Source organism: Coregonus lavaretus (genome assembly GCF_964263955.1).
Source record: "Coregonus lavaretus genome assembly, chromosome: 7".
In the NCBI taxonomy this organism is placed as follows: domain Eukaryota; kingdom Metazoa; phylum Chordata; class Actinopteri; order Salmoniformes; family Salmonidae; genus Coregonus; species Coregonus lavaretus.
The window spans coordinates 7,320,660-7,385,634 of record NC_139994.1 but is presented as its reverse complement, the minus strand read 5'-3'; the positions used below and the strand labels follow the sequence as shown (position 1 = coordinate 7,385,634).

Genomic DNA, 64,975 nt, shown 5'->3' with positions numbered 1-64,975 from the left:
CAGAGGAGCCTCTTAAAGAAGAAGTTACAGGTCTGTGAGAGCCAGAAATCTTGCTTGTTTGTAGGTGACCAAATACTTATTTTCCACCATAATTTGCAAATAAATTCATAAAAAATCCTACAATGTGATTTTCTGGATTTTCTTTTCTCAATTTGTCTGTCATAGTTGACGTGTACCTATGATGAAAATTACAGGCCTCTCTCATCTTTTTAAGTGGGAGAACTTGCACAATTGGTGGCTGACTAAATACTTTTTTTCCCCACTGTACTTATTTCCCTCATTTTGACATGCGTTTTTCTGGATTTTTTGGTTGTTATTCTGTCTCTCACTGTTCAAATAAACATACCATTAAAATTATAGACTGATAATTTCTTTGTCAGTGGGAAAACGTACAAAATCAGAAGGGGATCAAATACTTTTTTCCCTCACTGTAGGTGTTCCTCTTGTCCAGGTGGGAAAGGGCAGTGTGGAGTGCAATAGAAATTGCATCATCTGTGGATCTGTTGGGGCGGTATGCTAATTGGAGTGGGTCTAGGGTTTCTGGGATAATGGTGTTGATGTGAGCCATGACCAGCCTTTCAAAGCACTTCATGGCTACAGATGTGAGTGCTATGGGTCGGTAGTCATTTAGGAATGCTTACCTTAGTGTTCTTGGGCACAGGGACTATGGTGGTCTGCTTGAAACATGTTGGTATTACAGACTCAGTCAGCGACATGTTGAAAATGTCAGTGAATACACTTGCCAGTTGGTCAGCGCATGCTCGGAGTATGCGTCCTGGTAATCCGTCTGGCCCTGCGGCCTTGTGAATGTTGACCTGCTTAAAAGTCTTACTCACATCGGCTACGGAGAGCGTGATCACATAGTCATCTGGAACAGCTGATGCGCTCATGCATGCTTCAGTGTTGCTTCCCTCAACGCGAGCATAGAAGTGATTTAGCTCGTCTGGTAGGCTCGTGTCACTTGGCAGCTCGCGGTTGTGCTTCCATTTATAGTCTGTAATAGTTTGCAAGCCCTGCCACATCCAATGAGCGTCGGAGCCGGTGTAGTACGATTCAATCTTAGTCCTGGATTGACGCTTTGCCTGTTTGATGGTTCATCAGAGGGTATAGCAGGATTTCTTATAAGCGTCCGGGTTAGAGTCCCGCTCCTTGAAAGCGGCAGCTCTACCCTTTAGCTCAATGCGGATGTTGTAATCCTTGGCTTCTGGTTGGGGTATGTACTTACGGTCACTGTGGGGACGACGTCATCGATGCACTTATTGATGAAGCCAGTGACTTGTGTGGTGTACTCTAAATGCCATCGGAAGAATCCCGGAACATATTCCAGTCTGTGCTAGCAAAACAGTTCTGTAGCTTAGCATCTGCGTCATCTGACCACTTTCTTATTCCCCGAGTCACTGGTGCTTCCTGCTTTAGTTTTTGCTTGTAAGCAGGAATCAGGAGGATATAATTATGGTCAGATTTGTCAAATGGAGGGCGAGGGAGAGCTTTGTACGCGTGTCTGTGTGTTGAGTAAAGGAGTCTAGAGTTTGCACATTTGGTTGCACATTTAACATGCTGGTAGAAATTAGGTAGAACAGATTTAAGTTTACCTGTACTAAAGTCCCCGGCCACTTGGAGCACTGCCTCTGGATGAGAATTTTCCTGTTTGCTTATGGCCTTATACAGGTCATTGAGAGCAGTCTTAGTGCCAGCATCGGTTTGTGGTGGTAAATAGACAGCTACGAAAAACAGATGAAAACCCTCTTGGTAAATAGTGTGGTCTACAGCTTATCATGAGAAACTCTACCTCAGGCGAGCAAAACCTCGAAACTTCCTTAATATTAGATTTTGTGCACCAGCTGTTGTTTACAAATATACACAGACCGCCACCCCTTGTCTTACCGGAGTCAGCCGTTCTATCCTGCCGATGTAGCGTATATCCCGCCAGCCACGACTCAGTGAAACATAAGATATTACAGTTTTTAATGTCCCGTTGGTAGGATAACCTTGATCGTAGGTCGTCCATTTTGTTTTCCAATGATTGTATGTTGGCTAATAGGACTGATGGCAGAGGCAGATTACTCGCTCGTCATCGGATCCTTACAAGGCACCCCGACCTACGTCCACGATATCTCCGTCTCTTTCTCCTGCGAATTATGGGGATTATGAGTAATTGCTGTCCTGATATCCAGAAGCTATGTTTGGTCATAAGAGACAGTGGCAGAAACATTATGTACAGAGTAAATTACAAATAATGCGAAAAAAACACACATAATAGCACAGTTGGTTAGGGGGCCGTAAAAACTGAGCGCTCTGGAGCAGGTTTTCATCAAGGATCTCTCTGTACTTTGCTCCATTCATCTTTCCCTCAATCCTGACTAGTCTCCCAATCCCTGGCGCTGAAAAACATCCCCACAGCATGGTGCTGCCACCACCATGCTTCACCGTAGGGATGGGTAGGTTTCCTCCAGACATGACACTTGGCATTCAGGGCAAAGAGTTTAATCTTGGTTTCATCAGACCAGAGAATCTTGTTTCTCATGGTCTGAGAGTCCTTTAGGTGCCTTTTGGCGAACTCCAAACGGGCTGTCATGTGCCTTTTACTGAGGAGTGGCTTCCATCTGGCCACTCTACTATGAAGGCCTGATTGGTGGAGTGCAGCAGAGATTGTTGTCCTTCTGGAATGTTCTCCCATCTCCACAGAGGAACTCTGGAGCTCTGTCAGAGTGAACATCAGGTTCTTGGTCACCTCCCTGACCAAGGCCCTTCTCCCCTGATTTCTCAGTTTGGCCGGGCAGCCAGCTCTAGGAAGAGTCTTGGTGGTTCAAAACTTCTTCCTTTTAAGAATGTTGGAGGCCACTATGTACTTGGAGATCTTCAATGCTGCAGACACTCTTTGGTACCCTTCCCCAGATCTGTGCCTCAACACAATCCTGTCTCCGAGCTCTACGGACAATTCCTTTGACCTCATGGCTTGGTTTTTGCTCTGACATGCACTGTCAACTGTGGGACCTTATATAGACAGGTGTGTGCCTTTCCAAATCATGTCCAATCAATTTAATTTACCACAGGTGAACTCCAAAGCAGGGAAACTTAAATCTGTTTCACCACATTTCTACCAGCATGTTAAATGTGCAACAAGAGGGAAGAAAACTCTAGACCATCCTTTACTCCACACACAGAGACGCGTACAAAGCTCTCCCTCGCTCTCCATTTGGCAAATCTGACCATAATTCTATCCTCCTGATTCCTGCTTAAAAGCAAAAACAAAAGCAGGAAGCACCAGTGACTCGGTCAATAACAAAGTGGTCAGATGAAGCAGATGCTAAGCTACAGGACTGTTTTGCTAGCACAGACTGGAACATGTTCCGGGATTCTTCCAATGGAATTTAGGAGTACATCACATCAGTCACTGTCTTCATCAATAAGTGCATCGATGAAGTCGTCCCCACAGTGACTGTACGTACATACCCCAACCAGAAGCCATGTATTACAGGCAACATCCTCACTGAGCTAAAGGGTAGAGCTGCCGCTTTCAAGGAGCGGGACTCTAACCTAGACGCTTATAAGAAATCCCACTATGCCCTCCAACGAACCATCAAACAGGCAAAGCGTCAATACAGGACTAAGATCGAATCGTACTACACCGACTCCGACCCTCGTCGGATGTGGCAGGGCTTGCAAACTATTACAGACTACAAAGGGAAGCACAGCCGCGAGCTGCCATTGACACGAGCCTACCAGATGAGCTAAATCACTTCTATGCTCGCTTCGAGGCAAGTAACACTGAAACATGCATGTGAGCATCAGCTGTTCCGGACGACTGTGTGATCACGCTCTCCGTAGCTGATGTGAGTAAGACCTTTAAACAGGTCAACATTCACAAGGCCGCAGGGCCAGACAGATTACCAGGACGTGTACTCCGAGCATGCGCTGACCAACTGGCAAGTGTCTTCACTGACATTGTCAACCTCTCCCTGTCTGAGTCTGTAATACCAACATGTTTCAAGCAGACCACCATAGTCCCTGTGCCCAAGAACACTAAGGTAACCTTTCCTAAATGACTACCGACACGTAGCACTCACATCTGTAGCCAAGTGCTTTGAAAGGCTGGTCATGGCTCACATCAACACCATTATCCCAGAAACCCTAGACCCACTCCAATTTGCATACCGCCCCAAGAAATGATGCAATCTCTATTGCGCTCCACACTGTCCTTTCACACCTGGACAAAAGGAACACCTATGTGAGAATCCTATTCCTTGACTACAGCTCAGCGTTCAACACCATAGTGCCCTCAAAGCTCATCACTAAGCTAAGGAACCTGGGACTAAACACCTCCCTCTGCAACTGGATCCTGGAGTTCCTGACGGCCTGCCCCCAGGTGGTAAGGGTAGGTAACAACTCATCCGCCACGCTGATCCTCAACACGGGGGCCGCTCAGGGGTGCGTGCTCAGTCCCCTACTCTACTCCCTGTTCACTCATGACTGCATGGCCAGGCACGACTCCAACACCATCATTAAGTTTTGCCGATGACACAACAGTGGTAGGCCTGATCACCGACAACAACGAGAGAGCCTTTAGGGAGGAGGTCAGAGACCTGGCCGTGTGGTGGCAGGACAACAACCTCTCCCTCAACGTGATCAAGACAAAGGAGATGATTGTGGACTACTGGAAAAAGAAGAGGACCGTGCACGACCCCATTCTCATCGACAGGGCTGTAGTGGAGCAGGTTGAGAGCTTCAAGTTCCTTGGTGTCCACATCACCAACAAACTAACATGGTCCAAGCACATCAAGACAGTCGTGAAGAGGGCATCCCCCTAAGGAGACTGAAAATATTTGGCATGGGTCCTCAGATCCTCAAAAGGTTCTACAGCTGCATCATCGAGAGCATCCTGACTGGTATGGCAACTGCTCGGCCTCTGACTGCAAGGCACTACAGAGGGTGGTGCGTACGGCCCAGTACATCACTGGGGCCAAGCTTCCTGCCATCCAGGACCTCTATACCAGGCAGTGTCAGAGGAAGGCCCTAAAAATTGTCAAAGACTCCAGCCACCCTAGTCATAGACTGTTCTCTCTGCTACCGCACAGCAAGCGGTACCTGAGTGCCAAGTCTAGGTCCATGAAGCTTTTCAACAGCTTCTACCCCCAAGCCAAAAGACTCCTGAACATCTAATCAAATGGCTACCCAGACTATTTGCATTGCCCCCCCCCCCTTCTACTCTCTGTTTATTATCTATGCATAGTCACTTTAATAACTTTACCTACATGTACATATTACCTCAATTACCTCGACTAACCGATGCCCCCACACATTGACTCGGTACCGGTACCCCCTGTATATAGCCTCGCTATTGTTATTTTTACTGCTGCTCTTTAATTATTTGTTACTTTTATTTCGTAGTATTTTATATTGTATTTGTTAGTGATTTTTTTTGGTATTCTTTCTTAAAACTGCAATGTTGGTTAAGGGCTTGTAAATAAACATTTCACTGTAAGGTCTACACCCGTTGCTGACAGGTGTATAAAATCAAGCACACAGCCATGCAATTGCCATAGACAAACATTGGCAGTAGAATGGCCTTACTGAAGAGCCCAGTGACTTTCAATGTGGCACCGTCATTGGATGCCACCTTTCCAACAAGTCAGTTCGTCAAATTTCTGCCCTGCTAGAGTAGGCCACACAAGCTCACAGAATGGGACCAACGTGCTGAAGCGCGTAGCACGTAAAAACCGTCTGTCCTCAGTTGCAACACTCACTGCAGAGTTCCAAACTGCCTCTGGAAGCAACGTCAGCACACAAACTGTTTGTTGGGAGCTTCATGAAATGGGTTTCCATGGCCGAGCAGCCGCACACAAGCCTAAGATCACCAAGCGCAATGCCAAGCGTCGGCTGGAGTGGTGTAAAGCTTGCCGCCATTGGACTCTGGAGCAGTGGAAACGCGTTCTCTGGAGTGATGAATCACGCTTCACCATCTGGCAGTCTGACGGACAAATCTGGGTTTGGCGGATGCCAGGAGTACGCTACCTGCTCCAATGCAAGTGCAAACTATAAAGTTTGGTGGAGGAGGAATAATGGTCTGGGGCTGTTTTTTATGGTTTGGGCTAGGCCCCTTAGTTCCAGTGAAGGGAAATCTTAACGCTACACTATACAATTACATTCTAAACAATTCTGCTTCCAACTTGGTGGCAACAGTTTGGGGAAGGCCCTTTCCTGGTTCAGCATGACAATGCTCCCGTGCACAACGCGAGGTCCGTACATAAATGGTTTGTCGAGATCTGTGTGGAAGAACTTGACTGGCCTGCACAGAGCCCTAACCTCAACCCTGTCGAACACCTTGGGGATGAATTGGAACGGCAACTGCGAGCCAGGCCTAATCGCCCAAAATCAGTGCCCGACCTCACGAATGCTCGTGGCTGAATGGAATCAAGTCCCCGCAGCAATGTTCCAACATCTAGTGGAAAGCCTTCCCAGAAGAGTGGAGGCTGTTATAGCAGCAAAAGGGGGACTAACTCCATATAATAATAATAATAATAATAATAATAATAAGCCATTTAGCAGACGCTTTTATCCAAAGCGACTTACAGTCATGTGTGCATACATTTTTACATATGTCAATGCCCATGATTTTGGAATGACCAAAAGCAACTTTCAAAATACAGCAATCATCCCCATATGATGCATTTTGCATCATATGATGCAAAATGTATCATACAGGGAGGATTTCTGTATTTTGAAAGTTTCATATCTTTTAAACGTGATTGCTGATAAGCATAACATTTTGGGACTGTCAACATTGGAGTAATTAAATACCAAAATATAGTTTTTGGAAATAATGTAACTTTAAGGTTAAGTTTATCAATAGAACCATGAAACCGGGCCCTGCTCCAGTACAGTAGCCTGTGTGGATATTGAGAGGTGGGAAAAACATGCCGTAGATAGGATTCCACATAGAAGTGTTCAGACCAAACACCTAACACAGACAACTTAGTTTTGTTAACCATTTTATTTTTTTTCTTAGGAAAGAACCATGTCACCAAGAACATCATTAGTGCTCTTAGAAAAATGAGATTTAAGTCGCATAACTCAGTTTTCAATACCCTTCCCCGTACAGCTTTAACACAATCAATCCCAGTTGAGCAACAGAGCCATGTTTATATATAAAACAATCAAAGGGAAAACAAAACACCATTTTTTTTATTTTATGGATTTGTAAAAATTCATTTCAGCCTCATTTATTCCAACACACATGGCAATCAGAAACACACACACAGACAAAACTAAAAGTGCCTAATAAAAATAAAATAACTGTTCAGCCTGGGAATTGGATTGGTTTTGTCCAAGGCAAAACTAACTTCTGAGACGTAAAGAAAATCTTTACTTGCTTGATGTAGGTACTATATAACCTACCTCTGACTGTTTCTTGTATAACTCTGCACAGTATACTTTTTTCTGTTTTATCTTTCAGTACACATTTTCTTCAATCTCGGTGAGCATTTCTCAAATAATACATACATACATACATACATACAAACACACTTTACCTCTGAACACAAAAGTGGGTGAATGCATTGTTTCACGAAGTTGAGGGGGGTTAGGTCAGTTGTTTCACCAACCTTGACCTACAGTGAAGCATTTGCAGTGACTTGAGTGCACTTGTGTTCCCCAACCCCATGGAATAAAAAAATGGTCTCTCCCAAAATATGCCCAAATCATCCATATAAATCCGTTGTAGTTGTGAGGTAGAATGAAAACCATCAGACTCAAAGCCCTGTTTCAAAATATCAAAGGGAGGAAGCATACAGTGCTTAAAAAAAGATTATTTTGAATAAAATCATACATAAAGCAATAGCTACATCCGTGTATAAAATTTGTTTTGGAAATGTAACATCTCAAATGTCTTATATTTCAAATGACATGTCTAACATGTCGCCAGTTAAATTCAGTTTTTAAAGAATTTCAATTTACAACTCCAGAACTAGGATCTATTGGGGAACGTCAGTCTTCTACATCTGCATTGCTTGCAGTTTGGGGTTTTAGGCTGGGTTTCTGTATAGCACTTTGTGACATCTGCTGATGTAAAAAGGGCTTTATAAATACATTTGATTGATTGATTGACAACTTTTCAGAATGTTAAGAAATCTTTATCAATAGATGCCAAAAAACTGCTATCAATTTCCAGTTGAGGTTAAAGGCCCAGTGCAGTCAAAATTCAGTTCTTCCTGTGTCTTGTATCATATTGTACAACAGCTGATGAAACACTGTAAAAGTGTGAAAAAATGTGATCAGTGTTATTTTCTCAGAGATGCTGGTGTAAAATCTACACAGGACCTTCTAATCAGCAGGTTTTGCATGGGTGGAGTTTCAACTTGCCTGGTGTTATTTGATATTGATATAAAAATACGTCTGCATTGGGCCTTTAAGCTATAGAATTGGAGTTCCATTCTTTTTAACTAGCCTCTAATTTATTTTAGTAGGAAATACTACAATTCTCCTTGTAAGAAATAATTTAATGATAATAAAACCCTTTCATTTATATAGCGAGAAACCATTAGAGTCCAGTGTTTGAGCTACGTTTGTTTTTCCAGAAAAAAAATCTCAATCATTCACACATATTCTGTATTATTTGTATTTACATGCACGTTTTTGGGTGTAATTTTTTTCTGCGTTTCTGTCCTTTTAGGCTCCCAAGGTCGGAAAGTCCAGACAAGAAGGAAGAGAAAGATCCGGAAACACAGTCACATGACCAGAATCTGGCCCATAAGTTCAGAAAAAACAATAACACATCCTTAAAACTTCAAGTCCCAGCAGCCCTTGCTGCATCAAGGCTTTTTCTCCTTCTTCCTCTTGTCCGTTTTACCTCCAGCTGTCGTCGTGGCAACACCAGACCGCCTGATCTGCTGCACCAAGACCCTCCCATTGGCCCCGCACTGCAGGGTGTATCGCTCTGGGGTCAGGGGTCGTCCTGAGTCGTCCCTCAGCCTGGAAAGGACGTCCCTGGAGAGGTGCTCCATGCGTTGGCCCACGGCGCCCAGAGCCTTGGCCGTGTGCTGCCTCTCCCTGAGCAGCCTGTTCCTCTGGGCCTGAAGCCTCTCCACCTCCTCCTGGAGCCCTGTGATGGCGTCCAGCTTGCGCTTGCGGCAGTTCTGTGCTGCAAGCTTGTTCTTCCCTCGCCTCCGGATGTCCCTCAGGAGGGTGACCTGGGCTGCAGATAGGCCACGCCCCTCCAGCAGCTCCAGGAACTCTTCCACGGGCATGCTGACGATCTCTGTCGCGGAGAACGGGACGTGCAACGCCCGGGCACGAAGTTCGTCGCGGCTAAGCTCTCGATCTTCGTAATCCTCCCTGTCGTCATCTTCGTCGCTGAGAGGCTCCTGTTTGATGGCTTTGTGGGGGAACATGGTGGCTGATGGGTGGGAGAAGGCTGGGGAGGAGTAGCTGTGGTCGTGCCACACGCTCTCACTGAGGTCCACAGGCGACCATGTTGTGTCGTACTCTGCGATGCCCTTGGAGGGGAGGGAGTCCGCCTCGCTGCTGTAGCCCATAGCTCCGCCCTCGTCCTCACAGAATGAACTAGAAGACGCTGACGACACCTCAGACGCACCTGGGGAGTCAAATGTACATAGGAATATGTAAGCTACTTTAGAATGGAGATGTAGTATGCTCAACTAGCTATTCAGAAGGGTGCAATGTTTAGAATGTTGCAGATGTGTGTGATCTATAGGCTAGGGTTGAAGAGATCCCTTCTCTTGCAAAGCAGAGGATCATTATGTCCCCTATCTGAACATTGCACCTTTCTAAAGCAGCCCCAGAAGTCTTCCAACTCACCCGGGGAGGTCGGGCCTCGAGAGCTGCTCTCCAGAGAGAGGCCGGAGTCTGAGTCGAGGTCCTCCAGGATACAAGGGTCGATGCCCTGTAGATTCCCCAGCAGCTGGGCGTCCATGGTGTCCAAGCAGCCCTCCAGCCCCAGTAGGTTGATCTGGTCAAACACTGCCTCGTCCAGACAGCCTCCTAGTGCACCATGGGACAATGTTCCGTTATGCGTTCCGTTGACCACTGCGGTAAACGGTAGTGCGGCCAGCCCTGTGGTCGTCCCTGGTGACGAGTCAGAGTTGGAGGAGTTTGTGGACTCTAGTCGGAAAAGGGGCCCTCTTGGTTGCCTGGCTACCAGGGTCCTGACTCCTCCCCTCGGTGGGATCATATCGTAGGTGGAACCTGTTACCATTGCATCGCGAAGACTGACGTCCTGGCTGATGGCGCTGGAGATGCTGGCGTCGAGGTCAGACAGCTGCTGAGGAACCAGCGGGTCTAAATCCTGGATAAGACAAAACACACATATTATAAAAAGACACCCTGACCGGCCTGAAATACAAAGAGCAGAACACAGTATTACAGGTAAATCACAGTAGCTCACAGAAAACAGTATCTCCCTGGTAAATCACAGAACACAGTATCTCCCAGGTAAGTCACAGTAGCTCACAGGACACTATCTCCCAGGTACATCCCTGCAGCTCCCAGGTACATCCCAGCAGCTCCCAGGTACATCCCTGCAGCTCCCAGGTACATCCCAGCAGCTCCCTGGTATATCCCAGTAGCTCCCAGGTACATCCCAGCAATTCCCAGGTACATCACAGCAGCTCCCAGGTACATCCCTGCAGCTCCCAGGTACATCCCTGCAGCTCCCAGGTACATCCCTGCAGCTCCCAGGTACATCCCAGCAGCTCCCTGGTATATCCCAGCAGCTCCCAGGTACATCCCTGCAGCTCCCAGGTACATCCCAGCAATTCCCAGGTACATCCCAGCAGCTCCCAGGTACATCCCTGCAGCTCCCAGGTACATCCCAGCAATTCCCAGGTACATCCCAGCAGCTCCCAGGTACATCCCAGCAGCTCCCAGGTACATCACAGCATCTCACAGGTAAATCCTAACACCCTAACGTAGCGTTATGACTATAACTACAGTTCCCTGAAGGAGGGAAATGAGGTACAACATACTATGGGTGAGTCGCACTCTTGCGACTTCGGTTGAAGGATCTACAATCCCGCCTGACAAGGCCAATGAAATCCGCACCTTGCTGGAAGCCCTGCCTTCCACAGGTGATAAGCGTGAGGCTCTGAATAATTCCATCAATTTAATACCGCTCTTTACCGAGCCCAGGAACAGGCGGTACGGAGACAAACAGGTGTTGTACCTCGTTTCCCTCCTTTAGGGAATAGTAGTTATAGTCTTAACTCTACGCTCTCTTTCAGTCAGTCAACTTCAGTACAACATACTATGGGGAAATATAATCACGCCCCAAGCCGACCCCAACGGAAAGTCTGGGTATTACACACACAGCGCACTGCCTAGTGACTTTCCCCTGTCCCGGCCGTAAGCACACTGTGTGCTATACTGGGAGCAGTTACATCCAAGCAATAAAACCTCACAAAAGTGTGTGGTGATGCCCATCTCGCCGCAGCACAAATATCTCTTATAGTCAATCCTTTAAAACAACTCCAAGACGCTGCCAGACCCCTGCCCCTTGTTGCTATATGCCAGGGAGATAGCCTCCACAATCCGGTGGGAGAGACGCTGCTTAGATACTGCCCTGCCGTGAGCTGGATTAGCGAAACCAGTTGGTGAATAACCAGATATCCTGTGTTTGTTCAATGTACGTGCGTAAAGCTGGCACAGGACACAGGGCATGTAACCTCTGTTGCTCCTCAGAAGCAAAAAGATGAGGTGAAAAGGGAAATAGCTCAAAAGCTGAGGACCTGTAGGACATAGCCATGACTTTTGGGCCGAAGGCCGCAACGTCACCTTAGAGTCGCCAGTGGCGAACTCGGTACAGGAACGGTGTACGGATAACACGTGGAGGTCCCCAACACGTTTAGCCGAGGCCAAAGCAGGGAGTTTTTTTAGGAGAGGATCTTCACATCCACTGACTCCAGATGCTCAAAGGGGGCCGCACTCAGTGCCTCCAAAACCAGTGCCAAGGTTTAGAGACCGGTCTAAAACGACGTACACCTTTCAGGAAATGCACCACCAGGGGATGAGCCCCGGGTGGGGTTCCGTCAATTCCCACATTACATGCTGAGACCGCTTTTCAAGAGGAGAATGCTTAAAAAGCTCCTGTAGGAACATAAGGATGTCCCTCACAGAGCACTGAAAAGTCCATTATCTTGGCACCAGAGCTCAAACGCTTGCCACGTATACACATACAGCCCTCTACAACCCTTGCAGACAATGGTAGCAATAACTTTTGGAGGTAAACCTCTAGCCATCAGATCAGCCCTCTCAGGAGCCAGGCCCATGGGAACCAAATCTCCAGCCTCGATTGCCAAACCTGCCCGTGCGCCTGGGACAACGGGAATTTCCACGTGTCCCTGCCTGAAAGGCAAATGATCTCCGCAAACCAAGGTTGCCTGGGCCAATGGGGAGCCACAAGACTCAATGGTAAGCCCTACCGGCGTACCCACTCCAATGTGGGCTGAATCAGAACCACTGGCGGAAACGTGTAAAGGAGGGTCCGAGGGGCCCTCAACGAGCAATGTCGTCTAGAGCCCGACTCATATTTCTGGAATCCGATACCTTTTCAGATTTTAGAGTGGAATATTCACAGATACCTTCTATATCTGCCAATATTTTTATTCTTATAGCTGGAGTGAAAATAATAAATGTTTTCTGTATGGATTGTGCTTAATTCCTTAGAGTCTAAGACGTTGGGGGTGATAAGTTGACATTTGGAATTGTTTTAAGATGGTCATACCATTACTATTAAAGCCCATAGAAACGCATAAATGTTTAAATGGCATAAAAGACAGTCAAAAAACAAATCCTATGAGAAAAGATTTTGAAGTGTGTCCTAAATCTAGGATATACAGTGGGGAAAAAAAGTATTTAGTCAGCCACCAATTGTGCAAGTTCTCCCACTTAAAAAGATGAGAGAGGCCTGTAATTTTCATCATAGGTACACATCAACTATGACAGACAAATTGAGAAAAAAATTCCAGAAAATCACATTGTAGGATTTTGAATGAATTTATTTGCAAATTATGGTGGAAAATAAGTATTTGGTCACCTACAAACAAGCAAGATTTCTGGCACTCACAGACCTGTAACTTCTTCTTTAAGAGGCTCCTCTGTCCTCCACTCGTTACCTGTATTAATGGCACCTGTTTGAACTTGTTATCAGTATAAAAATGACACCTGTCCACAACCTCAAACAGTCACACTCCAAACTCCACTATGGCCAAGACCAAAGAGCTGTCAAAGGACACCAGAAACAAAATTGTAGACCTGCACCAGGCTGGGAAGACTGAATCTGCAATAGGTAAGCAGCTTGGTTTGAAGAAATCAACTGTGGGAGCAATTATTAGGAAATGGAAGACATACAAGACCACTGATAATCTCCCTCGATCTGGGGCTCCACGCAAGATCTCACCCCGTGGGGTCAAAATGATCACAAGAACGGTGAGCAAAAATCCCAGAACCACACGGGGGGACCTAGTGAATGACCTGCAGAGAGCTGGGACCAAAGTAACAAAGCCTACCATCAGTAACACACTACGCCGCCAGGGACTCAAATCCTGCAGTGCCAGATGTGTCCCCCTGCTTAAGCCAGTACATGTCCAGGCCCGTCTGAAGTTTGCTAGAGTGCATTTGGATGATCCAGAAGATGATTGGGAGAATGTCATATGGTCAGATGAAACCAAAATAGAACTTTTGGGTAAAAACTCAACTCGTCGTGTTTGGAGGACAAAGAATGCTGAGTTGCATCCAAAGAACACCATACCTTCTATATACGCAAAAAAAATGTTTTATGCGCACATGACTGTAAGTCGCTTTGGATAAAAGCGTCTGCTAAATGGCATATTATTATTATTATTATTATTATTATTATTATTATACCTACTGTGAAGCATGGGGGTGGAAACATAATACTTTGGGGCTGTTTTTCTGCAAAGGGACCAGGACGTCTGATCCGTGTAAAGGAAAGAATGAATGGGGCCATGTATCGTGAGATTTTGAGTGAAAACCTCCTTCCATCAGCAAGGGCATTGAAGATGAAACATGGCTGGGTCTTTCAGCATGACAATGATCCCAAACACACCGCCCAGGCAACGAAGGAGTGGCTTCGTAAGAAGCATTTCAAGGTCCTGGAGTGGCCTAGCCTGTCTCCAGATCTCAACCCCATAGAAAATCTTTGGAGGGAGTTGAAAGTCCGTGTTGCCCAGCGACAGCCCCAAAACATCACTGCTCTAGAGGAGATCTGCATGGAGGAATGGGCCAAAATACCAGCAACAGTGTGTGAAAACCTTGTGAAGACTTACAGAAAACGTTTGACCTGTGTCATTGCCAACAAAGGGTATATAACAAAGTATTGAGAAACTTTTGTTATTGACCAAATACTTATTTTCCACCATAATTTGCCAATAAATTCATAAAAAATCCTACAATGTGATTTTCTGGATTTTTTTTCTCATTTTGTCTGTCATAGTTGACGTGTACCTATGATGAAAATTACAGGCCTCTCTTATCTTTTTAAGTGGGAGAACTTGCACAATTGGTGGCTGACTAAATACTTTTTTCCCCCACTGTATAAACACCATGGGACCACGCAGCCGTCATACCGCTCAGGAAGGAGACGTGTTCTGTCTCCTAGAGATTAACGTACTTTGGTGCGAAAAGTGCAAATCAATCCCAGAACAACAGCAAAGGACCTTGTGAAGATGCTGGAGGAAACAGGTACAAAAGTATCTATATCCACAGTAAAACAAGTCCTATATCGACATAACCTGAAAGGCCACTCAGCAAGGAAGAAGCCACAGCTCCAAAACCGCCATAAAAAAGACAGACTACGGTATGCAACTGCACATGGGGACAAAGATCGTACTTTTTGGAGAAATGTCCTCTGGTTTGATGAAACAAAAATAGAACTGTGAATTTGGACGAGTTCCTGACAAGTGACAACCCAAACATCAAAATGTATCTACGAAGCGCTACTTTGTAACCTACTATGTTTTTTTAGTGTCTCTGAAAACATTTGAATGACAAAGCTTGAGGAATACCCTTCGCAAAAAGCTAATATAACATCAGATATTGTGGGATTCACTGCTGTAACGTTAACACATAGTTTGAACGTTCTTAGCACACGACTTGCTTTACATTTGGGCATAGCATCCATTGTTTGTCACGACACTCCACGCAACAGTATATGGCCAGTGCGCATTTTTGGCTCTTTATTGAGCAGGCAAGCTTCTATCTACTCAGCACTCACCTTAGAAGCAGTAACAGTTCACAGTAGTTCACTCCCCTCTCCGACTGGTATAGTTGCGTTGGGTTATAGTGTCTACGTCGGCCCTGCCAAAAATGTCCCATACCTGGGAGAGCCTCCACTCCTGAGAGAGAGTCCTAACCTGTATAAAAGTTCTGCAACAGAGTTGAGGCAACCGGGGTCATGCGTCGCCCAAAGCGAAAGTATGTGCGCAATGCTCCCCAGCAATAGGGAGCGAGCCAAGGTTAGGAGGGAGAGAGACAGTCTCTCCCATCTGTTGATGCACGCCACCACTGACATAGTCGGTTCTGACCAGCACAAGCCGGCCCGACAAAAAACGGGGAAAGCGCCTGAGCGTCAGATACTCCAGGTAATTTTTATTTGTCTATACCCCCCCCCCGAATCGAGTTACCTTCGTACAGTGCACCCCACCCTCGGGTGGATGAGTCTTTTGTGATCACCTTGCGGGATACAACTCAGCCCATGGGAGTCCCCTGACAACAGCAGAGGGTCCCACTACTGGGCCTTGGCCCGTTGGCCTGACAGGGACCCCAGAAGCGACCGGTTTAGGCTGCGAGATGCGTCCAGGTGAGTGGCTGGAAGGGCCGTATCAACAAAAGCCCCACGGGAACGACTTCCATCACAGAAGCAATCATCCCTAGTAGGCATAGGAACTGATGAAGACGCACTGTAACCCCGCTGAAATTTGCCTAAGCAGAGACGGAACCCGGGCACCCTCCGTGGGGATTGAAAAGCATGATACGTGAGTGAGTCTAGTTCGATACCCAGAAACGGAATGTGCTGAGATGGAGTCCGACAGCTATTTTTCTGGTTTCTTATGAAGCCTAGACTGAATATGGGACAGTAGCATGGATGTGTGTAAAACTGCTTTCCCTATGGACTCTGCCACCACCAGCCAATCGCTGTAATAGCCAGCGACTTTTGATCATTCTGAGTTTGTAGACTGAGGTGCTTGCTGAGGGCCCGTAGGTTTAGAATGGGACGCAAAGTCCCGTCCCTTTTCGTAACCAGGAAATATCGGCTGTACCAGCCGTTCCGGATCTTCTTCATAGGACCCACTCGGATAGCCAGTTTCTGGAGACAAGAGTATATTTCCTCCCTTAAAACTGTCGCTGAGGCCTGGGGAACAGTCGAAGTGATGACTACGCAGAAGGGTGGGGTACGCACAACAAATTATAGCCTGTACCCGGATGTCACTGGTCATATGATCTAGGGCGACACTGCGCATGCGAGCCATTGGTCAGAGCCAGAGTATGTGAGCGGAGTTGAGCGTCGGAAATCCCGCTCATCGCTCACGGAGCCGTGCTTGCAAGCAGCTCCACGTCCTTTCCAACCATTCCTCTAAAAACCTATCCTCGCTCACAAAAATAAATAAAACTGCCGTTCCAAATTCGCTCCATTCATAAAAAAAATTCACAATTTAACCAACACCCATCTATTTGTGTGACCACCTGGACCTACCATTTGGTGCCTTTGAATACATTTTTAGAAACAGGAGTTTGGCCAGAGTCTGGCTTCAGGCTCATGCGATGGTGCCTGGAGACAAGGTCAGCAGCAGAGAATACCCCTTCAGCGCTTGTAAAGCCACTGGGGATGCTAAACAGCCTTCAGGCCACTCTTTAGGCTGGGCAGGGATTCAGAAATTAAATTTAAAAAATAACCCTATCAAAACAGAAAGCTCCTTAAATTAGGTAATATGTTAGCCCTATTGGACCAAAATCAATGATAGCCTATTATATAGATATAACTTTTAATAGATCTGATGTTTAGTTTATAAATACTTTGCTACAATGACACACTTAGCTATCTACCCACCTAATTCCTTTCTGTTAGCATGTGCACGTACTAGTAAGTACACCATTATGCTTTTGGGATACGTGTCTTTTCAGATTCCAAAGTGATTCTTTAGTATAATAATAATAATAATAATAATAATAATAATAATAAGCCATATAGCAGACGCTTTTATCCAAAGCGATTTACAGTCATGCGTGCATAACATTTTTTTTGTGTATGGGTGGTCCCGGGGATCGAACCCACTACCTTGGCGTTACAAGCGCCGTGCTCTACCAGCTGAGCTACAGAGGACTACCGTAGTGGACACTACATCACCACACTAATATCGACCAGTCATAGGTACTGGCGACAGAGCGCCGTGCTCTACCAGCTGAGCTACAGAGGACTACCGTAGTGGACACTACATCACCACACTAATAACGACCAGTCATAGGTACTGGCGACAGAGCGCCTTGTAACCTAGCTGGGAATGGGACAGACAGCTCTGAAAAACGGACCCCTTCTGTTGTAACAGATGGGCGATTCATAATTGTATCTAATTCCCAGGAGTGTGGGATACAGCGTGGTCGTGTCCAACCCTGCTCGTTCCTTTGACTCCGCTAGAAACAACTCATCGCCTATAGAGCCCATAACCTGTATCCCTAGACACCTCATAGGTACTAGTGAGCTACAGGTAGGAATCAGCAATGAATCCCAATAATGAGCCACCTATGGGGGAGGGTCGCCCCCTTGTGGACAGTGACCCAACTTATCACTCTCACTGTGGGGAGATTGATATAGACCTTGAACCCTGTGAACACCGTGGAATGTGGGGTAACAGATGGGGCAGCATTAAACATGGACAAGCTTCCAACATACATTGTGCTTCCGTAAGACTGCATAGCCTGCATGAAGCCCGGCCCCTTTAAGTGCTCAGGGGGGCTCTGGCAATGGCTGACGTAGTAGCCCGTTTGCTGTTGTCACAGCAATGTCTTTGCGGAGGGGTGCACTGGTCACTCAGACCCGTGCCAAAGCCCCTCGCTCCGGGGGTTACCCCAGCCAAGTGCTCGGGGGAGCTGCTTCTTCATCTGAGGAGCACGCAAACACCGTTTCCTTCACTCCAGGAACTGAAAATAGGAATGGGGTTACCATAACGCCGGGGGAAAGCTAGTAAGTTTCATTCGCCAGAAGTTAATCATGCTAGCCGACGTTAGCCAGGAGGCTTTTTAGCGTATAGCTTGCCTAGCTAGACTGACTGCAGCACGGTCCGTTTAGAATAACCAAGCGACTTAACGCTACGTATACTAAACAAGAGAGCTACCCCAGCAACTCCACTGAGGGGAGGCAGTAATAGCTAGTAATACAGTAGCTAGTCCGCCTCAGCGAGTTACCCAACTTGGCTAGCACGCTATGCAGCGCTCGTTTAGCTAGCCCAGTCTCGAAAGTCCACGTAGGACCAGATCACTGAAGTGGGACCGGACTCTTCATCAACAAGTCTGGGAAGAGAGGCAAGCGGTGTTTGACCAAGGCAGACACAGGCGGCGGGGGGCACCCACCGAACCTGGCCGCCTTCTCTCTTCGAGTAGCCTCCCATAACTGGTGACAGAGCACACAGGAGCAGGGTTGGGCACAGGTAGCCACCGCATATCCCAAGCCCATGCAGACAAGACATTTGCTCCGACCACCTATTCCATCTCCGCTTCCTGCACCTTGGTCCCAGCCAAAGTACCGGCATCCAAGAAAGGAAAGTTTCCATCGGTAATTCCAAGCTTCCTCAAGAATGCTACACGTGTTTCCAGAGAGTTTGTACGCAGTACGTGACAATGGTTTGAGCGAGGGCCCCCTGAGCGTGCTCCAAGCCGAGACAAAATACACAGAGCGTAAGTATCTTTCAGAGAAATGCTATAACTGCCTGACTGGGGCATGATCTCGACCCAGAACCCGGCTTTGCCATCGTCGTCTCGGTCGTTTTCTTAGCCATCTTAATCATTGCGCCTGGAAATTAAAAAATAACTAATTGTTTGTGATTCGAAAACGTATGAGAACAAGTACAACCTTCCGCACACAACATCCAGGGCGTGAGCACGCTCTACTACTATGGGACAGTTTAGTTGGCGCAACACAAGACAGTCTCGTTTCCCAATTGTTTGTTTTAGTAGCGTGAATCGTTCTTGTTCACACCGAGGTGAAGAGCAGAATAATTGAAGAAATGAATCTGAGCCTCACGCTTATCACCCGTGGAAGGCGGGGCTTCCAGCGAGGCGCGAATTTCATTGGCCTTTTCAGGCGTGATTGTAGATCCTTCAACTGAAGTCACAAGAATACAACTCCCCCATAGTATGTACCGAAACTGACTGACAAAGGGAACCATTTTACCTAACTAACTATTTCAAATCGCCTTCTCTATTGCCAAATATCACCATGACATCATCATCAACCGACACCACTTACGTCAAATTCAGAGACGGGTAGAGACAGGAAGTGGCTCCAGTGCTGGTGGATGTCGATGGCAGGGGGAGGGGGGTCCTCAGGGCAAGCGAGAGAAGCTCCGCTAGTGAACAAACCCTGGAATCAACAACACACACAGTCAACAAACACTGGAAAATCTGTGACGAAAAACATGTGACATGCACACAATGAAAACATGTGACAAGGCAAGCATAGCACCTATTACACACAAAACATGAGGGTCATCACACTGAGCAAATAGTATGATAAATGAAGGCATGCCTACTTGTAATCTAGCTAGCCTACATTCCAAGACACATTTATTTTTATTTTGTCTCTTCGCTGTATGTACCTCTTGTTCTAGTGCTGAACTGAGAGCCAGCTGGGTCAGGGGAACGGGTTCCTCTCTGGCTTCATCACCATCGATCTGCCCATTCAGTAACTCAACCTCCTGATAACAGGAAAAGACAGAAAAGGAACGACAAGAATAAATGGAAGAAGTGAGAAGTAGAGAGAAAGAAAGATAAGAGTCCAGATGAAAGGGAAGAAAGGGGACAGAAGATGAAGGTGGGGAGAAAGAACAGGCCAAAGAAAGACATTTGTTAGCCATTAGTGTTGCACGGTATACCGAAACTTCTGTACCTTCCCCCCCCCCCCCCCGATACTAGAATATGAAAAACTTTTAGGTACTAGAATTTGTTACTTTCTGTACTTCTGTTAAATGTGTCTTGCGTCATATACGGATTGAGAGGATCGAGTCTGTCTAGTAATTTGTCAATCTTCTCAAGGGGGCAGTAGCTAGGCAGGCTGCAGCTGACACAGCGCGAGCCACTTTTGAGAAGCAAGCGAGAGACAGAAAATGCCGACAGCATGGCTTCTTCTAACGAAAACATAACTCAACGCCCACAGCTTGTTGACAAAACTGGCTGCAGAATCGAACTATGGGAATACTTTGATTACTGAGCAGATGACGGCCAGCCCACTGAAACAACTAAGCAAAAGATGTTACAAAGCAGTGCAGGCAAGGGAGGTTTAGTTGCAAAATGCCAAACTATTTTACACATAACATTTCCATTGTAACGTTGTCGTTATTCTACTAAATTTAAAGAACTTTGGAGTGACAATGACATGAACATACACTGAGTATACAAAACATTAAAGATGCACTTTGCAGAAACGCTGCGCCATTTCCTGGTTGATAAAATTCAAATAGTTTGCCTAATTTTAGTTTATGTGACTAAACAAACAAGTATAGTGTAGAAAATTGTTGTACCATCTAAACCGCTGTGAAATATATTTTCCATAACCAAAAATAATTGTATTTTCAGCTGTTTGAAGCTGGTGCAGAAACCTTAAAGTAAAGGACTGGAAACGTAAGATGGGAAGCACAGAAATAGAGCACATAGAACAGATCTACCGCTTATTAAGACTTGCTTTCAATGAGAATGACCGATCTATAACACACATTCTATGTGAATTTGGTCAGGACGCCCAAAAAGTTACATATAGCCGCTTGAAGAACACCTGCTCTTTCCATGAAATAGATTGGTGAATCCAGGTGAAAGCTATGATCCCTTATTGATGTAATCTGTTAAATCCATTTCAAAATCAGTGTAGATGAAGGGGAGGAGACCGGTTAAAGAAGGATTTTTAAGCCTTGAGACAATTGAGGATTGTGTATGTGTGCCATTCAGAGGGTGAATGGTCAAGACCAAAGATTTAAGTGCCTTTGAATAATAGGGTATGGTAGTAGGTGCCAGGGGCACCAGTTTGAGTGTGTCAAGAACTGCAACGCTGCTGGGTTATTCACGCGCAACAGTTTCCTGTGTGTATCATGAATGCTCCACCACCCAAAGGACATCCAGCCAACTTGACACAACTGTGGGAAGCATTGAAGTCAACATGGGCCAGCATCCCCGTAGAATGCTTGACACCTTATAGAGTCCATGCCCTGATGAATTGAGGCTGTTATGAGGTCAAAAGGCGGGGACGGGGGTTGCAACTCACTATTAGGAAGGTGTTCCTAATGTTTGGTATACTCAGTATATATTCAGTATCACTTTCATGTGAGCATTATAATATGATTGCAAACCCAACAGTAATGTGAAATGCATTCATTACTTGACAGCAATATATTTAGGACTACCTTGTCTGGGCTTGCTAGCAGTAACCACTAGCCAAGCAAATTGCCCTCTGGTTTTCACTAGTTACCACAGCCACACAGTCAAAATATATATGGCTATATCATAAAATTGTATGAAAACAAAAATGAACTGTTTGGTCTTTATTTAAGGTTAGACATAAGGTTAGCAGTGTGGTTAGGTTTAATATCCGATTTCCAGATGACAAACTGTGGAAATAGGCAGGATTTCTGACTTTGTGGCTGTGGTAACTACTGATGGCCCTTGGCAGAGGATTGCACCCTGGGAAGTGAAATGCACTCTGGGAATCGTAGTATGCCGTGTAACTTCCATTGTATTTCTATGGTGTGTAGACTATTGCAGAAATTAGCTTCACTGTTTGTAGTTTTGCAACTAAACCATTAATTTAATACATTAAATGATTTAGCTGTAATTAATAATTAATCATAGGTCTAAATGAATGCCATTTGACCCAATATTATGGCCATATATGAGCAAATTAACCCTGAAATGTATCAAATATATTTTTTAACAGTTTAAATGTACTTTTAAAATGATTTTGTCTGCTCAGTCTCCGATATGGTATTGCATGAGAAAATTGAAGGTATTCTGTTATTTAATATGGTGTTTTATTTTTGCAAGAAGTTGAACATAAAATATATTATATTCTATTTGTTCTAACAGTTATAAACATTTTGTTAAATGTTTAGAAAAATTTAACCCAGTGGTTATTCTGTGACTTTAGCTAATGCGCTTTCTGTTTTTGCTGTGGTATCGTTTTGGTATCGAGTATTATGATACTAAACCTTTTATCGGTATTGAAGTAAAAAAATCTGGTATCGTGACAACACTATTAGCCATAGAAGCCATTGAGATTAAACCAACTGTTAGCCTATTCAAGGTTGAGTGAGCCCACCAGCCTAGCCATTATTTCTGAAACAATGCCCCTATAGTAGCATAACAGGCAGTGGCGACCCATCATTCAGAGCCCCACCTGTTTTGAGCCCCCCCAAAAAACGACCTACAGTTGAAGTCGGAAGTTTACATACACCTTAGCCAAATACATTTAAACTCAGTTTTTCACAATTCCTGACATTTAATCCTAGTAAAAATTCCCTGTCTTAGGTCAGTTAGGATCACCACTTTATTTTAAGAATGTGAAATGTCCGAATAATAGTAGAGAATTATTTATTTCAGCTTTTATTTCTTTCATCACATTCCCAGTGGGTCAGAAGTTTACGTACACTCAATTAGTATTTGGTAGCATTGCCTTTAAATTGTTTTAACTTGGGTCAAACGTTTGGGTAGCCTTCCACAAGCTTCCCACAATAAGTTGGGTGAATTTTGGCCCATTCCTCCTGACAGAGCTGGTGTAACTGAGTCAGGTTTGTAGGCCTCCTTGCTCGCACACGCTTTTTCAGTTCTTCCCACAAATCTTCTATAGGATTGAGGTCAGGGATTTGTGATGACCACTCCAATACCTTGATTTTCTTGTCCTTAAGCCATTTTGCCACAACTTTGGGAAGTATGCTTGGGGTCACTGTCCATTTGGAGACCCATTTGTGACCAAGCTTTTCCTTCCTCATGATGCCATCTATTTTGTGAAGTGCACCAGTCCCTCTTGCAGCAAAGCACCCCTACAGCATGATGCTGCCACACCTGTGCTTCACGGTTGGGATGGTGTTCTTCGGCTTGCAAGCGTCCCCCTTTTTCCTCCAAACATAACGATGGTCATTATGGCCAAACAGTTCTATTTTTGTTTCATCAGACCAGAGGATATTTCTCCAAAAAGTACGATCTTTGTCCCCATGTGCAGTTGCAAACCGTAGTCTGGCTTTTTTAATGGCGGTTTTGGAGCAGTGGCTTCTTCCTTGCTAAGCAGTCGATATAGGACTCGTTTTACTGTGGATATAGATACTTTTGTACCCGTTTCCTCCAGCATCTTCACAAGGTCCTTTGCGGTTGTTCTGGGATTGATTTGCACTTTTCACACCAAAGTACGTTCATCTCTAGGAGACAGAACGCGTCTCCTTCCTGAGCGGTATGACGGCTGCGTGGTCCCATGGTGTTTATACTTGCGTATTATTGTTTGTACAGATGAACGTGGTACCTTCAGGCGTTTGGAAATTGCTCCCAAGGATGAACCAGACTTCTGGAGGTCTACCATTTGTTTTCTGAGGTCTTGGCTGATTTCTTTAGATTTTCCCATGATGTCAAGCAAAGAGGCACTGAGTTTGAAGGTAGGCCTTGAAATACATCCACAGGTACACCTCCAATTGACTCAAATGATGTCAATTAGCCTATCAGAAGCTTCTAAAGCCATGACATTTTCTGGAATTTTCCAAGCTGTTTAAAGGCACCGTCAACTTAGTGTGTATGTAAACTTTTGACCCACTGAAATTGTGAAACAGTGAGTTATAAGTGAAATAATCTGTCTGTAAACAATTGTTGGAAAAATTACTTGTGTCATGCACAAAGTAGATGTCCTAACTGACTTGCCAAAACTATAGTTTGTTAACAAGACATTTTTGGAGTGGTTGAAAAACGAGTTTTATAGACTCCAACCTAAGTGTATGTAAACTTCTGACTTCAACTGTATGTATGTACATACAGTGCCTTCAGAAAGTATTCAGACCCGTTGACTTTTTCCACATTTTGTTACGTTACAGCCTTGCAGGTAGCTTAGTGGGTAAGAGCGTTGTGCCAGTAACCGAAAGGTCGCTGGTTCTAATCCCCGAGCCGACTAGGTGAAAAATCTGTCGATGTGCCCTTGAGCAAGGCACTTAACCCTAATTGCTTCTGTAAGTCGCTCTGGATAAGAGCGTCTGCTAAATGACTAAAATGTAAATGTAAAATGTTATTCTAAAATTAATTTTAAAAAATCCTCAGCAATCTACACACAATAGTCTTGGTGGTTCCAAACTTCCTCCATTTAAGAATGATGGAGGCCACTGTGTTCTTGGGGATCTTCAATGCTGTAGAAATGTTATGATACCCTTCCCCAGATCTGTGCCTCGACACAATCCTGTCTTGGAACTCTACGGACAATTCCTTCCACCTCATGGCTTGTTTTTTACTCTGACTTGCACTGTCAACTGTGGAACCTTATATAGACAGTGTGAGTGCTCCTTTCCAAATCATGTCCAATCAATTGATTTTACCACAGGGTGACTCCAAGGAAGTTGTAGAAACATCTCAAGGATGATCAATGGAAACAGGATGCACCTGAGCTCAATTTCAAGTATCATAGCAAAGGGTCTGAATACTTATGGAAATAAGGTATTTTCTGTTTTGTATTTTTAATACATTTGCCAACATTTCTAAAAACCTGTTTTTGCCTTGTCATTTTGGGGTACTGTATGTAGATTGATGAGGATGTTTTATTTATTTAATCTATTTTAGAATAAGGCTGTAATGAAACAGATTGAAGGGTTGAAGCTGGGAATTTAACCCTGGTGTTCAGTGGGGAGAGGGGAGGGGTTACCGCTAGACCACAGGCTCTGCACCACTTACAGTGGCTTGTGAAAGTATTCACCCCCCTTGGCATTTCTCCTATTTTGTTGCCTTACAACCTGGAATTAAAATATATTTTTGGGGGGTTTGTATCATTTGATTTACACAACATGCCTACCACTTTGAAGATGCAAAAAATATTTTTTTGTGAAACAAACAAGACAAAAAAAAAAACAGAAAACTTGAGCGTGCATAACTATTCACCCCCCCAAAGTCAATACTTTGTAGAGCCACCTTTTGCAGCAATTACAGCTGCACGTCTCATTCCAGGGTTCTTTATTTTTACACTGTAGAATAATAGTGAAGACATCAAAACTATGAAATAACACATATGGAATCATATAGTAACCAAAAAAGTTTTATATTTGAGACTCTTCAAATAGCCACCCTTTGCCTTGATGACAGCTTTGCACACTCTTGCCATTATCTCAACCAGCTTCATGAGGTAGTCACCTGGAATGCATTTCAATTAACAGGTGTGCCTTGTTAAAAGTTAATTTGTGGAATTTCTTTCCTTCTTAATGCGTTTGAGCCAATCTGTTGTGTTGTGACAAGGTGGTGGGTGGGTGGGGGGGGTATACAGAAGATAGCCCTATTTGGTAAAAGACCAAATTTGGCCATATTATGGCAAGAACAGCTCAAATAAGCAAAGAGAAACGATAGTCCTTCATTACTTTAAGACATGAAGGTCAGTCAATCCGGAAAATGTCAAGAACTTCTAAAGTTTCTTCAAGTGCAGTCACAAAAACCATCAAGCACCATGATGAAACTGGCTCTCATGAGGACCGCCACAGGAATGGAAGACCCAGAGTTACCTCTGCTGCTGAGGATAAATTCATTACAGAGTTACCAGCCTCAGAAATTGCAGCCCAAATAAATGCTTCACAGAGTTCAAGTAACAGACACATCTCAAAATCAACTGTTCAGAGGAGACTATGTGAAATCAGGTCGAATTTCTGCAAAGAAACCACTACTAAAGGACACCAATAAGAAGAAGAGACTTGCGTGGGCCAAGAAACACGAGCAATGGACATTAGACCGGTGGAAATTTGTCCTTTGGTCTGCAGTCCAAATTGGAGATTTTTGGTTCCAACCGCCGTGTCTTTGTGAGACGCGGTGTGGGTGAACGGATGATCATCGCATGTGTATTTCCCACTGTAAAGCATGGAGGAGAAGGTGGTATGGTGTGGGGGTGCTTTGCTGGTGACACTGTCTGTAATTTATTTAGAATTCAAGGCACACTTAACCAGCATGGCTACCACAGCATTCTGCAGCGATACGCCATCCCATCTGGTTTGGGCTTAGTGGGACTATAATTTGTTTTTCAACAGGACAATGACCCAACACACCTCCAGGCTGTGTAAGGGCTATTTTACCAAGAAAGAGAGTGATGGAGTGCTGCATCAGATGACCTGGCCACCACAATCCCCCGACCTCAACCAAATTGAGATGGTTTGGATGAGTCGGACCGCAGAGTGAATGAAAAGCAGCCAACAAGTGCTAAGCATATGTGGGAACTCCTTCAAGACCGTTGGAAAAGCATTCCAGGTGAAGCTGGTTGAGAGAATGCCAAGAGTTTGCAAAGCTGTCATCAAGGCAAAGGGTGGCTATTTGAAGAATCTCAAATATAAAATGTATTTTGATTTAACACTTTTTTGGTTACTACATGATTCCATATATTCTCAAAACATGAGAATTGTGCATGACATTTAGACAGCGCTGTTAAACTGGGATTACTGGGGAAGTCAAACATTGTGACTCAGCTAGAAACCGCATTAAGACGAGCCGTCGACCTTCACAACCAACAAATGGAGGAGAAGCGTACGTGCTTGGCAGAATTATAGCATGCATTAAATTGTGTGGCAATTGTGAGACAACACTGCGGGGCCATGACGAGTCGGCCGACTCCTTGAATCCAGGCGTTTTCAGGTGTATTTTTGAGACCATGCTTGAAGGAGATTACAGGCTACAAAGGCATTATGACGACCAACCCATTTTTAAGGGTACATCTAGCACAATCCAAAAACAATTGTACAGTGCCTTGCAAAAGTATTCATCCCCTTGCCGTTTTTCCTATTTTGTTGCATTACAACCTGTAATTTAAATGGATTTTTATTTGGATTTCATGTAATGGACACACAAAATAGTCCAAATTGGTGAAGTGAAATGAAAAAAATAACTTGTTACAAAAAATTCTAAAAAATAAATAACGGAAAAGTGGTGCGTGCATATGTATTCACCCCCTTTGCTATGAATCCCCTAAATAAGATCTGGTGCAACCAATTACCTTCAGAAGTCACATAATTAGTTAAATAAAGTCCACCTGTGTGCAATCTAAGTGTCACATGATCTGTCACATGATCTCAGTATATATACACACACACCTGTTCTGAAAGGCCCCAGTCTGCAACACCACTAAGCAAGGGGCACCACCAAGCAAGCGGCACAATGAAGACCAAGGTCAGGGACAAAGTTGTGGAGAAGTACAGATCAGGGTTGGGTTATAAAAAAATATCAGAAACTTTGAACATCCCACGGAGCACCATTAAATCCATTGGAGTATCTGTCCATAGGACCACAGAGCTGGGCTTTACAGAAGAGTGGCCAGAAAAAAAGCCATTGCTTAAAGAAAAAAATAAGCAAACACGTTTGGTGTTTGCCAAAAGGCATGTGGGAGACTCCCCAAACATATGGAAGAAGGTACTCTGGTCAGATGAGACTAAAATTGAGCTTTCTGGCCATCAAGGGAAACGCAATGTCTGGCGCAAACCTGTTTCAGTCTTCCAGAGATTTGAGACTGGTACGGAGGTTCACCTTCCAGCAGGACAATGACCCTAAGCATACTGTTAAAGCAACACTCGAGTGGTTTAAGGGGAAACATTTAAATGTCTTGGAATGGCCTAGTCAAAGCCCAGACCTCAATCCAATTGAGAATCTGTGGTATGACTTAAAAATTGCTGTACACCAGTGGAACCCTTCCAACTTGAAGGAGCTGGAGCAGTTTTGCCTTGAAGAATGGGCAAAAATCCTAGTGGCTAGATGTGCCAAGCTTATAGAGACATACACCAAGAGACTTGCAGCTGTAATTGCTGCAAAAGGTGGCTCTACAAAGTATTGACTTGGGGGGGGGGGGGGAATAGTTATGCACGCTCAAGTTGTTTTTTTTTGGTCTTATTTCTTGTTTGTTTCACAAGAAAAAATATTTTGCATCTTCAAAGTGGTAGGCATGTTGTGTAAATCAAAATGATACAAACCCATTTTAATTCCAGGTTGTAAGGCAACAAAATAGGAAAAATGCCAAGGGGGGTGAATACTTTCGCAAGCCACTGTATATACCATAGTTTGTACATCTGCATTTTTATATTGCTTGTATAGGTCTCTCATTAGTATCGTATTCATTATTTTAGGAAATGTTAGAATGATGCATTTAATTGTTTTGCTTACTTTGTATTTTATAATTAGCTCAGGTGATTTTCTCCACGAGGTGGGGATACTATAATGTTGTTGGGATTAAGTTACAGACCCAACAACATTATAGTATCCCCTCCTCGTAACCATGTTTGCCAGTGACAGTCTCTTCATTCAAATACTTTTGTTCAACAAAAAGTTCAGTAATAGACCCATGTAATTCCAGTTAATATTGCGAGGTTTGTATTGTTTGCGCAATGCGCTGTCAGTGTGTCTGTATATTGTCTATAAAAGCTCATCCTCGTGATTGTTTTGTCCTTCCTTTTTAAACCACGTAGGCCTAATAAAATACTTCAAATGGTAGGCTATCCGCTGAGTCTGGGTCTCTCTCTGTGGTGACTTAAAGAAGAGTAAAGTTAAGGCCTCAACATCTTGCTGAACTAACATCTGAATTTCTGTCGCTGTCCATTTTAAAACTGCTGAACTAAGGCCTACCTCATCGCAGCTCGTTTGCTTGCACTTGCTTATACTTAGAGCTAAGTGTTAATTATATAAGAACAAACATTATGAATTTACTGAACATAAATGTAATAATGTTTGTGTATGGGTCAAAACTCATGTCGATATTCATTATTATTGAAGGAGAATGCAGTTCTTATCCAGTTACACAAATCCACAAGGAGTCAGTAGAAACCATATATATTTAAGCAAATCAGCCATAAGCTCCAATCTCGGGACAGCTTGATGTAGACCCTAAAAGTTTGTGGGCACCGTTTATCACCGTTATAGTTCATTTAATGTATTGTTTAGAGTTGTGTAGTGGCTTCGCTGGCATGCATCTAAAAAAAAATAGTTGTTTGCCCCACCAAGATTGACATGCTCAAATCGCCACTGATAACAGGAGAGCCTGCTTTCTGCTACAATGAACCACAGTTGTGATATTAAATGACTCAGGCCCTACCTAACTGTTACTGGACTGCTGTTAACCACAACTGGTACCAGTCTGTTGACAACTGCGGTCATATACAAGGTTGATGCTAAGCTTGGATGGTATACTGTATACCGGGGTATTTGGAAATAGCCAGGGATGGTTTTTCAATACTGTTAAACTATTTATTTGACATTTTTCAATAGATAGTATTTGTAGCTACTGCCTGCAGTCAACTGTGTAATATGTTAGGAGACAAAGCAGATTACTTCTTCATTTCACCTGTCACATTATTTTAAATGATGAAGCTTACAGTAGTTCCCCAGAACAGTTGAGCCAGTCAGGAGTTTGTTTGTAAACAGCACAATGGGAGAAAGCGGGAGGAGTCCAGATGTGTACTGACAGGGGTTGCATTTTATCAGTGACGTGCAACTATAGTAAAATACATTAGTCCAACACATTCAGCAGAAAATAGCTTCAAGTACAATGCTATTTGGCTGGCAGCCACACAAGTAAATGAGCTTACAATGAAAAATAAATATATTTTTAGCCAAAATGATGCATGGCCATAATATTTCTAATGTTTAGCATAGAAAGAATGTAGCCAGCTACATTTCCTAATGTTTTGCTTAAAGTTAATCTTGCATTTTACCAAAGAAAAGTAGGCCGGCTACACCAAGAAAATGTTGAGCAGAAATTACAATAAGAAGCATTTTAGATCTGCGTTTACAAAACACAGGAAGAGATTTCTTAGGCATTATATTTCTTTCCTGCCTGAAAAATGAAAAAGTTTAACTTGCTAGTTATCTAAGTACGTTACTGAATTAATAAGGTAACGGGGCATCATATTGTGTAAGCTTTCTGCCGTGTTTGAGAAATATTTTCTTTCTCCTCTCCATTCTCAGCCCTTCTACTCCTCCCCCATCTTCTCCCAGCAGAGCAGGCAGGTCCATTGCCCTAGCGACTCCAGACTCCACACAGACACAGCATGTACACGTGCTGCTTCAGAGCAGCTTATGTGAGCGGAGTTGAGCGGTTGGAAATCCCGCTCACGGAGCAGTGCTTGCTCCATTCCAACCGCTCAGCTAAAAACCGCTCCGAGCTCACAGGAAGAATTACTGCTGCTCCAAATTCGCTCCACTCATTAAAATCACAATTTAACCAACACCCAACTATTTTTGTGACTACCTGGACCTACCATTTGGTTTTGAAGTATTGAAACCAAACCATATGATTTGAATGAAAAGTATTTGAATAAACATGAAAAGGTGAATGTAAGAAGCGCACATTTCAAATAGGCTACATGTCATATTAAACAGCATATAAACACTAAATAGATCAGGGAGCCTAAGAGGGAACAAAAATGAATTATTTAGACTATATTATTTCAATTAATTCAAGGCTATAGCCTAAAAAGAAATACATTGTGAAGCATTTGCGAGTGCGACACTTATCATAAGATACTCTGCTCGCCTGAGGTAGAGTATCTTATGATAAGCTGTAGACCACACTATTTACCAAGAGAGTTTTCATCTATATTTTTCATAGCTGTCCATTTACCACCACAAACCAATGCTGGCATTAAGATTGCACTGAATGAGCTGTATAAGGCCATAAGTCAACAAGAAAACGCTCATCCAGAGGCAGCGCTCCTAGTGGCCGGGGACTTTAATGCAGGGAAACTTAAATCCGTTCTACCTCATTTCTACCAGCATGTTAAATGTGCAACCAGAGGAACAAAAACTCTAGACCACATTTACTCCACACACAGAGACGCATACAAAGCTCTCCCTCGCCCTCCATTTGGCAAATCTGACCATAACTCTATCCTCCTGATTCCTGCTTATAAGCAAAAACTAAAGCAGGAATCACCAGTGACTCGGTTAATTAAAAAGTGGTCAGATGACGCAGATGCTAAGCTACAGGACTGTTTTGCTAGCACAGACTGGAACATGTTCCGGGATTCTTCAGATAGCATTGAGGAGTACACCACATCAGTCACTGGCTTCATCAATAAGTGCATTGATGATGTCGTCCCCACAGTGACCGTACGTACATACCCCAACCAGAAGCCATGGATTACAGGAAACATCCGCACTGAGCTAAAGGGTAGAGCTGCTGCTTTCAAGGAGCGGGACTCTAACCCGGATGCTTATAAGAAATCCCGCTATGCCCTCCGACGAACCATCAAACAGGCAAAGAGTCAATAAAGGACTAAGATTGAATCGTACTACACCGGCTCTGACGCTCGTCGGATGTGGCAGGGCTTGAAAACTATTACAGACTACAAAGGGGAAACACAGCCGCGAGCTGCCCAGTGACACAAGACTTCCAGATGAGCTAAACCACTTCTATGCTCGCTTCAAGGCAAGCAACACTGAAGCATGCATGAGAGCACCAGCTGTTCCGGATGACTATGTGATCACGCTCTCCGTAGCCGATGTGAGTAAGACTTTTAAGCAGGTCAACATTCACAAGGCCGCAGGGCCAGACAGATTACCAGGACGTGTACTCCGAGCATGTGCTGACCAACTGGCAAGTGTCTTCACTGACATTTTAAACATGTCCCTGACTGAGTCTGTAATACCAACATGTTTCAAGCAGACCACCATAGTCCCCGTGCCCAAGGACTCTAAGATAACCTGCCTAAATGACTACCGACCCATAGCACTGACGTCTGTAGCCATGAATTGTTTTGAAAGGCTGGTCATGGCTCACATTAACACCATTATCCCAGAAACCCTAGACCCACTCCAATTTGCATACCGCCCCAACAGATCCACAGATGATGCAATCTCTATTGCACTCCACACTGCCCTTTCCCACCTGGACAAGAGGAACACCTACGTGAGAATGCTATTCATTGACTACAGCTCAGCATTCAACACCATAGAGCCCTCAAAGCTCATCACTGAGCTAAGGATCCTGGGACTAAACACCTCCCTCTGCAACTGGACCCTGGACTTCCTGACGGGCCGCCCCCAGGTGGTAAGGGTAGGTAACAACACATATACCACACTGATCCTCAACACGGGGGCCCCTCAGGGGTGCGTGCTCAGTCCCCTCCTGTACTCCCTGTTCACCCATGACTGCATGGCCAGGCACGACTCCAACACCATCATTAAGTCTGCGGACCACACAACACTGGTAGGCCTGATCACCGACAATGATGAGACAGCCTATAGGGAGGAGGTCATAGACCTGGCCGTGTGGTGCCAGGATAACAACCTCTCCCTCAACGTGACCAAGACAAAGGAGATGATTGTGGACTACAGGGAAAAAAAAGAAAAAAGAGGACTGAGCACACCCCCATTCTCATCGACGGGGCTGTAGTGGAACAGGTTGAGAGCTTCAAGTTCCTTGGTGTCCACATCACCAACAAACTATCATGGTCCGAACACACCAAGACAGTCGTGAAGAGGGCACGACAAAGCCTATTCCCCCTCAGGAGACTAAAAAGATTTGGCATGGGTCCTCAGATCCTCAAAAAAGTATACAGCTGCACCATCGAGAGCATCCTGACTGGTTGCTTCACCGCCTGGTATGGCAACTGCTTGGCCTCCGACCGCAAGGCACTACAGAGGGTAGTGCGTACGGCCCAGTACATCACTGGGGCCAAGCTTCCTACCATCCAGGACCTCTATACCAGGCGGTGTCAGAGGAAGGCCCTAAAAATTGTCAAAGACTCCAGCCACCCTAGTCATAGACTGTTCTCTCTGCTACCGCACGGCAAGCGGTACCGGAGTGCCAAGTCTAGGTCCAAAAGACTTCTCAACAGCTTCTACCCCCAAGCCATAAGACTCCTGAACAGCTAATCGTGGCTACCCAGACTATTTGCACTGGCCCCCCACACCATCTTTTTACGCTGCTGCTACTCTGTTAATTATATATGCATAGTCACTTTAACTCAACCCACATGTACATATTACTTTAACTACCTCAACTAGCCGGTGCCCCCGCACATTGACTCTGCACCGGTACCCCCCTGTATATATAGCCTCCCTACTGTTATTTTATTTTACTTCTGCTCTTTTTTTCTCAACACTTTTGTTGTTTTATTCTACTTTTTTATTAAAAATAAATGCACTGTTGGTTAAGGGCTGTAAGTAAGCATTTCACTGTAATGTCTGCACCTGTTGTATTCGGCGCATGTGGCCAATACAATTTGATTTGATTTGACACAACAGGCTGGTAGGGACATAAAGAGCTCAGCATTTAAACATTTTGTTGTATTAAATCATTATAGTCCATACATTTTGCATATAGGCTGTGACTTAGAATTAAATACAAATTAAACGAAAAAATGACAGTGCCTTTGAATTCATTTTTATAATTTTTAGAAACACGAATTTTGCCAGTGTGGCTTCAGGCTCATGCGATGGTGCCTGGAGAGCAGGCCAGCAGCAGAGATGGTGCCTGGAGAGCAGGCCAGCAGCAGAGATGGTGCCTGGAGAGCAGGCCAGCAGCAGAGATGGTGCCTGGAGAGCAGGCCAGCAGCAGAGATGGTGCCTGGAGAGCAGGCCAGCAGCAGAGATGGTGCCTGGAGAGCAGGCCAGCAGCAGAGAACATCCTCTCCACACTTGCAGAGCCACTGGGGATGCTAAACATCATTTTGGCCATTCTTGACAGGCTGAGCAGAGATGCAGAGTTTTTTTTTAATATAGGTAGGCCTGAAAGGTTTTTAGGCAAAATAACCCAACAAAAACGGAAAGCTTCTTGAACGTGGGAATAAGCCAGGCCTATTGAGCCAAAATCAATGATGGCCTATTGTCACGCCCTGGCTCTGGGGACTCATATGTTGAGCCAGGGTGTGTAGGGTCTATGTTTTGTGTTCTATGTTCAGTTTCTAGTTCGTGTTTTCTAGGTTGGCCGGGGTGGTTCTCAATCAGAGGCAACGAGAATCAGCTGTTGCTTGTTGTCTCTGATTGGGAACCATACTTAGGCAGCCTGTTGTGCACTTGTGTTTTGTGGGATCTTGTTCCGTGTTGTTAACCGAGGACTTCACGTTTCGTTTGGTTGTTTTGTATCGTGTTGCCAGTACACTATTAAAAGATGTACGCATATCACGCTGCGCCTTGGTCCAATCATTATGACGAACGTGACAGAAGATCCCACCAAAACGGGACCAAGCAGCGTTTCCAGGAGCAAACGCCGGGTAAGGAGCTGGAGAGGTTGGCGATGGCCCAGGTGGGCCAATGGTGGTCCTGGGAGGATATGTTCGCGGGCAAAGGGCCTGGCGAGAGAGGAGGTACGGCGCCAACAGTGTCGTCGCCGGACAGGCGAGAGGCAACCCCAAGAAATGTTTTGGGGGGGGGGGGGGGGGGGGGGGGCACACGGCATGGACGACGGGGCTGCTGGAGGCAGATACAGGGCGAGTTTGTGGACGAGGAGAGAAGGCCACCAGGTTACGGGGGCCATTGGTCAGTAGAGGGAAGGAGAGTGTAGAGGCACGGCGAGAAGTACTGAGGTGTGTTACCAGTCCGGTCCAGCCCGTTCCTGATCCTCACACAAGGCCAGTGGTGTGTGTTCCCAGTACGGTCCGGCCTGTTCCTGTCCCTCGCACCAAGCCTGTGGTGCGCGTCGCCAGCCCGGCCCGGCCTGTTCCTGCCCCTCGCACCAAGCCGATGGTGCGCGTCGCCAGCCCGGCCCGGCCTGTTCCTGCCCCTCGCACACAGCCAATGGTGCGCGTCGCCAGCCCGGCCCGGCCTGTTCCTGCCCCTCGCACCAAGCCAATGGTGCGCGTCGCCAGCCCGGCCTGTTCCTGCCCCTCGCACCAAGCCAATGGTGCGCGTCGCCAGCCCGGCCCGGCCTGTTCCTGCCCCTCGCACCAAGCCAAGGGTGCGCTTCGTCAGCCCGGTCCGTCCCTGCTCCCTGCACCAAGCCAATGGTGCGCGTCGCCAGCCCGGCCCGGCCTGTTCCTGCTCCCCGCTCCAAGCCTATGGTGCGCGTCGCCAGCCCGGCCCAGCCTGTTCCTGCTCCCTGCCAGTGGTGCGCTTCGTCAGCCCGGTCCGGCCCATTCCTGCTCCCCGCACCAAGCCATTGGTGCGCGTCGTCAGCCCGGTCCGGCCTGTTCCTGCTCCCCGCACCAAGCCAGTGGTGCGCTTCGTCAGCCCGGTCCGGCCCGTCCCTGCACCAAGCCAATGGTGCGCGTCGTCAGCCCGGTCCGGCCCGTTCCTGCTCTCCGCACCAAGCCTGTGGTGCGCGTCGTCAGTCCGGCACAGCCCGTGCCTGTTTCACCGGTGCCTGGTCAGGTACCGGTCAGCTGCTCCACACCGGAGCCTAAGCAATCCGCTCCACCGATGTCCAGCTCCAGCCAGCGGGGCCAGACCAGACCAGGGGCGCTACGGGGGGGTTGTTAGAGGGTGGTGGTCACGCCCGGAGCCGGATCCGCCTCCGAGGCGGAATGCCCACCCGGCCCCTCCCTTGTTGGGTTTATGTTGGCGCAGTCGCAGTCCGCGCCTTTGGGGGGGGTACTGTCACGCCCTGGCTCTGGGGACTCTTAAATGTTGAGCCAGGGTGTGTAGGGTCTATGTTTTGTGTTCTATGTTCAGTTTCTAGTTCATGTGTTTTCTAGGTTGGCCGGGGTGGTTCTCAATCAGAGGCAACGAGAATCACCTGTTGCTTGTTGTCTCTGATTGGGAACCATACTTAGGCAGCCTGTTGTGCACTTGTGTTTTGTGGGATCTTGTTCCGTGTTGGTTTGTGTTGTTAACCGAGGACTTCACGTTTCGTTTGGTTGTTTTGTATTTTGTATCGTGTTGCCAGTACACTATTAAAAAGATGTACGCATATCACGCTGCGCCTTGGTCCAATCATTATGACGAACGTGACACCTATTGTATAGATAATAGAACAAAAATGAACTTTGCTAACAAGACACCCTTAGTTATCTACCCACCTCGTTCCTTTCTTTTAACTTTTGCATGTAGAGTAAGTACACCATTACGCTTTTGGGATACGTGTCTTTTCAGATTCCAAAGTGATTATTTAGTTGTGGACACTACATCACCACACTCCCTCTCTTGCTCTTGGTCCTCCTCATCTTTGTAAGTCACCTTGATTATGAACCTGTGTGTTTTATCAGTTTCTTTATGAAAATATTTAGTGAACTCCATGACAGTAGCTAAAGCAAGGGGCTATAGCAGCACAGAAGTAGACTACAAATGCATGCTGGGCCGGGCATGCCCTGAGCTCGTGAAGTGAGCGCTACTGGAGCAAGCGAGAAGGCTGACACTCCAGCCTTTGGGACTCTTGCTCCGTGCTCCAGTCAAATTGGGATTGCTCCGCTCCAGCTCCGCTCCAGCTCCGCTCCAGCTCCACTGCCATACTCTGTTTCAGAGCCAGTACCGTTCTTCCTTCAGACAAGCATTAATCAAAACTTTGTTCATTTGCACAATGTCTCTTGTTCACATTCGCTTTGAAAATGTCCAAACTCACCAAATATGACATTCGGTAGCTCCTACCTACAGTGCAGTCGGAAAGTATTCAGACCCCTTAACATTTTCTGCATTTTGTTACGTTACAGCCTTATTCTAAAATGGATGAAATTGTTTCCCCCCCCCTCATTAATCTACACACAATACCCCATAATGACAAAACATAAATTGGTTTAGAAATGTTTGCAAACGAAATAAAACTCCAAACGGCCACTCTACCATAAAGGTCTGATTGGTGGAGTGCTGCAGAGATGGTTGTCCTTCTGGAAGGTTCTCCCATCTCCACAGAGGAACTCTGGAGCACTGTCAGAGTGACCATCAGGTTCTTGGTCACCTCCCTGACCAAGGCCCTTCTCCCCCGATTGCTCAGTTTGGCCAGGCGGCCAGCTCTAGGAAGGGTCTTGGTGGTTCCAAACCTCTTCCATTTAAGAATGATGGAGGCCACTGTGTTCTTGGAGACCTTCAATGCTGCAGAAATTTTTTTGGTACCTTTTCCCAGATCTGTGCCTCGACATAATCCTGTCTCGGAGCTCTACGGACAATTCCTTCGACCTCATGGCTTTGTTTTTGCTCTGACATGCACTGTCAACTGTAGGACCTTATATCCAAATCATGTCCAATCAATTGAATGTACCACAGGTGGCCTCAAATCAAGTTGTAGAAACATCTCAATGATGATCAATGGAAACAGGATGGACCAGAGCTCAATTTAGAGTCTCATAGCAAAGGGTCTGAATACTTATGTAAATAAAGGTATTTGTTTTTTATTTTTAAATTCACCAAATCTAAAAAACAGTTTTTGCTTCGTCATTATGGGGTATTGTGTGTAGATTGATGAGGGGAAAATGTATTTAATCAATTTCTAAAGGTGACGATTGGGCGGAATATCATCTGTCACGCAGCGAGAGCATGCGCCTCAAACATGAACTGTCCCTGTGTGTATGATGTAGCCTATGCATAGGCCTATATAAAAACGGGGTGTTACTTGGGCTGTTGAGGTGACCGTATTACTGCCACACCGGCCGTCATCAGTCATGACCACAGTATAATTCCACGTGACTGTTGAGTCACGGTAATCTCCTCTCATGCACTCTGGACATGATTTGGTAGTGCTCAACATGCTAACGACCATCATGTCCTAATCGCCTGGTACTCAGGGCTCTATTGTCCCTTTAACCACTCTGACATCAATACAAATGCAAGCGAAAGAACACTTATCAAAACAGTATCCCGATTTTAAAACTCACCTCACTGTGATGATACATTTGAAGAAAGAAGTAGGTTAAGCATGTTAAAACAGTGTAAAACATGGTGGCTGTGGATGTTGTTTCAAAGCCTAACAACTAAATGGACAGCGCTTTCTAAGGTGATGATTAATTCAAAACACCATTTGGTTCATTGATTGTGCAGGGCGGCTTACAGGTAGCCTACAATTATAGTGCAATTGATTTTGAATAGCCTGTTAATAGGGCATTTTTTATATTTTCATAATTAAAAATTGGGTGGCACATTACCTTTAGCTATAGAGAATATCTCACCACCACGCATTTATCTCCTCCTCTCTCTCCTTTATTCCCTTCTCGAGCGTGCAGAGGGGCTGTCAACAGTTTAGTGAAATATGTTTCGTTGCGAAAACATGTTCCTATTGATGTTCTGAACAGATTTCACTTGGTTTCCCAAATTAAGCACTTGGTAGCTGCAGGAACAGGGTTGGAGAGCCCATGGCATACAGAGTTTGGGTGGAATATCACCTGTCACTCAGCGAGAGCCTCAAACAGTGGTTGATGCGTGGAGTGAACTAAGTGTTGTTATATTTATTTCTCAGCTGCTCATATTAAGTCCAGCTCCGCTATACAACCGAAGTAGCCTACCAGGCATCAATGAAAAACGGACCGGCGGGAAAGCGTGCTGCCTCCATTCGCTATTCCTGCCCATTTGATAATGGTCCATTTAAATTGAAACTAATTTTTACATATTAGTAAAGACAAGATTATATTTTGAATAGTCTGAATGAGAGAACAGCTGTGCAGCCTGAGGCAAGGAACAGCGCACAAGCTTTTTTTTTGCGACTTTCTCATGCAGCCCATTACGTTCTGATTTCTAAGACATTCTAAGGTTTGTATCATTCACAACTAAAGTTGCCAAACAACTCTAAATCTAGCGTATAGGACCTGTTTCAAATGATCACTTTTACACTCAACATAGCCACTTCATATGCACACTCGCTCCAGAAAGGGAGTTCAATTATATTCTTCTTACTATAAAATCATTTATAAAATAATGGCATGGGACTTAAGCATATGTTGTCTGCTAAATGAACCAGCCTACAGCCTATGGCATTGTGCATAGCCAGATTAACATACAGTAGGCCAACTCATTCTGTTCTTCTTCATATCATAATGCTTCTTTAGACTTGACAAAAATAAATAATGGATGTATTGTGATGATGTACAGTATATTAAATTGATGTATTATACTTCTTTTAAAATGTAGATGTTCCAAAGGCACGCATCAGCGGCTTGTATGCAGCTTTTATGCATGAATGCCTGGAAATGCTAAACGTGTTTATGTTAATAAACGGTCAATTACTGTGAGACCGGCAGGCTTCTGCATGACAATAACCGGCTGACAAAATGGCATGACCACCACAGCCCTAGGTGTTACACAATACAAATCTCCTAACAGCTGCAAGTGAAGTCGTGGGGGATAAGATAACCCGGCCTTTGCCATTGGACACTCCCAAGCCACCACAACAGTGAGTGTGGGCCTTTGTCCCACAAAAAACACACACCCAAGGCCCAAAGAGATGTGTAATCCTATGGGTGGAGAGAATAAGTAATTCAAGCACACAACTTACATAACAGGGTTCGTCATGTTTTACCACAGGGGTGAATGAGATGAGAGAATACAGCAAGAGTACAGTATCTGCATATACGTTAATGCCAGAGGCGAAGGGGATGACTCAAATTGAACTTAATCCCAGTCTTCTTTCTGACTAGCTCTGTCTGGACTTGTACATGTTTTCTTACAGTTGAAGGAGTTCCACTTTCACAAAGTTTTCTAGCCTAAATCCAACAGTCATTGTTGTAAGAATGTAGAATTTCCCTGCACCTTCTTTGGAAAGTGTTAGTGAGTGATCTTCTGAACAGATAAACTGAAACCTAAAACATTAGGCTAACGGTAAGTAAATTAAACTCCTGGGCTTGACACACCAACAAACTCCCAGACAAAGAATCAAAGTAAATTGATGTCATCCAAATTGTCTTAAACAAGATTTGCCTAGGGCCTGCTGTATTTGAGGACAACTGCTTTTGCAAAGAGGGGGTAGGTCCTAGGCCCTTACTTCCCTGCCTATTCTCCTGGCCCACAGCTGGTGAACAAGGGTAAAGTGAGAAGAAATAACAGATTCAACAACATTAACCTGGGCGGCAGGTGGCTTAGTGGGTAAGAGCGTTGTGCCAGTAACCGAAAGGTCGCTGGTTCTAATCCCCAAGCCGACTAGGTGAAAAATCTGTCGATGTGCCCTTGAGCAAGGCACTTAACCCTAATTGCTCCTGTAAGTCGCTCTGGATAAGAGCGTCTGCTAAATGACTAAAATGTAAATGTAAAATGTAACTAGCCTCAGGGAATCACATCCATTGACAGGTTTTGGGGAAAGTATTTCTGTCAACCCCCCCCCCCACCCCACGGAATCAAGTTGCTACATTTACATCATTTATCCAGAGCGACTTACAAATTGGTGCATTCAACTTATGATAGCCAGTGGGACAAGCACTTTTTTTTTTATGGGGGTGGGGGAGGGGGGTAGAAGGATTACTTTTATACTATACTTGTATACTATTGCCTCTGTCTACACAGACAGAGGCAATATTGCTGGAAATGAATTTGCAAATGTGTTAGGTTTGGCTTTGTAAGCCAATAGTGGCTAACCAGGGGTGGGATACTGTTAATGTTGCGATGATTAGTAACTTGCGGTGTCTGATACTTGTGAAATTTGTTCGTGACAGTTTGCGGTAGAACACTTAAATTGCATGTACTTTCAGAATTGTTTGTTGAGCTACTCATACTATATGGGCTGCGAGCTACTGCGCGATCGACCTGTTGGAGAGGAGACCTCTGACGGTTATTTATTACTTTGTGCTTAGTCAGACTGTCATCTAGCTTTTTTTTAAAATCACATTCAAAGTGAAAGTGAATGTAGAAGTTCAGTTTGCCATGTGCATTGAACTACAATGGAACCTTATCAGTTGATGTCATAACATCAGTTGATGTTAGCTAGCAAGTTAGGCCTATAACGTTACTAGCTAGCTTGCTGGCTATCACAAGACACTTGTCCTTCCCATTGTCAACTACACTTATTGTGTAGCTAAAGGTCTAGTTAACATTTCATCACAATAACTTAATGGGCGACATATTAGTTAGTTTGAGCAGATGAAGTCTGAAACCAGATAATGTTAGCTGGCTGCAGTACTCGCCTCTTTGGGTATCTCGCAGGCTCCGGTGCTAGGATAAGGCCTCGGCTCAGTGCTTAGCTGGGTGGAAGTCTGGCACTCCTCTTGCCGACCTCTCAACCTAGAGCTAACAGTAGAACAACTCTCGTCCTCAGCGAGAAGGTCAGAGTCGTTGGCCTCTTCCCCGGTGCTTTCTGACGACAGCCCAGCGCTAACATTACTGCTACTCGTGCTGTTCGGTGGCTCTCCGAATTCCGAGCTGTCAGGTACTTGGTGCACGAGCCACGCGCTCAACTGCGTAGGGAACCGGGCAGGCGACCCAAGCGCCCTCACCTCGTCCAGGAGCCGACGGCTGGCGAAGAAATAGTCCAACTCGGGACATTTGGGGTGCACGCTGTACCCGTCCCAATTGTCCCTCAAACTGTGAAACGGTGTCTGGATGTAGGCTGAGCTGGGACCGTCGGTAATCTCTAGCGGTGAGTAGTAGCCGTTCAAGTAGCTATCGACATCCACGCGAACTCCGATCAAACTGAGTAAGATCGTAAACTGGATCAGTCCCTCTGTGAAGTATTTCTTCACGTTTTGCATCTTTTAATTTTTTTGGGAACAACGTCAGTAAAGAGAAACGCTGGTCCCAGAGTTCCCTTTAGCCCACTAAACAAAGACAATGCAAAACAAAAGAGCACGCGTTCCTTTCCCCTGTCAGACAAAGAGGTCCGCCCGTCCCCAGCTAAAACGTTAGCTAGCTACTGCACTGCCGGCTTCTGATAACTTCCTGACAGAAACAAGCACTCAAACGAAGAACTGTACCACAATCACATACAATGAACCATTTAATCTTAGATGAAAGTATGATCCACTGGAATCTCACTTGTTTGTTTTTTTTGCCTTGTTTTAAAATCGAATTATAATATAAAATAAATATTCCGAATCGGTTTAATGTCTATGGCTCTCTCACTCCCTACCAGCCGCGAGGAGGAGACTTGGGGAAGGATTTGCATAATTTACACAAAATTAGGCCCATAGCTCATCGCAACAGGCTCCGATTGGCTGAAAATTTATTCTGTTATGGAGTGAGCCAATTGTAGCATCCCACCGGCCCTTATTTAAACGAAAAATATCGCCCCATTCCTTGGATTTCTGGCCCAAACAAGACACACAGCTTTATGTACATACATGTATACTTAGCAATTGTGCTTGAAAGTCATTTTATTTAATTGTGCAATATCTGAAACGGTGTACAATGTGTATCACAAGAACGTTACCGTTATTTTGGAATGGGACTTTGCACGTTGGTGTCAGAGGTGGGACCTCTACGGTACTTCCGGTGTCATTTTCTTAATGACGTTTGGTCCACTGACCTGCTTTCAACGCTACACACTATGTACAGTACAGTGTTGATAACCATGTACCAACCGGTCCTGTTGTTCTTGGGAACTCAACTTGCAATGAATTCAAACATGTTTCAAAAAAGTCTTAGCTATGAATGATAGTTACTTAATCATCTTCATACCTATGTGAAATGTAAGGTTTCCACGAGAGAGTGCCACTGTTGCCGATCTATTGCCTGTCTGGAGATTGTGTTCCATGACAGAACACAGTCCTTCATCTCCTTCTCCCACCCTCAATAATGATAAATATTGGTACATTTTATATGTATTTTCTGTCATCCAATAAAAAATATTGATGGCGAGAAAAATAAATATGGAAAGACAAAAATGGTGAGACTTGTATACAATGTTGAACAAGTGCATCTCACATTCTTCTGTAGAGGTAGCGCTAGAGGGCCTAACTAAGTACAATAATCAAATGTTTGATTTAAAAGTACCACACTGCCAGCCTCTCTTGCCTGGCCAGCCAGACCCTGACAACGGATGATCAGATGGCGATGCATGTTCTGTGATCTTTTGGAAAACCATAACGCCCCCTATAGGCATAGTTGAAACAAGGCGCATTGTACATATGCCACTTCAGCAAAACGATTACCATATTCTGTGAATATTGTAAGGGATTCATGTAGTATTTATCAGGTTATGCTTGTCTCAGAGCACATAACTGGCTTCCCACTACATAATGCACTTTTATCTAATTTCACATGTAATGTAGGCCTACTCTATAACCATATAGGACTTGGGACAAAATGTTGTTTGGTTGATTAGACATAGGCTTGTTATAAGGTATCAAATAAACAATAGCCAACTACGGTGGGGTGTGAGGTACGTGGTGGTGTGGATGGTGATGGATGGTGGTACTGGTGATCATGAAATTGATACAGAAAAAATAGCATTTTAGTCAAATATGGCTCCTACACACCCCCTGCTGGTGGTTAATGGAACATTCTATGGTAAACAGACACTGGAAGGACCTTGCATGAGGGTTTGCCATCACATTCAGTGAGGACCAGCCACGACCTACTGTAAGTATACATTCTTATTGCAGCACATTATGATACCACATTATTTCCTCACAAAAATACCCCACTTTTCCATTCAATGCATCAATTATGTCTACAGGCCTACTCTGTTTATCACCTCTTTTGATCCCATTGGTTTATAGTTGTGCCATTGATAAATGTTGCTGTTTACTAATAGACAATGGTCTATTTCTCCCTTTAGTCATTAGGATGAGCTCCCCAGTTTGGTCCTCCTTAGACATCGCTTTCCTTTACTAATGTCGTTTATGAAAGTTCAATCAGTAAGGCTGGTCTGAATTGCTCGTCACTTTTACATTTATCTAGTAAGCACAATATAATTCACATCGCTTCCTATCTCACAGGCATAGCAGGTGTTCATATGGTAGCGTTTATAATGTTACCTCATGGCAGCATAGGGCAACCTGTCATCAGCATCTGGCTGGAATTATCATGGTCCGCACACATCAACACGGTCGTGATCATGCCTCTTCCCCCTCAGAAAGCTGAAAAAAAAGATTTGGCATGGGCCCTCAGATCCTCAAAAAGTTAGACAGCTGCACCATTGAGAGCATCTTGACTGGCTCCATCACCGCTTAGTATGGCAACCGTTTGGCATTCGACCGCAAGGCGCTACAGAGGGTAGTGCGTACGGCCCAGTACATCACTGGGGCCGAGCTCCCTGCCATTCAGGACCTCTATACCAGGTGGTGTCAGAGGAAGGCCCTAAAAATTGTCAAAGACTCCAGCCACCTAAGTCATAGACTGAGTTTAAATGTATTTGGCTAAGGTGTATGTAAAATTCCGACTACAAATGTATATGTACAGTTGAAGTCGGAAGTTTACATACACCTTAGCCAAATACATTTAAACTCAGTTTTTCACAATTCCTGACATTTAATCCTAGTAAAAATTCCCTGTCTTAGGTCAGTTAGGATCACCACTTTATTTTAAGAATGTGAAATATCAGAATAATAGTAGAGAGAATGATTTATTTCAGCTTTTATTTATTTCATCACATTCCCAGTGGGTCAGAAGTTTACATACAGTCAATTAGTATTTGGTAGCATTGCCTTTAAATTGTTTAACTTGGGTCAAACGTTTCGGGTAGCCTTCCACAAGCTTCCCACAATAAGTTGGGTGAATTTTGGCCCATTCCTCCTGACAGAGCTGGTGTAACTGAGTCAGGTTTGTAGGCCTCCTTGCTCGCACACGCTTTTTCAGTTCTTCCCACACATTTTCTATAGGATTGAGGTCAGGGCTTTGTGATGGCCACTCCAAAACCTTGACTTTTTGCCACAACTTTGGAAGTATGCTTGGGGTCACTGTCCATTTGGAAGACCCATTTGCGACCAAGCTTTAACTTCCTGACTGATGTCTTGAGATGTTGCTTCAATATATCCACATAATTTTCCTTCCTCATGATGCCATCTATTTTGTGAAGTGCACCAGACCCTCCTGCAGCAAAGCACCCCCACAGCATGATGCTGCCACCCCGTGCTTCACGGTTGGGATGGTGTTCTTCGGCATGCAAGCAGCCCCCTTTTTCCTCCAAACATAACGATGGTCATTATGTCCAAACAGTTCTATTTTTGTTTCATCAGACCAGAGGACATTTCTCCAAAAAGTACGATCTTTGACCCCATGTGCAGTTGCAAACCATAGTCTGGCTTTTTTATGGTGGCTTCCTTGCTGAGAGGCCTTTCAGGTTATGTCAATATAGGACTCGTTTTTACAGTGGATATAGATACTTTTGTACCTTTTTCCTCCAGCATCTTCACAAGGTCCTTTGCTGTTATTCTGGGATTGATTTGCACCAAAGTACGTTCATCTCTAGGAGACAGAACACGTCTCCTTCCTGAGCGGTATGACGGCTGCGTGGGCCCATGGTGTTTATACTTGCATACTATTGTTTGTACAGATGAACGTGGTACCTTCAGGCATTTGGAAAATGCTCCCACGGATGAACCAGACTTGTGGAGGTCTGCAAAACAAATTCTGAGGTCTTGGCTGAATTATTTTGATTTTCCCATGATGTCAAGCAAAGAGGCACTGAGTTTGAAGGTAGGCCTTGAAATACAGCCACAGGTACACCTCCAATTGACTCAAATGATGTCTATTAGCCTATCAGAAGTTTCTAAAGCCATGACATCATTTTCTGGAATTTTCCAAGCTGTTTAAAGGCACAGTCAACTTAGTGTATGTAAACTTCTGACCCAGTGGAATTGTGATACAGTAAATTATAAGTGAAATAATCTGTCTGTAAACAATTGTTGGAAAAATTACTTGTGTCATGCACAAAGTAGATGTCCTAACCGACTTGCCGAAACTATAGTTTGTTAACAAGACATTTGTGGAGTGGTTGAAAAACAAGTTTTAATGACTTCAACTCTATCTACCTCAATTACCTTGTACCCCAACACATCAACTTGGTACTGGTGCCTTCAGAACGTTTTTATACCCCTTGATTTATTTCCGCAATTTGTTGTGTTACAGCCTGAATTCAAAATGGATTAAATATATTATTTTCTCAGCCATCTACACACAATACCCCATAATGACAAAGTGAAAACATGTTTTTAGAAATTGTAGCAAATTTATTGAAAATGAAATACAGAAATATCTAATTTACATAAGTATTCACATCCCTGAGTCAATACTTTGTAGAAGCAGCTTTGGCAGCAATTACAGCTGTGAGTCTTTCTGGGTAAGTCTATAAGAGCTTTATACACCTGGATTGTGCAACATTTCCCCATTATTCTTTTCAAAATTCTTCAAGCTCTCTCAAATTGGTTGTTGATAATTGCTATACAACCACTTTCAGATCTTGCCATAGATTTTCATATAGATTTAAGTCAAAACTGTAACTCGGCCACTCAGGAACATTCACTGCCTTCTTGGTAATCAACTCCAGTTTAGATTTGGCCTCGTGTTTAAGGTTATTGTTCTGCTGAAAGGTGAATTCATCTCCAAGTGTCTGGTGGAAAGCATACTAAACCAGGTTTTCCTCTAGGATTTTGCCTGTGCTTAGCTCCATTCTGTTTATTTTTTATCCTGAAAAACTCCCCAGTCCTTAACGACTACAACCATACCCATAGCATGACGCAGCCACCACTATGCTTGAAAATATGGAGAGTGGTATTCAGTAATGTGTTGTATTTTGATTTGCCCCAAACATAACACTTTGTATTCAGAACAAAAAGTTAATTACTTTTCCAATTTTGTTGCAGTTTTACTTTAGTGCCTTGTTGCAAACAGAATGCATGTTTTGAAATATTTTTTATTCTGTACAGGCTTCCTTCTTTTGATTCTGTCAGTTAGGTTAGTATTGTGGAGTAACTACAATGTTGTTGATCCATCCTCAGTTTTCTCCTATCACAGCCATTAAACTATGTAACTGTTTTAAAGTCACCATTGGCCTCATGGTGAAATCCCTGAGCAGTTTCCTTCCTATCCGACAACTTATTTAGGCTTGACATAACAAAGGGGTTGAATACTTATTGACTCAAGGCATTTCAGCTTCTAAGTTTGAATGAATTTGTAAAAATGTCTAAAAACATATCATTCCACTTTGACATTATGGGGTATTGTGTGTAGGCCAGTGCCAAAACATTTTAATTTAATCCATTTTAAATTCAGGCTGTAACACAACAAAATGTGGAAAAAGTCAAGGGGTGTGAATACTTATCGTTACTCATTGTATATTTATTCCTTATGTTATTATTTTTGTATTTATTCCTGAGTTATTATTTGTCAAATTTGTTTGCTCGATTTTTTCTACTATTAAAAAAACAAATAATCTGCATTGTTGGGAAAGGCCCATAAGTAACATTTCACTGTTAGTCTACACCTTTTGTTTACTAAGCATGTGACAAATACAATTAGATTTGATTTGATTTGGCTCTGAGGAGCATTATTTGGAGATGAGGCCTACCCCAAACTATTCAATACATGTCCATGTTGTATTCTGTCTCTGTTGTCATTCAGTTAAGCCTGTACTCGATTGAACTATTTTTGCTTATTTTATGGGGTATATATAAAAAAAATCTTCAAGCATTTCATAATCGATTTGCAATCATATATAGTGACATTTGATTGGCTATTGATTTGGAGCCACGTTGTAGAAGACTTCTCAACATTTATCTGAAATTATGATTATGCATTTCTGTCTCTAGAATAATCACTATTCATCTCAAGTAATTGGTCAATATAAAGATATAAATAACATTATTAATTTGTCAATAATTATCTGTATATGTTTCTTGCATAAAACCATAGGATCATAAAGATTCCAAGACATTCCTTCACATCACTAACGTTATGTCGAAAAATGGCATGCCTTTTTCATGATCCATAGTTTTTGAGGCAGAGATGACCAAATAGGGCAAGAGAGCGTGTCCCAGTCTGCTTCTTCGATTTGTCATTGGTTCAATTTAGTTCTGACCTCGGCCAGGGGTTGGGGGAATATTATTGAAACCACTCCCACATCTTCCTCTGATTGGTTTAACTGTGTACTAGGAACGCCCAACTGTTTAATATTATGTGACCTACTTAACCACTTCGATGCTGGCGTCATCATGTCGAGGAATTCATAAAGCATATACATTCCCACATTTCCTTTCATTTGCTCAATATTAAATACATTTATTTGCATGTACAGTTACAATTGCCTTTAATAATAATAAGCCATTTAGCAGACGCTTTTATCCAAAGCGACTTACAGTCATGCGTGCATACATTTTTGTGTATGGGTGGTCCCGGGGATCGAACCCACTACCTTGGCGTTACAAGCGCCGTGCTCTACCAGCTGAGCTACAGAGGACCTGAAAATGTCTCCAATTTATTTATGATGTTTTTGTAGCCTAGGCAGAGCTATTATTATAGCTTTTGTGGTACAGAAGTATATACCAAAAATGTTCAGGCAAAAATGCGTGCATAAAAAAACATGTTAACTCAACTAGGTCTTAATGTGGAGTACAATACATTATTAGCAATATTATTCAACATTAATTTCTACACAATACAGACGACAAGTTTGTAAAATTGTATTTTTTAGGCCATGACTTCTACTAAAAATATTTTCATAGTGTAAAAATGATTACAAAATAATGTTGGCCTACAATTTTAATAAAGCATGCAGCACAAACCTTATGCCTAAATTGATCTTATTTTATAAGAATTACCTGGAATTAAATTAAATTTAGAAACAAACAATTTTGTAACTTTTTTTTATTTTGATTAATCTATTATAATTGATATTAGGGCCACTGGATGACCAACACAAATAAAACAAGAATGCATTAAGCATTTAAAGTTTGATAGTGAAGAAAACAAATTATTTAGACTCAAACAACTTCAATGAGTTGCCCTGGTATAAGAACTCAATTACAACAGTTTGGCAAAGCAGAGTGGCATTAAAGATCTGTCAATAGAGAACATGTCAGCTTTTCAAATCCACCGGTTGGTGCGGGTGTGACAAGTCCCAAATGCATAAAAGCACGATCAAGTTTAAAGTCCTCAAGTTGTGGTGTTAAGCTTTAATATCCATAAAGAATGATCGAGCTCGTTGATCTAACGCCAGCATCCAGGGTTTGATTAATCCACAAGTATTTTCATAATGAGGCGAAACACATTTAAATCAATGCTGAGAGGTTCTGGACAGATTTATTGTGGAAAGCTTGAGCTGCTCGTAGAGAGAAGGGGATTGGTCGGCAAGCAAGTGACGTCTTGAAGAGTGACATGATACCAGAGAGAATGCGCAGAATGCGTACATTGCCGCAAGGAATCGTGGGATCGCAAGGGTAACAAATTGTAGAGAGGAAGTATTCAGTGCTCCTTTGCACTTCACTTCGGCTATTCAATGAACTTCCCAAATGTTTTCATACCAAATGTTGGTCATTGAGCTGTAAAAAGACACATTTTGTAAAATTCTGGAATAATAGACTGAGGCTGTCTTGATTTGCTCAAATACCATTTACAATAGGGTAATAGCTAGGGTAATAGCTTTTGAGCTTATGTCAGTTGGAGGAAGAATGAATGCTAAAATACCCATAACAGTGAGAGAAACATAAATAATTAATCGGCTATAAACAATTATGAAAGTATAGAAAAGTGAATGAAAAAGTAAAACAGCAAAACGGAGATATTGTACCATTTTATCATTCACTCTAATAGCCTACTGATTATTTAAGATAATTGCCCAAATAAAATAACCCATTATACTAAATAAATGTTGTAGCCTATGCTGATTGTGATGACAATGTGATGATTTTATGGTAACATAAACTAAAATAGTTGTAATAAATTACATATAGGTTGCATTAATTTCAATATATATGAATAGGTATCCTGATTTATTTCATCTGTTTCCTAAATCTATTTCAGATTGTATTTTATCCCAATATGTAAAAACATTGTATTTTAGGTTATAGCCTACTTCCCTCTCATGGACATGATTTTACTTATTATGATCATTTTAGTTTAAATAGACCAGCGGCAAATATTCGTGTCATCATCTGGCATATTATTATTTTTTTTCTCCAACTAATCAATTAAATAAGATTAGGTCAATATACATTTTTAATAAGTAGCAACCCTTGCCTATTAAATGTTAATTAAAGTGTATGCATGCAGGTTCAAATATAGTTCATGAACAAACATTTAAAAACAATTAATTTCTAATCTGTTCTTGACGTTATTTGTATCCCATAAAACAGAAGTTCTCCCATAGCTCTCCAGTGCTCGGAGCTCCGTCGCCCAAAGCTCCAAACATTCAACTGGCAGCTCTCTCCCTCAAGAGCCACAGCTGCTGCTTGATTGACAGCCAGCGCAATCCAATAAAATGAGTGTGATTTAAATACAGTTTAGCTATTGGACAAATATTTCATTCGTCAGAGGTGAACTAAGCCAACCACAGGGGTATATTACCATAGTTTCAAGGCCACATTTCTGGCAAGCTCCATGGCGCCATGCCGTGGACAGATGGAGTCAATTTTTAAATCAAATCAAATCACATTTTATTTGTCACATACACGTGTTTAGCAGATGTTATTGCGGGTGTAGCGAAATGCTTGTGCTTCTAGCTCCGACAGTGCATTAATATCTAACAAGTAATATCTAACAATTTCATAACATATACCCAATACACACAAATCTAGTAAGGAATGGAATTTAAGAATATATAAACATATGGACAAGCAATGACAGAGCGGCATGGACTAAGATACAGTAGAATATTATAGAATATAATACAGTATATACATATAAGGGGTGTTCTTCTCTGCAGAATGAGTATTAACAATGAAAAATGAAAAATGGTCAGAAGTTTTCTTTCCTTTATTTCTTGCTCTTTCAATACCGGTCTTTGTTTTATGTTGATGGAAGAAGCAGCCCTCTTTAACTTAATATTTCCCCACGGTCTCTAGGAAATTGATTGAAAATAGTTTTGGTTTCTTTTGATACGATAAAATGGAGAGAAATGCAGTGCTTTTGCTACAATTCTATTTTTTTCCAACTGTTATGCCAGGGTACTTTTCATGCAGTCAATGACGCAAATGGACGTTGAATTCTCATTAGCCTATCTCTCATGGTGTTTGATAAACGTTTGCTATATATTGACTAATTCATATTTAAAACGTGGTAGCTCAGTTGGTAGAGCATGGCGCTTGCAACGCCAGGGTTGTGGGTTCGTTTCCCACGGGGGGCCAGTATGAAAACATTTATGCACTCACTAACTGTAAGTTGCTCTGGATAAGACTAAATGTAAATGGTATTAAGCTTGTAGGCAGCTACCGTGTGGAGCCCATCCTTTTCCCAACAGGTGCATTCTTTATCATACCACAAGAGGCCGCTACTAACCCATATAATAGTCCCCAAAACTAAGCATGATCACACTTTTGCCAACCACATTCAATTAATTGAATTAATTCAACTTATTCACTATGCATTGATGTACTTGCAGTGTATCTATGGAGTTAAAATGACAGAATGAGAAATACTTCACAATTAATAAGGCCTATAGGTGAGAGCAGTGAATGAAAAAGCTAACCCCCCCCCCTCTCTCTCTCTCCTCTCTCCCTCCCCACTGTGGGCCTCTAGAAGTTGGGGAGGCCAGCACTCAGGCCAGGCGTTAACAGAAGGTTTATCAGCCTGGGCAGCAGCTGTGGTTTTGATGTGGGACCGTGAGATGGCTGCCTTGATAAAGCTTGCTTGGCTCACAGAGATTGGCAGCTTTCTCCCTGGAAAAGAAAACATAAACCTCTTATGCAAACAGCAGAAAATGGCCCCAGCCGAGCAGGAAAACAGCCCTATGTGACGTGACCTGTGGTGCTGTGGAATTATATCAACTATATACGTAAATCACAGACATTTACACGCACTTGCACACACACATGCACACTCACACTCACACACACACACACACACACACACACACACACACACACACACACACACACACACACACACACACACACACACACACACACACACACACACACACACACACACACACACACACACACACACACACACACACACACACACACACACACACACACACTGTTGATGAGGCGTAATCTGATTTCAGTGCTGTCTAGATTTAGGGGAAGGGTCAGTGAAGCAGATGCCAGCTGTATCACTATCATATGCTTCTAGAATACAGAACATCAGACACCTCAGAGTGTTCTAGAATACAGAACATCAGACACCTCAGAGTGTTCTAGAATACAGAACATCAGACACCTCAGAGTGTTCTAAAATACAGAACATCAGACACCTCAGTGTTCTAGAATACAGAACATCAGACACCTCAGTCAGAGTGTTCTAGAATACAGAATATCAGACACCTCAGAGTGTTCTAGAATAGAGAACATCAGACACCTCAGTGTTCTAGAATACAGAACATCAGACACCTCAGAGTGTTCTAGAATACAGAACATCAGACACCTCAGAGTGTTCTAGAATACAGAACATCAGACACCTCAGAGTGTTCTAGAATACAGAACATCAGACACCTCAGAGTGTTCTAGAATACAGAACATCAGACACCGCAGAGTGTTCTAGAAGCACAAGGAGCCTTTCTTCCCCAGGACCTGAATAGTACATGTGTAATACATGTCTGTTATAAAATGTGTGTTTATTGATGTAACAGTGCCTATATGGAAGGACTGTCTATGTCTGTGATGTGTTTAGCTACTGTGTTTGTTACATTAATGGACCCTCCTAACCCTGTCTCTCCCCATCCCTCTCCTCTTATCATATCCATGTACTCCCATGGGATCTGATTAAAAGGCTTTCCAGCTATAGAGAGAAGAGGGGAGGGGGTATGGGACAGTGGGAGAGTGGTCCTCATTACCCCCTGTCTGCATCCCAAATGGCACCCTATTCCCTATATAGTGCACTACTTTTGACCAGAGCCCTATGGGCCTAGTTAAAAAATGGTGCACTACATAGGGAATATGGTGCTATTTGGGAAACACACCCTATGTCAGGGATGAGGGTAACAGGGGTGGGATGGGTACTCTCCTTCTTCTGCCTAATCAATACAGATACCCCACCCCCTAGGTCTGCTCTCTCACACTAGACTAATGTGTCTGGCTTTGACGGAGCCAAGTTATCAGACGAGGCTACAGTATTACACAGTGAATCTATATCAGTGCTGACAGAATGGGTCAATTTCACAGTTACAGATGAACCCTGGTCCTGGACTAAAACCGAGTGTAAAGATACTAGGGTACCATGTAAACATTGCTATGGCGGTTTCCATTGCATTCTAGCCTCAGTCAGTATAATTCCATTGTTGACCTGTAGGAAGGTGTTACCACCATCTCCCCTGCACAAGGGGTATTACCCTACAGGAACCAAAGGGTCCAAGACCAAGAGCCGGAAACTTCTGAGGGATGCCTGGGGTGTCTGTGGAGGATGACCTCTGACCCCTGTGACCTCCTGACCTCACGATCTGTGGTCAGAGAGGGCGTGGCACCGGGGAAGGGAGGGGGTGGGCTGTGGAGGAGAGGGGGTAATTGATGGGGTGATGGAGGGAGGCCTGGGGGTATATGGGAGGAGGGGAGGGCTGGGGCATGCACACCAGCGATGAGAGTGGTGTGTATATATGTATGCGTGTGTGTGTGTGTGCGTGTGTGTCTGTGTGGCTCAATCCAAGGAAGGTCCAGTTCCATGGCCTGTCTGGTCTGTGTGTACGTATGACATACACACGTGTCTCCCAGGATCAAATATATATTAGGTGCAAATCAATGAATATTCGTATTGTTCTTGAGTAATCTGTTAGAATCATATAAGCCACTCAGTATAGCTCTTTCAAAAATTCAGAGTTGCATTTTTTTTATTCTGTTTGAGGTCAAAGGGCAGGCTGAATTGCTGGAGTCATGGAGAGGGGAGAGAGGGGGAGTGGGGAGGGAAAATGAGAGAGGGGGGAGGGACACGGGGAGAGTCTGTAATGGCTGACAGATGTTTACAGGGGCCTGACGGCACCTCTGTAATTAGGGGAAGAGGTGAGGTAGGGTGTGTGTGTGTATGTTTTGTATGCGTGTGTTTGTGTGTGTGGGAGGATGTTTGTGTGGGTGTGTGTGGGTGGGTGGGGTGTATGAGTGTGAGGGAGAATCACAACCCCCCAGAATTACCCCCCCCCCCCCATGGTGACAGGCCGTGAATACCCCTCTTTTCTGCGGCCCAAACACCCAAATCACTCAAACACTAGCCTCCCCTGTCAGTCTCTTTGGCTCAACTTCTTCCAGAGGGCCCAGGTCTAGCTAGCTCGTGGCCCAGGGCCTGGTGGTACTGTATGGGCCTCGTGTCCCCCAGGCACTGGTCAGAACCACCACTCTGACTGGGCTCTTTCACACAGACAGGATTCCAGGATTCCTCTGAGCTCCGTATTCTACCCCGGCATTCTTGGGTTACCAGCAGCCCAGTGTGGATTGTGCCAAAGCTGTTATTTTAGAGAGTTGGACCTGGATAGAGTGGTGTGTGTGTGATTGACCATCATAAGTGCCTCTCAGTCTTGTCTGTCCACATTATAGTAATCCACAAGGTTCTGACAACCACATAGAGGGTCTGTCTGTCACAGCATGGAACATGTACATGCTCCCTCAAATAATCCAAACAAGGCAGAAGAAAATGTTTTTTCAATGTTCAAAATAGCTGATTTACTGTTCAGGGAAGTGGATGATTCTATCCATAATGCAAAGCTTCCCTATGGGATTATTTTAAAAGAACCAACCTCGAACAGGAAAAGTGAATAAATAAATATATTTTAACCAGGTAGTCAGCGTTTTAACAGCGAAATTCTTTAGAAACAATGTCACAGTTACAATACTTGGCTTTGTGAATGAAGAACTTTCCCATCTGATTCGCCTCTACGTTAACCATGCAACAGGAATAGGCTTATGGGTCTCAGTTGGTCCATCTGTCAACCCAGAAGAAGGCACAGAGGCACTGTGTGCCTAAACGTTGGTACTATATTACCCATTAACATTGGGAACATATATAGAGTTTTAAACTTTCTTTTTTTCCATCTTTTAAACTGAAAAAGGATACATTCCTCCTCACCTCAATGTTTTCCCTTTGTAGTCTTTTTGAAATTCCCAATCATCACTGGCGCTTTTTCCTATTTACCCAAATCAGGCAGTGGATTGACATAACGACGTACTGGAATTATAACCTCCATTTCCAAATAAAACATTGAAGTAATGCCATTTTACATAAACCACCAATGCATGTTGAATAAATGTGTTATAAATGATACTGCAACGTTCATGAAGGTGTGATAAGGGGTATTCGTAAAAAGTGTAATGAATGTCTTACATATACCGTACTCCTTTCAAGTAAATTGTTACCTAATAAGAAATCCTCACAATGTCAACATGAGACTTCTGGGTATTTCCGTGTCGTCGAGGTGGAACGGGATTTAGCAAACAGGCATATTAATGCTGATGACCCTTGATTTGCCACGCTCGGCTGGGAGAAAACAGATGAGTTATGAGAGAAAGAGTCTGGCGCATAGATCTGTTCCCCCCTCAAGGACCAACAGGAAGTCATACCACTGAGAGAGAAGGGATTCAGTTTACACACCTTTTAATCCCTGAACTCCTGTGTGAATCATAAACACAAACAAACAAAAGCTCATTGAGAAACACGGATTGCATCCCAAAAGGCACCTTATTCCCTATATAGTGCTCTACTTTTGACCAGGGCCCCATAGGGATCTGCTGAAAGGTAGTGCACTATATAGGGAATAGGGTGCCATTTGGGACACAGTCAGGGTTCCGTGACCAGTGTTCTCCATTTATGGAAATATTAATGCGATGTTGTGTAACTTCACCTACAGTGGCTGTTTTTAATTTCCTCAGAATACTATAGAGACACAAGCTACCCGAATCCATAACACTAATGTGTTTAGATCACTCAATTATAATAATAGACTCATTTATTTTTCCCTTATTTGAATGATAATGTTTTAAGGTCATATACCTTTTTGCTTGTTGAAGTGTGCGTTATAATATGGTAATGATGCCTTTCCATGCAGTAGAAGTGATTCAACCAATGCTCATACTCAAAATATCCATCTGATACTGAAATGCTACTACCAGGGGTTGGAACCGAAATTATTTTCCAATCGTTTCGTGCTGAACAGAACCATAATTATTTTTTTTTTCGTTCCACTGTTCCAACTAGCAAAATAAAGTTCTGAACCGGTTCAAACCCAAAAAAGTAACAGTTTATATCGTTCCTTTCTGTTCCTTTTTAAACCTCTGAAATGACTTCACCAATCAGTGAGGATAGAGCAGCTTGGTATGGAGCAGGCAAACCATTCACATGCATTGGACAGACAAGTGTAGGGTGCGAGATGCGACTGAAACTTTGCGTGTGGGGAGAGAATGAGAGAGGGTGGAGGAGGAGGCTTGTCTTGAAGCGCTGGGCATCTTGTTATGACATGCATTATCTGAATTAGGTTCACAGAATTATACCCACGGAGGAGCGGCTTCTATGAAGGAACTTTAATGTCTTTGAACTTCAGAGCGTTGGCTTAACATTGGACCAGAGCTAGCTAGCTAACTAACTATCAAGCTTGTGTGTGCAAAGCGGCACCAGAATTAAAATAAAAACGTCTTACCTTTTCGTAGTTAATAAATCCAATGTGAAATGTGATAACTATAGTATCCTTAACTAGCATTGAAAAAGCCAATCCATTCTCCTCTAATTAATAATGTCTCTCCCTAATTTCTGATTCACGTTTGTAACATCAGTAGGCTACAGTAGCCTATACTTCGGAGGGGGAGGGGCAGGTAGCCTACACACACACACACTGGCAAAGATTTCCAGCTGGCAGGCAGACACTGGAAGAAGTTTCTGAGTGGCAGAGTGAGGGCTTTGCATAGGCGCTTTGTTGTGTTTTGTGTGGGAATGGGAAAAAAACACCCGGAACATAAAATAACGTTATTAACCGGTTCCCATGCTTTTAAAATAACGGTTCTATTCCGGAACACTATAGATCACTTTTGTTCCCAGTTCTGATTCTGTTCCTCGAAAAATATAGTTATTTTCCGGTTTTCGTATCTGTTCCCTGAACCGGTTCCAACCCCTGGTTACTACATGATAAGCCACAAAGGCCCTCCTCCAACCCTCTCTCTCTGTCCAGATGGCCCAGGTCTAGCCCAGGTCTAGCTAGCTCGTGGCCCAGGGCCTGGTGGTACTGTATGGGCCTCGTGTCCCCCAGGCTCTGGTCAGAACCACCACTCTGACTGGGCTCTTTCACACAGACAGGATTCCAGGATTCCTCTGAGCTCCGTATTCTACCCCGGCATTCTTGGGTTACCAGCAGCCCAGTGTGGATTGTGCCAAAGCTGTTATTTTAGAGAGTTGGACCTGGATAGAGTGGTGTGTGTGTGATTGACCATCATAAGTGCCTCTCAGTCTTGTCTGTCCACATCATAGTAATCCACAAGGTTCTGACAACCACATAGAGGGTCTGTCTGTCACAGCATGGAACATGTACATGCTCCCCCAAATAATCCAAACAAGGCAGAAGAAAATGTTTTTTCAATGTTCAAAATAGCTGATTTACTGTTCAGGGAAGTGGATGATTCTATCCATAATGCAAAGCTTCCCTATGTGCATGGTGTTGTATTCACAGAGGTGTGACTGGTGGACTGTAACGCTGATGAAGACTTAATCCACTCTGACATGACACCAGAGAGACTGACCCAATCCTTAGTCAACCATGTGTATCTACCTCTTTCTCTCTCTCTCTCTCTCTCTCTCTCTCTCTCTCTCTCTCTCTCTCTCTCTCTCTCTCTCTCTCTCTCTCTCGCTCACACACACACACACACACACACACACACACACACACACACACACACACACACACACACACACACACACACACACACACACACACACAATAATAATAAAATGGCCAGTCTTTGTTTGTGAATGACGAAGCAGTCCTCCTGAAAAGAGCACAGACGGATAGAGAGGGGATTTTGCAACTAGCTCTCACAGTCTGACGTCTCACATCAGAATTAGACATTCATCTATGTTTCTCAAATGTCAAATTTCAAGTTTAGGCATTAACTCCACATTTTTAAGGTTAGGCATGAACTTCAAATGATTAAGGTAAGGGTTAAGGTTTGGGATAGGCTTAAAACTAAAATATCAAAAACAACTTTCTATCGCTGGAGTCAACCTTGCAGCCTTCAGAATCAGAGGCAGATGCTTAGCAAAACTGAAACCTACCTGAAGGTAACAGCGCTCACAGTTGGCCCTAGTGGCTGGTTTTCACGCCTCAGACATGGATGGACGTCGAATACTGACTTGTATCACGGGTGACCTGGCTGGGATTTTGGGGGGTTGTTAAATGGTGCATTAGAATGACTTGTGACTGGGAGTTGTAGCTATAAAAGCCAATGGTCAGGCCACACTCATGTTTTAGTGTGTTGGCTCAGTAGCAGACAGTGTGTGTGTTTAAGGAATGGTTTAAACTGTTCGTTCAGCCCTGGGCCATTTCAGGACAATGCAGCAGTGTGATTTAGAGAGAGCTGTATACACACTCGTGGAAACTTCTTACTTTATATTTCTTCCCCCACTTGAATTATATCAAACAGTAGATACAAAACATATATCAGACTAGTTCCCTGCTGTTTATTGTTGAGTTTGTGATTTGCTGTACTTTTCGATTTGCCAAGTCGTAGGTAATATTTGTCATGCCTGATTTTTAGGACTGAGAGAGGCACATTTACACACACATGCACAGACATATGCACACACACACACACACACACACACACACACACACACACACACACACACACACACACACACAAACAAACAAGGATTGTGGTCAAGAGAAATTTTAAAACAATTATTCATGAGCAATTTCAAAATTATTTGGCTGTTGTACCCTGGGAGCTGATTTATCTAGAGGATGATTTAAATCACGCTACAGAATGTTTTATTGATTTGCTCACTGGGGTAATGGACCATCATGCCCCAGTAAGAAAGAGTACAGTTGTGGCTCGTCCATCTCCATGGATTGATGATGAACTGAGTGAGGCATTTTCTCAAAGAAATATGGCAAAAGTCTTAGCAGCCAAATCTAAACTAGAAATTGATTAACATAATTATAGAACACTACGTAATTATGCAGTTAAATTAAATCGCAAGAAAAAAACTTTATTTGACAAAAATGCTTTTATTGATTGTAAAAATGATTCAAAAAAGGTATGGAATACGGTTAAGGGTTTACTTGGTACATCTATCTCATAATGCCTATCTAGTGTGGAGGTTGACGGGAGAACAACATCAAAACCAGCTGATATTGCCAATCATTTTGCTGATTTATTTACAAAGAAAATGTATTTACTGAGCGATAATGTAAACACCCATTCTTCCAAACAAGCTATTGTCAAATGGATTGATGATCATGTTATGAGCAAAACAACCTGCTCTTTTAGTCTACAAATGGTGTCAGTAGAGGAGGTGTTAAACCTATTGAAGTCATTACCCAATAGTAAATCTACAGGTTATGATCTTATGAACAATTTTTTACTTCGCTATGCTGCTACCCAGATTGCAGCTCCACTGAAATACAAATTGAATTGGTCACTGGAAAAGGGGACATTTCCAAATGTGTGGAAGCATGCTAAACTGTGTCCAATCCCGAAAGACAGCAAAGGACCCATCACTCCTGCCAATAGTCGACCAATCAGTCTACTCCCTTCACTCAGTAAGATATTGGAGGGTATTGTTAGTAGACAAATATGGGAGTATATAGAAAATAATGATCTGATCACAGCCAATCAGCATGCTTATCGCAAAAACAATTCCACTACCACTGCATTGGTTGACATGACTGACCAGTGGCTCAATGCTATGGATGATGGCAGGTTTGTGCAGCATTTGATTTAGTGGATCATGAAATCATTTTGACAACATTTTTGCATTATGGGTTTAAGGAGGCAGCATTGAATTGGGTACAGTCCTATCTAACTGACAGGAAACAGTCCACCTACTGTATATCAATGGGTCATTTTCTTCCCCTCATGCTTTAAACTGTGGAATACCGCAGGGCAGCTGCCTTGGGCCACTTCTTTCCTTAATATATACCAACGACTTTCCTTATGCTTTATCTGAAACTCAAGCTACTATATTTGCAGATGATACTACAATTTATACAGCAAGACAATCGGTTCAACAGATACAGCAAGCTCTATAAGTAGATCTGGGAAATTTCTCCCCAGAAGCCATTGGTTCGGTCCATTGGTCTTTGACAGATGCTGAACAGACTCCACAATGATGATGAAGATGATGGTGTGTGTGTGTGTGTGACATGTGGAGGACACTCAGACACAGCCTGACCTGACCTGGCACAGCTGTAACCATAAGAAACCGTATCTTGGAAACCCTCCAGAACCTTCTAAGAAGCTGTCTCGCATTCTAAGAATGTCCTCTTGGCTGTTTCCGCCAATGGGCAAAGCTGTCAACATGAAGAACATGGAGAGCTATAATATATACAGTTACATCCAGAAAGACAGACAGACAGTCCTCTCCTTCCATCAAGCTCCAGAATGCAGTAGTGGGTATTCTTACTTCCTTTGCCTGCTGATCTTTGATTGGTGTTTAGGGTCACTAGTTTCCTGAATGTCTTGTAGCTACAGTGCCTTCAGAAAAGTATTCATTCCCCTTGACTTATTCCACATTTTGTTGTGTTCCAACCTGAATTCAAAATGGATGAAATATATATTTTTCTCACCCATTTACACACAATACCCCATAACGACAAAGTGAAAACATGTTTTTAGAAATGTTTGGAAATTTATTGAAAATGAAATACAGGAATATTTAATTTACATAAGTATTCACACCCCTTTACTATGACACTCCAAACGGAGCTAAGGTGCATCCAATTTCCTTTGATCATCCTTGAGACATCACTACAACTTGATTGGAATCCACCTATGGCCAATTCAATTGTTTGGACATGATTTAGAAAGAAACACACCTGTCTATATAAGTTCCCACAGTTGACAGTGCATGTCAGAGCAGAAACTATACCATGAAGTCCAAGGAACTGTCCGTAGATCTCCACAATAGAATTGTGATGAGGCATATATCTGGGGAAGTGTATAAAACATTTCTAGAGTGTTGAACATTTCCAAGAGCACAGTGGTCTCCATCATTGGGAAATTGAAAAATGGAACTACCCAGACTCTGCCTAGCGCTGTCCGTCCAACCAAACTGAGCAACCGGGCAAGAAGGACCTTGGTCAGGGAGGTGACCAAGAACCCAATGACCACTGACAGAACTACAGAGTTTCTTTGCTGAGATTGGAGAACCTGCCAGAAGGACAACAGTCTCTACAGCACTTCACCAATCTGGCCTTTACGGGAGAGTGGCCAGACGGAAGCCACTCCTGAGAAAAAGGCACACCTGTAGTTTGCAAAAAGGCGTGTGAAATACTCTGAGAGCATAAGTCAAAATATTCTGTGGTCTGGTTAGACAAACATTTTACTCTTTGGCCTGAATGCAAAGCGCTATACAGTATCTAGAGAAAAGCAGGCACATCACCCGTCTAACACCATCCCTACCATGAAGCATGGTGGTGGCAGCATCATGCTATGGGGATGCTTTTCAGCGGCAGGGACTGTGAGACTGGTAAGCATAGATGGATCAATGAATGGAGCCAAATACAGGCAAATCCTTGATGAGAACCTGCTTCAGAGTGCAAACGACCTTAGACTGGGGCAAAGATTTATGTACCAACAGGACAATGACCCCAAGCATACAGACAAAACAACACTGGAATGGCTTCAGAACAAGAATGTAAAAGTCCTTGAGTGGCCCAGCCAAAGCCCAGACTTGAATCCCTTTGAAAATCTGTGGAAAGACTTGAAGATTGCTGTTCACCGCCACTCCCCACATAACTTAACAGAGCTTGAGAAAATCTGCAAGGAAAAGTGGGAGAAAATCCCAAAATCCAGATGTGCAAAGCTGATACAGACATACCCAAGACAACTCAAAGCTGTAATCGCCGCCAAAGGTGCTTTTACAAAGTATTGACTCAGGGGTGTGAATACTTACAGTGGGGAGAACAAGTATTTGATACACTGCCGATTTTGCAGGTTTTCCTACTTACAAAGCATGTAGAGGTCTGTAATTTTTATCATAGGTACACTTCAACTGTGAGAGACGGAATCTAAAACAAAAATCCAGAAAATCACATTGTATGATTTTTAAGTAATTAATTTGTATTTTATTGCATGACATAAGTATTTGATCACCTACCAACCAGTAAGAATTCCGGCTCTCACAGACCTGTTAGTTTTTCTTTAAGAAGCCCTCCTGTTCTCCACTCATTACCTGTATTAACTGCACCTGTTTGAACTCGTTACCTGTATAAAAGACACCTGTCCACACACTCAATTAAACAGACTCCAACCTCTCCACAATGGCCAAGACCAGAGAGCTGTGTAAGGACATCAGGGATAAAATTGTAGACCTGCACAAGGCTGGGATGGGCTACAGGACAATAGGCAAGCAGCTTGGTGAGAAGGCAACAACTGTTGGCACAATTATTAGAAAATGGAAGAAGTTCAAGATGACGGTCAATCACCCTCGGTCTGGGGCTCCATGCAAGATCTCACCTCGTGGGGCATCAATGATCATGAGGAAGGTGAGGGATCAGCTCAGAACTACATGGCAGGACCTGGTCAATGACCTGAAGAGAGCTGGGACCACAGTCTCAAAGAAAACCATTAGTAACACACTACGCCGTCATGGATTAAAATCCTGCAGCGCATGCAAGGTCCCCCTGCTCAAGTCAGCGCATGTCCAGGCCCGTCTGAAGTTTGCCAATGACCATCTGGATGATCCAGAGGAGGAAAGGGAGAAGATCATGTGGTCTGATGAGACAAAAATAGAGCTTTTTGGTCTAAACTCCACTCGCCGTGTTTGGAGGAAGAAGAAGGATGAGTACAACCCCAAGAACACCATCCCAACCGTGAAGCATGGAGGTGGAAACATCATTCTTTGGGGATGCTTTTCTGCAAAGGGGACAGGACGACTGCACCGTATGGAGGGGAGGATGGATGGGGCCATGTATCGCGAGATCTTGGCCAACAACCTCCTTCCCTCAGTAAGAGCATTGAAGATGGGTCGTGGCTGGGTCTTCCAGCATTACAACGACCCGAAACACACAGCCAGGGCAACTAAGGAGTGGCTCCGTAAGAAGCATCTCAAGGTCCTAAGAGTGGCCTAGCCAGTCTCCAGACCTGAACCCAATAGAAAATCTTTGGAGGGAGCTGAAAGTCCGTATTGCCCAGCGACAGCCCCGAAACCTGAAAGATCTGGAGAAGGTCTTTATGGAGGAGTGGGCCAAAATCCCTGCTGCAGTGTGTGTAAACCTGGTCAAGACCTACAGGAAACGTATGATCTCTGTAATTGCAAACAAAGGTTTCTGTACCAAATATTAAGTTCTGCTTTTCTGATGTATCAAATACTTATGTCATGCAATAAAATGAAAATGAATTACTTAAAAATCATACAATGTGATTTTCTGGATTTTTGTTTTAGATTCCGTCGCTCACAGTTGAAGTGTACCTATGATAAAAATTACAGACCTCTACATGCTTTGTAAGTAGGAAAACCTGCAAAATCGGCAGTGTATCAAATACTTGTTCTCCCCACTGTATGTAAATGAGATATTTCTGTATTTAATTTTCAATAAATTTGCAAACCTTTCTAAACATGTTTTCACTTTGTCATTATGGGGTATTGTTTGTAGATGGGTGAGAAAAAAAAAATATTTCATCCATTTAGAATTCAGGCTGTAACGCAACAAAATGTGGAATAAGTCAATGCGTGTGCGTACTTTCTGAAGGCACTCTATGTGTTGTGTTCAACCCTTCTTTGAGTACCAGCCAAGTGACTATAACTTCAATATGATGGTGTGTGTGTGTGTGTGTGTGCATGCTTACCTGGACGGATGTCGGGAGATTACTTAAAAGCTGTCCACTAGGGGCAACAGTGAGTACTATTACATTTACATTTTCAGTCATTTTGCAGACACTCTTATCCAGAGCGGCTTACAGTTAGTGAGTGCATACATTTTTCATACTGGCCCCCCGTGGGAATAGAACCCACAACCCTGGCGTTGCAAGCGCCATGTTCTACCAACTGAGCTACAAGAGGGCCACCTACTATTACCATCAAGTAGGTTTGGGGATTGCTAGGGCGGTGTGAACGGGTATGGCGGATGGACGTAAGCCGCGAGCTCCGGTTCCGAGGGTCTCGTGTTCAATCCCAGTGTTAGACACATATTTTTTTTAAAGGATAATTTAGTTGCTAATGGCAGCCTGCAGTACCCCGGTCGGCTTTCAACTTCAGTTACTCAACAAGAGGGGGCAGCAGTGAGCTAGCCTGCAATGTCACTTCCTGGAATAGCTAAAATTGCGCATGTTATGTCTCCATGGGACGCCATCTTAACTGACTTCATTTTGCTTTAATACACTATTGAGTCTTCACATAGGAATGAATGGTTGCATGGTGTCACGTGATTGATGACTTTGTCCATTCATATCATTGCCTTAACCATTCGCAATGAATGCCTAAACTTAACCGTGGAGTTGTTTTTGTTTAACCCTCTCCCAAACCTTAACCCTTAACTTAACCATACGTAATTCATGCC

The 64,975-nt window shown here is 43.8% G+C and overlaps 1 protein-coding gene across 1 annotated transcript; it reads right to left on the bottom strand.

Moving 5' to 3' along the window:
- Positions 1 to 7,004: 7,004 nt before the first annotated feature.
- LOC311132394 (endoplasmic reticulum membrane sensor NFE2L1-like) lies at positions 7,005 to 42,335 on the bottom strand. Its single transcript, XM_084165666.1, has 5 exons — positions 41,388 to 42,335; positions 19,839 to 19,937; positions 19,490 to 19,603; positions 9,814 to 10,300; positions 7,005 to 9,589 (listed from the first exon to the last, which is right to left on the bottom strand). Exons 1-5 carry the CDS (start codon positions 41,949 to 41,951, stop codon positions 8,808 to 8,810), a joined length of 2,046 nt encoding a protein of 681 aa, XP_084021792.1. The 5' UTR covers positions 41,952 to 42,335; the 3' UTR covers positions 7,005 to 8,807.
- Positions 42,336 to 64,975: the final 22,640 nt, after the last annotated feature.

Coding starts and splice junctions, on each gene's coding strand:
- LOC311132394 (XM_084165666.1), bottom strand. CDS start 41,951: ATGCAAAACGTGAAGAAATACTTCACAGAGGGACTGATCCAGTTTACG. Junction 19,938..41,387: donor CCTGCGAGATACCCAAAGAG/GCGAGTACTGCA, acceptor TCCTGTTATCAG/GAGGTTGAGTTACTGAATGG. Junction 9,590..9,813: donor TCGAGGCCCGACCTCCCCGG/GTGAGTTGGAAG, acceptor TTGACTCCCCAG/GTGCGTCTGAGGTGTCGTCA.